Raw genomic sequence first — 72,089 nt, 5'->3', positions numbered from 1 at the left:
ACTCTGCTTTATTTCTCTTCCTGACACACTTCTTTTGTCTTGTCCCAGATGTCCTCTGTTACCCAAAGAATTCTTGAAACAGGTGCAGCAGTGCCTGGAAATGCCAGCAAAAAATCAAGGAAGTTTATCTATTGGGAAGGAAAGGACTTTGACATCTTTTTTATCTCATAGCCAGGAACCATAACATTTATAACACATTTCTTTAAAAAGACCTCCTTTTTTCAGGTACACAGTTCAGAGCATTTTTATTTGTTGGACATTTCAGTCTGGTTCAAAGGACCAGCACTGCCATAGAATGCTTTTTAATTGTTTTTTTAGGAACAGTTTCAGCAAAGATAAAAGACAAGGTAAACGGTCATAATGAACTCTGCATCCTCTTTGGGTGATCTACTGTCAGGGCAAATACAAATAAAGGGAACTCTCTTCTGACTTTGCCATTCATAATGAGTGGCATCATTGTACATAGATCCATGTATATTCACAGAGTTGTTCGCTGCACTCAAATGAATTAGGTACTGGATAGGAGTTCCATTCATGCTGCAGAAGCTAATTGCAGAAGCTAACATATGTTATACTTCTACACCAATATGGTGAAAGTAATAAAAACATTCAAATGTTTTCAATGCTCCAGTTTGTAGTTCAAAAGATACTGAATCCATCTACCTCTAGACAGAAAAATATACAGGTATATATTAAAATAAATGCCCCATTTCCTTTAAAGTCCCTCCTCCAATCAAGAAATATGCTTCAGACTCGCATTCAGTACAGCAGCCATGAAGGCCTTGGAAAAGATATTCAAATGCCATGATATGTCTATACCTACAAAGATCAGAATATTGCAAGCAATGGTACTCCCTGTGACACTCTATGGAAGTGAAAGTTGGACTTTGAAGAAGCAGGATAGGAAGAGTATTGACACTTTTGAACTTTGGTGTTGAAGAAGACTCTTGAGAATACCATGGAGAGCCAAGAAAACAGACCAATGGATCATCGAACAAATCAACTCAGAGTTCTCACTGGAGGCACAAATGACCAGGCTCAAATCCTAATTATCCTAATTCAGACATATTATGCAAATATCTAGCTCTCTGGAAAAAGGTTCTAATGCTAGGAAAGATGGAAAGAAAGAGAAAAAGAGGATGACCAGCAGCAAGATGGTTGGACTCAGTTACAGTAGCAACAAGTGCACCATTGGAAGGTTAGGGATAGATCATCATGGAGAAAAATCTATCAATGTGGTCTGTAGGAGTCGAAAACAACTTGATGGCACATAATCAAAAATCCTCCTTCAAAACTTTTCCTTTTCCTCAGCATTTTCTGTGATTACAATATGGAAGAAATCTGATCATGTAAAGGAAAACCCTAGGGATACAATCTTATGAATCTTTCCTTGGTAACAAATCTTACTCAACACAGAGGTACTTATTTGTAAGTAAACTAGTATGAGAGTATGTTCTCTAATGCAACTTATTATTTTACTCTATGGGCCATGGGGTTATTTCCCCTCATGGCCATGTTTACTTTTTAAAGAATGTGTTGAAACTTATATCCTATTTGTGAACATGCTGGAATTACTGAGACAGTCTTTTGGAGAAGAAACCCATTTATCCCAGCATTATTTACACAGCAAGTAATTAACTTGCCAATATGGATCTGTATATCATATTTTGCACAGTCAGCCAAGAAATTGCTCAGAAGTTGACTGTGTGCCAAGCCTATTGGTGCTTTCATACACATACTCACAGACAGGCAACAGCAATGAAACCTAAAACCAAGCAGCTTAGCTTATTTCAGATTAAGGAATGGGAAAAAAACTAGCAAGGAGGGGAAAAGATTGTATCCTTGACTATTGTATGTAAGCTTTTGTATGTAGACTATTGTAAGATGCTCACACTTACAAGAGAATCTTATAATGGTTCATGGTATGATTTTTTAACTGGCAGTCTTTTTTAACTGAATCCAAATTGACTCAAATGCAAAGTGGCAAGCATTGTTTTCTTCAAGAAAATCTCAAAAGGTTTTTCATGTTCTGTGTTTACCTCTTTTGAGCTAAATGTCTTCTCACTATAGTGTTGATGTTAGGTTGGTTTTTCAGCAAAGACATGTAATGCTACTTAGTGATCTATAGCCTGACCAGCCAGTCCTAAATTCCACAGGCCTAAATTCCACACATCTAGTGACTCCATGGTCTCCATTCCTTTGGTGCAGGTTAGTTCTGGGCCTGCAAAACAATCAGTATTGGACACAGATAAATTAAGGGGCTTACTGTGGAGTAGCTGGCATGCTAAGGAAACCAATGTGGCAACTGCCCATCCAGCATGAGACAAAGAGAAGAGCCACGACGCACCATGAAGCAGATGTAACTTCTCTATATGTCTTCAGATTTTCATACCCAAATGAGGAAACTCAGAAATTCAAGAACGTCACTTATTAAAGATCTCAATCACTATATCAGGCACTTCAAGGCAGTTCACAACAAACCGTAAAATAACTTTCAAAGTCATTAAGCTGCACATAGTGCCAGCTTCAGCAAGGCAGATACAGCAAGTACTCTCTTCTTAAGCTGATCAGGTGGGCACATCATGTAGAGAAGTTTCAATGAAACAAAAGTCTATGAGTGACTTTGAAGACCAGCAAGGCTTCAAAGCCAGCTGCTGCACAAAATATAGTTGAGAAAAGGCACTTTCTCAATACCTCCTGCAAAGATTATCTGTCCTAAAAGCAAGCTGGAGACAGGAGAGCAAGGAGACCAGGATCATTGAAAAGCACTCAGGCAGGTACTGTTAGTGAACAGCAAGGAATTGGAATTTTCATGTTCATGATTAGCCCAAAATATGGCTTCAGGCAGATCAACAAATAGCAACCCCATCCTGCCTGTCTATGTACCCAAAGATGTTAAGTTATTCTAACTTCTGAGACAGAAAATTTGATATGCAATTCTGTCCCTTTATAGCAGCAACAATAGTAGTGTAATAATAGTGGGGAGGAGGAGGAGGAGGAGGAGGAGGATCAATAATTTCTGGCATTCCATGACACCTGAAGTCTGCTGCCTGTGGCATCATTTCACTCTGCTTTTCTGGAATGACCTATCCCTGTCTGTTCCCTTACCATCACTCCATCCTCAACTAGAGGTGATGTTGCATTTCTTTCTTGGCATTGAATATAGCATTAGTTTAGAACAGTGTTTTTTTCAAACTTGGCCACTTTAAGACGTGTGGACTTCAACTCTCAGAATTCCCCAGCTAGCATGCTGGGGAATTCTAAGAGTTGAAGTCCACACGTCTTAAAGTGGCCAAATTTGAAAAAAAACACTGGTTTGGAATAAGAAATATCCCAACCACTTTTCTCCATTTTTTTATATTGTATATAAGATCTTTTCAAAGCAGCCCACATGTTTTTAATCTTTCTGCAATGTTTGTCTTGTCTTCTCACTAAGAAATAGATTATATCCCTAGCTCTGATTGGGCTGCTAAAAACAAGTTGCTCATTTGCCAGCTAAAAGCTAAATGCAAGTTCATAATATTGATTTCAGAAGGGGGAAACATAGAAAAGATAGTGGGACAATTTTTCATTTCGGCATGAAGTATGACTTTAAAGTCTCCAGATTTGCAATGATCTTTCTAGATCATGCATTACCGATGATCAAAATGGGTTACTGTGCTTCAGTACAAGCCTGCACTGAACTCTGCAGAACTCTTTCAACCTTTAGTCTCTAAACGACTAAACAATAAATTGTGTTGACAATTACTCCCACAGCTATTGGCAGTAACCGAGCAGCAGTGTGAAAAATACTCCACATAATATGTGTGGTATAGCCAATACCCATTAGCTATCTACTGAGTTTTTCCACTGGCTCATACAACAGGTTATTTCCCCCAGAGAACATTTCTTCCCCATACTGAATTAAAAATATTAGTGCAAACACTACTCATTTGTTGTCCCTTTTTTGCAGATGCTCGCCAGGAATTATTATCTCCATTCTTTACTAAACATCCTGGTGATTCTGATTTGTTTTATCTCAAGTTGTTACTATCAGATCAACCTGATTTTATTCTGTTGACTACAGCAATGTACTGCTCTGTATTATGTGCAGTACGCCATAGTATCTCTTCTAAATTTTCTTAGATATTTCAAAATTTTATGCGTTTCTATTATTTTAATTAATAATTTTATTCTAATTAATTGTTATTTTCTTGTTCTGTTTGCTGGTCTATGACCAAATAAAATAAATAAATACTCATTTGTCAGCAAATTCATTTTTTTCCTATAAAAGACATACTAGCAGATGATAGTTTCCTGGACAATTGACTGAAGATAGAAATTAGAGTGGACTTCCATTTTATCATTTCATTTAGTCCAATTTATAAGCTATCTCAGTTGCAATTGCAAGACAACTTACAAAATATAAAATATACAGAATATGCATTTAGATCATTTTGAGGAAGATTTCATTTATTAAAATTTTATAGCACAAAAAGAAATTATATATGCATTGCCTGAGCTTGGGAATTGGTTGTAATAATCATAGATATTTCTATTTAAGCAAAGCCTAGAATACATATAGGATTACAGCTGTAGCCACAGAGAGTCACTGAAGCAGCATACAAGTTTAATTTATATTATTATTATTATTATTTCTAAAATTCTTTAAATATGTTTGTTTTCAGTATTTATACTGTAACACCCCCAGGAATGCCAGAGGACTTTGAGTGGTATACAATATCAAGTAAAGAGAAAAAAAGTATTATTTCTTTATTTAGAAAATTTATATGGTAGCCCATCATACATAGGAATTCTGGACAACTAACAATAACAAACTAAAATAATAATAAAGCTTCAATAATCAAATAAAAACCACAGAATTAAGATAGTCATAGTACAATAACCCAGGCAGTGTAAAATTCAATTGCACATACCACACCTATGTTGGGCTCATCCAGCTTCTGGCCCTGTACTTGGGGGAAAAGTCAGATCTTCACAGCTGTTGAGAAAGCCAAGAGGGGCAGGGCCCTCTGTATCTCAGGGGAGGAAGGCTGTTCCATAGAGCAGGTACCATGACAGAAAAAGCACAAATCTTGGTCCTACAAGATGGCATTGCTTGATAGAGGCATCCGGACATACACTCACCCTGTCAGGTCTGGTGGGATGGGCAGGAGCCCTTGCATATAGGTGGTCCCACAAGTAACCTGGCCCTGTGCCATGCAAGGTTTTAAAGGTGATGACCAGCACTTTGAATGGCACCTAGAAACATACTGGGAAACAGTACAGCTCACCCAATAGTGGTATAACCCAAGAAAAACCTAGGACACCCAGAACTGCATGCATCATTGCATTCTGAACCAGTTGGTACTTCTGAATGCTTTTCAAGGACAGCCCCATATAGAATGTACTGCTGTAATCCTACTGGGAGGTGACTAGGGCATGAGTGGCTATGAGCAAGACCTTCTAGTCCAGGAATGGGTGCAAGTGGTGCTCAAAACAAATTTGTACAAAAGCCCCCTTTGCAACAGCTGCCTCCTCCTCTTCAAGCAAATGCTGTGAGTCCTGAGGGAGTCCAAGATAGTTCACCATCTGGGGGGAGTGCTATTGGGGATGAAATATCCCAGATTCAAAAGGCCCCAAAACTCAAAGTCACTCCATCTTCCTAGGGTTGAGTCACAATCTGTTCTTCCCTGCCAGACCCTTACAGCCTTCAGGCACTGCTAAGGCCCTCAATGGAATCATTTGCCTGGCCTGGGATAGAGATATACAACTGAGTATCATCAGCCTACTGAAAATTTCTCATGCTGTGTAAACAGATAACATTACCAGATAACGTGGTTTCATGTAGATGTTAAATAGGAGTGGATAGAGAGTTGAGTTCTGAGGCACCCCATACAGGAAGGGACCAGGGTTGGTTCCAATATTCTGGAACTGGCCATGGATAAAGGAGGAGAACTACTGCAAAACAGTACCCCTAAATCCTAACCCCCTAACCCAGTCCAGAAGGATACCATGATAAATGGTACTGAAAACCATTGAAAGATCCAGTAAGGCAAGGATGGAAACACACACCCTGAGTCCTTCAAAGGTCATCCATAAGTATAACCAATGTCATCTTGGTACCATAACCTGGCCTGAACCACAGCTGAAGAGGGTCCAGTTAATCATGGACATAACACATAATCCATACCTAGATCACAGTCAATATCAATCAATCAATAACCACATAACAAACTAAGATAGAATCAATACACCCATAATCAGTCAGCTGTGACTGAAGTCACATTGAGAATAAAATCATATTAGGCATGACTAAATTTCAACCTTCACTTTGGTATATTATAATTTCTAAAAGAGCTACTTTAAGTATAATCAAGTGCTTGGCAAGTTATGTTTTTGAAGCTTTTTCTTTAGTTTTTCTCTAAAGAACAGGCCCGTCTATAATAAAGCAATATTAAAAAATAAAAATAAAAAAGAATTAGATTAGTGTATACTTGATGATGCAAAATGAACAGTCTTTTTTAGATCCCGACCATAATCCTTTGTTTCCTTCATTTTGTATATTACACTTTTTAGAACTACATTTAGCAAAGAGTAAGCTTTTAACCGATTTAGATTGAAATCCACGATCTCAAGGCATTTAGAGAGAAATTCACACAATTTTCAGCCCTTGCTGAAATGCTCACTGATGCTAACTCAGTCAGCATTTTCCTGACTATCTGACCGTCTACCCAAGTCCTTAGTTTCCAATTTCAAAAGTTATTGTTTTTGTTGAGCCAATTTACTTGGGGAAAATGTAGGCTACAGATGCAGGACAAAATAATGCTGCAAACTCCTTGCCTATGTATTGCATAAGCTCTGATGGCTCTTTCCCTAGAGTTGTATCATTTCCTTTCATTCCCCACTCCCCCAGAAGTGTTGTTTACTCAGTGTAGCAGTTCCAGAGAGTGGTTGGATGCAAGTGAAGTATTCTAGCTAGAAGAAAAGATTAAAGTACTTTTCTCTTTATATCTGAAAACTCCAGGCAGGAGGGATGTTCTATTATAGGTACAGAGTAATCATGAGCACTAAACTTACTCATACATAGTCACTCAACTAATATTTATGCATATAATGAATTCATAGCCTCTGGGATCTTCCATCAACATGGGTGAAAGGGAAAGAAGTGTAGAATATGAAATAAAATGTTCCCTGGTTGAGGGAGAAAAACATTATTCATAGAGTAAATTCAGATTTAATATACAGTTAATGAAGGCAAACATAAATGGTACGAGCTTGAGTAATCTACCACTGCTTATTCAAAGTTCCTGAAGAAAACCTTTGCAATTTTTACAAGCTCTTGTGAAGTGTGCCAAAGCTTTCTCTAAATTCCAAAATGTTCCATTCCCCACTCCAACTTTCTGATCTATTCAGGGAAAATAGTAGGAGTTAAGAATGCCTTCCGATTTGCCTGAATAACAAACACCACATTTGTGAGAGCTGCAATGGTTTCCAGTGGGCTTCTGGATGCAATTAAATATGTGATTGTCACCTTACAGCCCTACATAGCTTAGGACCCAGATATCTCTGGTGTCATCTTCTTCCAGTCTATCCCAAAAGAACTAGTGGGGAGCCTAGCTGTTCTGCAAGGTCTTTAGATAATTACCTGCTGTAAGTAATTGTTACTGCTAACTCTTTGGCATACCAATGGTTAGGAAGTGGACTGTTATTGGGTTTGGTTATTTTTATTCTTTCCATTCCTTCTGTGTCATTTATAAGCCTCTCAGAGCCTTGCTGGAGTCAAGTGAGGTATAAATGGCAACCAAAAATACACAAAATAATTAAAGAAAAATACATTAAAGAAAAGGAGCTTCCTCTTCCATAGCCTGAGTTAGGGAATCTGCCTTTAATCTGAAACCAAGCATTGCAAGCTAGTCTTACTTTGGGCTCTACAGGAATTAATAAATTGCTCAGCAATGAAGATCCATAACAATTCCTCCAATGCAAAATGCATGAGGGGTTAGATGCAATGGCCCATGCTACTACAATTGAAAATTAGAAGGGAAGATTATAACATTATGTATAGTTAATCAAGAGGTTTAATCCACAGCTGCAAGTTATTATTTTTAGCCTGGGGGTTTTATCTACCCTAAGACTAAAATGTCTTTCCTTAAGACTGCGAATGGAGGTCTTAAGCCGTCTACCATAAGTAGGTCTCATGGGACATTCTCAAGTGCTTTATTGAAATATGTGGCAGTCATGATGGAAGAAGTCAGGGGCCTCCACACTGCAGAAAGCAAAGAACAAGAGGATTAATGCTGCCTTGGGTGCTTCCTGGTAGAAATGTGGTCATGAATTAGCCTTAACTTTTGATGCTGCAGTGTTAGGAAGTAAGCAAGAGCTATGCATGATTAAAACAGCTGTTGTTTCTTTTTTCTTTTCCTAGTGCTCAACAAAGAACTGCCAATTCACTTGCCATTTTAAAAATCCCTTAAAATTTCCCAACAAATCTAAGTAGGCTTTTAAACACTTTAATGAAAAAGGTATTTTTAAAAAGGAAACATGGTCATAAATAATCTAGTATCAGTTAACCTGAAGAACTGGACAATCAAGAAGCAGGAGCAGGAGAAGGAAGGACAAACAGTGTTGATATTTTGATGCTGATATTTTTCAAATACCAGCTATTACAATCACAATTCTTCCTATCTTTTTTATTTCCCAAGTGCCCAAGAAGGTATTCTTATAAGAATTGGGTAGGCACCATAAGGAAGAAAACAATATTTTATGTAGAAGAACACAATCGAATTGTTGTAGTAGTTAATTAAATCATAAGATTTTCTTTCTACATATATTTGCAAGTTTGTGGGGATGGGATGATAACACAAAAATGTATATGCATTTTGAGGTACATTTCTCCTAAAATGAAAATTCTCACAAACTGTTTTACCTAGTATACATTTCTCAATGTATACATTTTGTGTCTACTTTTTACTACAAATCACTGCAAAATTCTGAAAGGTGTAGATTTTAGTGTGCAAGTGTCTTCTGTGTCATTATTGATATTCATCAATAGTTCTTTATCAAACTGGACAGAAGAATCAAGTGGGTGTCCTGGACTCTATACTCTTCAACTTTTTTATTACTAACTTGGATAAAGAACTGGAAGGAGTGTTTATCTAATTTGCAGATGACACAAAATTGAGTAGAGTAGCTAATATCCTAGAAGACAGAAACAAAATGTAATATAGTCTTCATAGGTCAGATAAGTGGACAGAAAATAACAGAATATTTTACAGGAAGAAATGGAAAATTGTTGACCTAGGAAACAGAAATCAGATGCACAGGTATAGAATGGGGGATATCTAGCTTGGTAATAATATTTGTGAAAAAGATGTTGGAATTGCTTGTGAACTGAATATGAGTCTGTCCTGCAATGCGGCTTCAGAAAGGCAAATGCAATCTTATGCTATATCAACAGACGTTTAATTCCCAAATCACAGGAAGTAACTTTCAAATCTATCCAGATGCCACCCTTTGGAAAGAATTTGGACAAATTGGAACAGCTTCACAGAAGGTAACAAGGTTCATCGGGATACTAGAAACAGGAGTTATGAAGAATGATTGAAGGAACTAAGGAAGTTTAGCATGAGAAAAAAAAAAGACTACAGGGAGATATGATAGCATTCTTCACATTCCTGAAGGGGTTATCACAGCAGAGGACAAGCTTTATTCTCCATTGTTTCAGAGTGCAGGATATGTATGGAATAAAATCACAAGAAGACAGATTCCAGCTGAATATTAGGAAACAGCAGTTTGATACTGGAACCAACTAACCCGTAGAGTAGTAGGTTCCCTTTCATTGGATGTGCTCAAGTGGAGGTTAGACAGTCACCTGACTGGGATTCTTTAATCTGAATTACTGCAGCAAGCAGGGGGTTTGGACTCAATGGGTTAAACTCTGTGAATTTCTGTGATAAAGGAGTGAGTTCATATAAAAATGCCTCTGCCATTCCTACTGAAAGCTGAACATAGTGCGATACTGAAGATTCATGTGCCTGTTTCACTGAAGGGTTTGCCACCATTGCTACATACTATATGGAAGGCTTTTAAAACATTTAAACACTTTGCATATTTCACAAACCAAGGCTATTTGTAAGCAGTAAAAAACAGTAGTTAAAATCATATGTGTAGCTTGCTGATGATTTCTACCTTTGCACTCAGGTTTAACTAAGCATTCCTACCATTTCTGATATATATGTGTGTGTGTGTGTATGTGCACGTGTGTGTGTGTGTGTACACACCATACAGAGAGACACAATTAGAAAGCCAGCCATCGTATTCCTTTCCTGGATACAATTTTCCCCTAGAAATGGAAAATACCCAAAAAGTTGCTTCATTCTAAATGTTTCAACAAACCAAGTTTATTGAAATACTAAATTACATGCACTCAAGTTGACAAGATGACTGCTTTCCTGCATTTACAATGCAAACGAATTGATGAATTGAAATGGCAACCCAGCAAATATTTTGACTCTTATTTATGAGATAGAGTAGCCTGCTAGGGAAGAAGCAATTGGTGGTGGAGAGGAGGGGAGTAAGTAAGCTGGGAAGCGGTACCCCAGAGGGAAGATCATGCTGAATCTTACAAAAAAAAAAAAAAAAATTAAATGCCTCTGTCAGCCTAAAAAAAGAGAAACAGACTTGCTTATTATTTTGTGTTTATTCCATTTTGGGAGCTTTATCTCAAACTATAACTTACAAGAGCAATTAGAAACAAATGGTGCCCAGCATGAATACTTCTCTGGTGGATTCCCAGGGCTGATTGTCTTCATTTCGGCTCTTACATCAGCAGCATGATGCATTGCCCATTGGAAACCAGCACGACGGGTTGAGGAAAAAATGCAAGCCGTGCAGTGATTTAAGCCTGCGCCTGGCTTTGTACACTCCATATGGGACCTGCAGCATGGACCACAGTGTCAGTTTGTCCAAATAAATGGTTTTCTCCAACAAAGCCCAAGCTGTATTAGTTAGATTATCCTGTCATTTGAGCAAAAGAAGGAGACACAAATAATTTCCCAGAATAATCCAGAGAATTACCATATGCCTCCGATATTGATCGCCTGGGAAATAATTTAAAAAGCGTTTTAGAATATCTTCCATTTTCTAATATGAGCCTTTGGATTTCAACAGTTTGAAAAGAGGAGAGTGATTGTGGCTTTAGAAAACTAATTAGAAAAACTAAAAAAAATGAACTCTAATGGAATAAATCAGGCAGAGCAAAAAAGTGTGTGTGTCGTGCGCATCCATATAGAACAATCAATTTTGGAATGGAAGACACAGACTCTTACCTAAGCATCTTCCTTTCCTCATCTTTGTTTTCTGTTCTCTTTGTTCCTGTTCACTCACTAATTAGCTGAATGTTGTTGTTTTTTTCTTTCTGGTTTTGGTTTTTTAATGTCCCATATATTGGGTTAATTCTGTCTAACTCAACAGCAGGGGTTCTGTAATAATAATTCACATAGGGGTGTCAATGATTGCAATCCTTTCATTACCATAGTACCTAAAAGAAAAAAATAAATATGAAGTTTACACACAGTCTCTGGACATTAAAAGGCTTTTGAAAAACCTCTGACAAACAACTCCTTATAAATAAATAAATAAAAAGGTTAGTTGTTGCTAGCAAAACACATGAAATCTTCATCTGAGGTACATTACAAAGACAAAGCTGTTTTAATCAAGCCTATTTATTATCACTAAAATGATGTTGTCTCCCATTTTGGGCAAAAGCATCCTAGTAAGCTGCTTGAAAAATGCAAAATAGGCATTTTGAAAAGCTAGTTCACTGATGTTTGTTGGTTTGTTTGTGGTCAAGTGACAGATAATCAGCTGCTCAGAGGGGGGAAAGGAATTTGCCATGAGCTTCCTTAAGAATTTTAATCAGCTCTAGTATGTAAATATTCAAGCAGCAATTTGGAACCCAAACTCAAAAGTCTGAAACCCACTAAAGTTTGTAAACTGCCCAGAGTCACTTCCATAGTAAGATGGGCTCTACACATTTGATATAGATGGATGGATGGATAGGTGATAGATAGATAAAGTTAATAGCACTTGTTCCCAGCCAACTGGGCACAAGATTGCAGGCATATCAGTGGAATCTTCTTCTGACCTACTCAATCTCACTGTTTTCATGGATGCTTACGCTCAGGTTGCTATGTTTAGAACTGTTACCTATATGTTACAATCCTGTGTTCCAAGTGTGTGTAAACTTTCTCAGGCTAAGATCCACTTGGTCTTAGGCATGTCAGAGGTTACTCTCAAAATGTCGATAGGGACAAAAGAAATGTGATGTAATGTAAACTTGACAAAATTTCAATTTAAAGTATACAGATAGAGCTCCCAGGTCTACTGCAAATAGCAACACCTAACTGATCTCAAAAAGCCACAGCTGGTTAGTATTTGGATGGAAGACTACTGGGAAATTTGAAGGCTGAGGACAACAAAAAAGGCAAGGCAAATCACTTCTGCTGATGCAGAGAAAGCAACATGTGTAGTAGGAGACCAGCTTAAGTAGGGAGAGTTTTTACCTTTTCAGTATGGTAATTTTCCTTTCAGTCATATTTTAAAAAATACACTTTGGCAACAATTTTTCAAGGACTTCTGCAGGCTGCAAACAAAGCTTGTGCCTTCCTGCCATGCTACCAGCTGAAAGTCGCAGTGAATTTAGGAGCGTTTACATTTGAACAGACATGTTAACAGCTCGGTTAATGAAATGTTGTTTCACTAAAATATAGTTTAGAAACAACATTTAAAGAAAGACATTTCTATTAATATGGACTTTATTTTGTTAGTGCCAAAGATGTTTGCCTTGTATATTGATTAAAAAAAATACCTCTCTAAGAGAAAGAAATGCTTGGCAACAGGATTTAGATAACTCTACTGACTGGACTGTGTTTGCCACTGGTTAAGTAGTCTCCTCTGAGTTTTTAAATAAAAGGGGACAAAAGTGTGAACCGTTGTTTTTACCAAGTTCCTATGAATCAGGTTTAATAACTTTTGAAAGGTAGAACATAGTTTCCACAGTGCTGGGATCATATACCATCCTTTCAAGAGGAGGGAAAAACTGTTGCTGTTTTTATTATTTTCAAAAATGTGTTCAGAAAAATTTATTGAAATGGAATGCCTTGACATACAATGCTTGCCTGGGAAAATGTGGAACAATTGGGAAAATATCGTAAAATATCCTCTTGCCTTGAAATACTGTGACAAAAAACTTTTAGAGATTTGACTCAACTCCAGCAGTTCTATGATACAGAATGGTATTTTCCTATTCATAAATGGGCAAAATAAAACAGAATGCAGATGATATTATTATCAGAAGGCTGACTGCCAATTTGTCATTATATTAAACTAGACAAGGGATGGCATTCGATTTCATATTAGATGCTGGAATGAATTTTCTCTTTCAGTGATCAGACTTGCACAAATTTTACACTGCTGTAGCTTCATTTGTAGCCAATAAAACATTTAAGGGGAAAAATATAATTTTACACAAGTAGCAAATGTATCTTGATTGTTTAAGACTGACTTATTTCAACTAACTGGCTATATAACAGTTAACCAGCTGTGTGAAAATAATGGAATCTGCTTCCCAAATATGAGGGTAGCAGGGGATTGTAAGGGAATATATGAATTTTTGTGGAATGGTGCATCTTATTAGCTTGTCAGCAAGGCTCATCTGCTCATGAAATGGAGTAAATCCTTAGCCTTGGCTAGAGAATATGGAAGGCAATAGATCAAAGCCAGCCATTTTCCTCCAATCTACCCCTTAACAAACACACAACTATCATTCCAATCATGGTACTACCAAGCTATTCTTAGTGCATGTAAGAGGCTCAGAATTCTAACAAAGTTTAGGCCTGATCAGGTTTATTAAAAACACCCTGTTAGTTAAACACATTCAGATTTTTTTTAAAAATGCAGATATATACTTTAATCTTTATTGTTATTACGCTCAAGCATCTTTATTAAAACTGTTCCTATGTAATCTAATCCTTTACAGGATCAGGATGTTGAGCTGTAACTATGATACTACACCTTCTAGAGAGCCCTTCTCCCTCCAAGCTTTCAGAATAGACTCTCTGAAAATATTCTGCCCAAGGTAAGTGATTCATTCAAATAAATCACATGGTGAGTTTTAAAAAGGAGGTCAGCAGCAGGGTAGTTAGAGCAAGTATTCATTGGGGTTGTGTCTGTTCTCTAATTTGCCTGTGGATAATTTGATTTTTGTTTGTTTGTTTGCATTATTTTTTGTTTTAGCATGCTGCATTTCCCACTGCTCTTATAAGTGCAAATAATTGCTCTCATTTTTTAAAAGGAACGAAAGCAGGAGATAACCCCCTAGAAAGCTGAGCCACTGTGCAAGCTACAAAAATTAATATTGAATACTCCTAAGTAAAAGTTGCTACTGATAAAGACACTAATATGAAAGCTGTAAATAATGGGCCTATTTACACGGGCCCTGGGCAAACTTTGTGAGTTGTTTTCTTGTCTAGTAAACTTTCAAGGTTGGAATTCTATCATACAGAGATAATATATTCACAATACGGAGAAGGCAGCCAAAGATAACCTCTGAATGACTTCAGCTCAACTGTACAACAAAGTCCATGCAATTGCTGAGAATTGGACACGATTGAACGGACAGCATCATCATCACCATCAAACAACAAAGGTAGCAAGAATGGTGCAGCTAGATAATTTGCATATATTTATTCAATTTGTATAGCTGCCCATCTCACCTAAGTGAATCTGGGCAACTCACAACAATTAAAACCACATCCAAAACGACAAGCAAATCAATAAAAGCAAACATACAAACCACCAGTAAAACAGCCACGTTAAAACCACCAAAAATATTTATTTATATTGTATTTAATATTTGTAACGTGTTTTTATTTTTATGGGATTTTAACACTTATTGTTATAGCGTTAATTGTATTGTAAGCCGCCCAGAGTCCCTCTCTGGGGGGAGATGGGCGGTACCAAAATTCGAATAATAAATAAATAAATAAAATAACATAATTAGCAGCAGAATCCAATCAATACATCATGTTGAATACAGCCATTAAAGAAGCTCTCCACAACCATCAGATGGCAAAGCCATATCTTCAGGGCCTTCCTGAAAGCCAGCAGTGTCAGGACTAATCTAAGTTCAGGGGGGATGATATTCCAAACGCCAGACACCACAGCAGAAAATGGTTCCATCAGATGACATTCCTTTGTAGATGGGACCTGTAACATGCCTCTCCTGCTAGCCCTGATAGAACAGATAGAGGTGACTGGGGAGAGGAGATCCCTCAGATACCCAGTCCCATGCCATGTAGGGGTTTATAGGCTGGTACCAGCACCTTGAATTGAACCCGGAAGCATACTGGTAACAAATGAAGCTTGCAGAGCAGAGGTGTAACATGCACAGATCAAGGAGCACACATAACTACCTGCATGGTCCCATTTTGCACCAGCTGCAGCACACAACACAAAGTCACACAGAGACCCTCCTGGCCATGGCTGCCACCTGCTCTTTGAGCAGGAGTTGTGAATCCAGGACAACCCCCAGATTGTGCACCAGGTCAGTTTGGGGCAGTGCCACCTCACCCAGAACCAAAGATGTCAAATCCCTGGAATGAAGGAGTTAAAACCCAAAGCCTCTCAGTCTTGCTGGGGTTAAGCTGAAACCTATTGTTTCCCATCCAAATTCCTACAGCTTCCATACACTGGAAGTGGACATCAAGAGCATCGCTTAGTTTCCTGGGGCATAGATGTAAATCAGGGTATCATCAGCATAATAAGATACCTCATCCCATGGTGATGGATAATCTCACCCAGTGGCTTCATGTAGATGTTAAACAGGAGTGGAGAAAGTACCCCACGAAGCAGGCCCCAAGGTAGGACCTCTTGCTCCTGATCAACACTGACTGGAACCTACCATGGAGGAAGGAAGAGAACCAGCACAATACAGTGCTGCCCACTCCCAACTTCCAGAGCCAATCGAGATGGATATCATGATTGATGGTATCAAAGGCCACTGAGAGGTCAAGTAGAGCAAGGATGGATGCACTACCTCTATCGTACTCACACCAGAGGTTGCCCAAAAGTATGATCAATGCTGTTTCAGTCCCATACCCAAGCAGGAAACCAGACTGAAAGGGATCCAGATGATCCATTTCATCCAGGATCATCTGAAGCTGTTGCACAACTACCTTCTCAACAACCTTCCCTAAAAAGGGAAGAATTGGATAAAAAGGATAAAAATTGACCAGTATGGTTGGCCTAGCAATGGTTTCTTGAGAAAGGGATGAACTAACACCTCCTTTTGGATTCTAAATGTAAGGCCACATGTAAGTAAACATACATCTTACTTTAGTTGTAAAACCCACAGTTTGGGAGTAAAACCTATTTTGTAAAAGGAAAAAGATAATAACTTTCTTAAATAAATACAATGAGCAGTTGTAGTCATGTATATGTCACTCCCTAGCCCACCAATTCCTGATCCTAAAATACTTTAAAATAAAAAAAAAAGATGCTGCTGTGATTAACATGTACCTTGGTATTCCTCTCTACAATCCAGGTGTTGTTCCTCCCCACATTACTTCTCTCTTCCTGATCACTGGGGGGTGGGTGGCAGGCTAGGTTGTAGGGACCAAGGCTTTGAAGTAATCTCGGACTGAACTAAGCCCCCAAATCAGCTTAGCAGAGCTGGACAAAATTTCCTGCATTTTTTATTTAGCAATTCTGCACAGTAGTTGTGAGTACAGAAATGTTTCTCATAGATAGAACTATAGCAAAACTCATTTTTTTCCAGATTGTTTGTCAGAAACTAACTTTTACTAGTAGGTTCCAGATGATATTGGATTTTCAAAAACGGGGAAAAAAAGAGTATTGATGCTTTTGAACTTTGTTGTTGAAGACTCCTGAAACGCCATGGATAGCCAAGAAAACAAACAAATGGATCATGGAACAAATCAACCCAGAGTTTTCAGTTGAGGCATAAATGACCAGATTCAAATTATCATATTTTGAAAACATTATGCAAAGACCTAGTTCTCTTAAGAAGTCTATAATGCTTAGAAAGGTGGAAGGAAAGAGAAGAAGAGGATGACCAACAGCAAGGTGAATGGACCCAATTTCGGGGGTGATATATGCGTTGTTGGAAGACATGAAGTACCAGGTTTGGAACAAATCCTCCTGGAGAAAATCTATCTATGTGGTCACTAAGAGTTGACACCAACTTGATGACACATTATCATTATCATCATCCAACTGACATACATATTTAAACCAGTGAATCAATTGAACACGGCTGACCTTAAATGCTCCAAAAATATGAAGGTATGGAATAAAAGCATCACTGAAATTTAATGTACTCAAGTGTCCTTCAGACTGAGCTGAACTCAAGGTGGCTTTGTAGGGACACATCCATGCAATTCCCTTGACACTTGACAGAAGTGGTTTTCTTCTATCCTCTTCACGGATTGTTTTTTTTTTTACTTGCTAATTTAGCCTACAATCCTAGGATTTATAATGATTCCTATTCAGTTATTAACCAAATTTGTGCTCTGTTTCCAAGTGCAGACATGGCTGTCCAGGTGCTGCCCCCAGCTGAAAGCACATCTCTTATGACATATGTATATGTAAGCTACAATTAAAAACTCAACAAGGTCTGTCTGATTATAGGTAAGGGTGAAATTATATTTAAAGGCAGAGTTTTTCAGGGCAATGCTCACTGTTGCATAACACAGAACAGCCAATAAAAGAAAACTGAAAACTAAGCCATATGGCCAGGGACCACTGGGCCATGTGATCTGGCAAACATGTTTGAAATTGAGTTGGAAAGAAAACAAGATTGCAAAAAAGGAGAGAGAGAGAGAGAGAGAAGAGACAGCACATACAGGGGTTTATTTTGTATCTGCTTCATAAAATACCCTTATCAATTACTGAAGAAACTGGGGTCTTATGTTATAGCTAAGATGTGCCTCTGCATTTGTCATGGATTGTTATGATAGGACTAGTCATGGGTAGGATTACTAGATATCTCAAAAGGCAAAGGAAGACATGGACAATTGGAAAGGAGGACAAATGGGAAAGAAGGAAGCATTAACTATTTAATATTTGTATCTACCTTAATTGGAGAGGACAGGATTACAAGTGACTAAACTGGCAGACAATGGGGAATGTGCTAGCGCCAGCTGTTTGCCTCAGTTGCTGGGGGCTGCCAGTAGCAAGCAGGTTAGGAGGCACAGTCCTTCTGCATGTCACTGTAAGGCCTTGTCAATTTCAGGCAGAGTTTAACTAGTGGTTAGCACTTATTAGGGAAGGGCTACACCACAGAGAAAAGCTACTCAGGAAAAGGTCCTCAATGAGCCAGAGATATTTGATTTTAAGGCTATGCCTGCTGGACAGAGGACATGAGGGCTAAAAGGAGAATGTATCCTCCTTTGGCCAGATATCTGGTAACCCTAGTCATGGGGCCCTCACAGAGGACCTAAGGGAGTTATCCTACTTAGAACTTGCATAAACCTCCCAAAGGAGCTTGGCCTAATTATTTAGGAGCCAATGCTTTATTTCAGGTTTTCTAGAAGAAAAGAAGGAAAAAAGTTTTCTTTTTCCTTCAGAAATCAACAACCAGAGGGTCAGGAAACTATCCCATTTTCAACAGCCCAGGAGAAATATGACTTCCCAAAACCTTGTGGATGAAAAGTGCAGATGCATCAAAATAGGAAATCTAAACCATTTCTAGTTCTCAGGCCAAAAGTACTTAATTCTTGTCAGTCACAAGCCACATTTTGGTGTAGTTCAGCTGTTACAAGCAAATGTGACTGTTGAAAATGAAGAACAAGTGAATAAATAAAGGAACCATTTTCTGCTCCCTCTAGTGTAATATGTAAAAGGCTCTGATGCATTCATTCTTAATACAGGATAGTCCTAAATTAACACAACTAAGTTAGCAAGCCCACTTCCTGGCATCATTTCCCTTTTTTCAAAGTATTTCTCATCAGGAGCTTTGTAAGAAGGACATCTAAGAAACAGCAAATTCTGTCATTGCCCTCATTGTCTGGTCTAGGATTAAGTTTCAATACATCACAAGCCATGAAGACAACCCTGGCATTGCAATTTGTCACACTTTTTTATGTGCCATATCTCACTGTAGTGCATTCTCCCCAGTTACTGCCAGAGGCTACACATCTAGAACAAAACTCACATAGTAAGAGAGGTAAAAATCATAGCAAGTAAAATTAATAGCCATTATTTTACCTTTCTTATTTCTAGAGACTGTGATTCATCAACCCAGCTCGGGAAGGGGTCTCTTTCTCTTGCCTGAACTTATAGAAAGTTTTCTGATCCAAGAAGAAGTAGCATAAAGCTGATCCAGGGAGAAGTAGAAAATGTTTTCTTGAATGAAATGATTTAGATCAGCCTTTCTCAACTTTTTCACCCTGGAGGAACCCTTGAAATATTTTTCAGGCCTCAGGGAACCCCTGCACATTCAGGCTCAAATAGAGGCCAGAAGTTACAGAACTATTATATTTGTTTCATGGGTAGGCCTGTATGTATGCATTAACAGTGTTCTTAAACTGAAAATAAAGAATGAAGTGTACCTCTTTAATGTGAAGTTGCCCAAACTTGAAATATTTTTAAAATAAATGCTGATGTCCCAGGGAACCCCTAGTCACCTCCTGTGGAACCCTAGGGTTCCATGGAATCCTGGTTGAGAAACTCTGATTTAGATGATTCCCAAGAGCACAAGATACACTTTTCAGGAAAAAAATAATAATTCTAGCCTTTACGATATTAGATAAAAATACAACACTTGGGATTCAAAACTAAAAGTGCTTCAGAGCACACAAGGGCATACATGTAACGCCCATCAACAAAGCATATCTATTCTACAGTGCAGCTGGGGAACATAGCCACATGATCCTGGGTAAAGCTGTGGCTGGTTTAAAGAACTGAATAAGGTACTACACATATGCCCCCATTTACTCCAAAACACCTTTTCTCTTCACCTTTGAAAGGTGAAGCCCTATTAGACAAATATTTTAAAATGAGATGTATTCTCCCTGAAGACCAGACTAGATCATACACAGTATACCCACCAACATTAGAGAATCAGAAATAGGGACATAGTTGTTTCAGTGCCACAAGCATGCTCCTAATTTTAATCAGTGTCAGATGGCACCAAGCAGAAACAAAAGATGGTTTTGAAACGAGAAACAAGATCCACTTTTTTCTCTCAAGCATTGGAGAAACAGTCTATGCCTCCTCTATTTAAGCATCCAGTCATAAAATCACCTAGTTCCATGGGATTCACTTCCAAGTAAACATGCATTAAAGAAACTCTCAGACATGGCCTATTAGATTTCTCTGCATGCAAAGCTCCACAGCATCCTCATGGCTACTAAACAGTCCATTGGTGCTGTATTGGATTGGATTGATTTTCCTTTCCCCTGGTCCAACCTGCCTTTCTCCCACAGCATTGCAGGGCACTGGAGCAGCATCACTAATCTCTCCCTCTTGAACATTCCTAACTTCTTTGTGATGAGATGCAGGACTACTGTACTGCCTAACAGTAAGCAGCTACTTAACATATCCAAGAGAAGAACTAACAGAATTCATTCTTTTCTCTCTAACTGATTCTGCTGTAGAAATGGGTGCTGAAATGCAGGGAAGGACCTGCAATTTACAAGAATGCATTTCTTTTTTCAGGACAAGCTTTTAATACAACTGTCAAAATTAGGACAATTGGCAAGAACTGTTGGCTCAAGAAAGTGGCTCTGAAGAATATGAATAATGAGTTGGATTAAGATTACTGAAGTATAAAAAATATTATTTGGTTTAAGAATATGAATAATCTTTGTGTTTTTTCCCCTTGTGCTTTTTTTTTTTTTTGGTGAGTAATTGTTAAACCGAAATCATTCCAGAAACTGTATTTTTCCCTGAAAGGGAAAACATTCATGTCTTTGAATGTATCTCCTTAAGGTGGAAGAACATTTGGGGAAGGAAGGGATAATCCTGTCCAAATGCTATTTTCTGGATCTAGGTCTCAGAAGCCAGAGCTTAAGCTTTTCCCACTTCAGAATAATACTCAAAGTTTGTAGCTTTTCTCCAAGTGCCACATTTCACCTTGAACCCCCATGCCCATTTTGGTGGTTTCAAAATAACACCTTGCTACAGCCATAATTTCCTCTTTCAAAGATTTAGCTTTCAACCAATGTTTTCCCAACCCCTTGTCTGCTTTGTATGGAAAGTAAAACAGTTTTGCTATCTATTCAGCCTTTTGAAATAAAATTATACATTGCTGTGTCAGGCTGAATCTCTGAGTATGTTAAATCTTACTTCTCCATATGATTGATTTGTTTTAGACTCTTTGTAGTCATGCATTCAAATCCACATTTGATCCATAATTACCAATATCAACAGAGGAAAGGAAAACCATCTCCAATTATTTACTGCTGGCTGCATTGTTGGAAAAAAGCATGAGGCTAGGCAGTCTTCTAAGTGGCATTGTGTACATATTATTTGCACCTCCCTACCATTGGGTGGAAGGGTTTTGCAATGATGGACAGCAATGAAAAGATAGGAAATGACACACAAGCTGTCCTCCTGTGTAATATATGCAGAAGAGCTTTACAATAACAATTTGAGAGTCAACAGGGAAGCTTGGCACAATGAAGTGCTATGAATCAGGATGATCAAATGATTTTATTAGTTTACTTTAATTAGTCAGATCTATTACCATTTTTAATATGACCAGGGAAACAAAAGAAAAAGAGAGAGAGAGATAAAAAAACAAAGTAATTGTAAGTAGTTTATCAAATCAGGGCCTGGCAGGGACCACACCATTGATAACTTGCTTTCATTCAAACTGAGTATGCAGCTTTTTGACTGTTTTCTTGGCACTCCTTCCCCTTTCTCACCCTGAAAAGAGGATATAAAATTACTGATGTGGGTGCAGAATTTGGGGAGAATAAATTCCCCAAGGATAATGCATCCCTTTTAAAATCCTACAGGACAGCTCGGCTGCTCTAAACACAAAGGCAGGATTCAAAGCAAATCATTAATTTATGTTCATCCTGCTGGCTATAGATTCACCACCGTCTGAACTCTGCCAACCTTTCTGTCTTCTCTGCCAGTCATGTGACCTTCACCCAGCATAATCACATGCTCAGTGAAAAGGAAAGGATTCAGTCACCATGATTGTTAATTCCAGAATTTCCCCTAAGCAAAGACAAACAGTTATTGTAAACTGTGGCAAATTATCGATGCTTGTCTTGGCAACTGAGACTACTGTAGACCAGGCTGGGACAATTATCGAATGAAAGAAAATACTATTATTTTAGGAAATGGTAACATTTTAATACAATGAGAAAAATGATGAGGGAATAATAAATGGAAGGCATAAAAGGAACTAATAATAAAAAAGAGCTTGGTGAGGAATCCCGCTGTCATATTTGCATTTACCCTGAAACTAATGCTGTGCACATTTTGGAATGCAAATAATTCACAAGAGGAAGCAAAATGAGGATGTTATTAATATTTTTTTTTCCTTAATGAGGAATTGTACTTTGATTGAAGGAAACTTTAAGGTAGCCTGCACTAGGCTTAACAAGAGAGGCTGGTCTTTCTTTTAAATTATTGAAATGAATATGTGAGAATACTTATTCCATCACTTAAATCCCTAGCATTAATATCAGCCCAGAATCCCAGGTTTCAAAGATGTGTTAGAAATAGGAGGGATTTCAATATGCAGCAGGATCTTTTGAGAAGGCCTGCAAGACTTAAGTATTTCCTGCTGAATCAGATCCAAAGACCACCAAATAAGGCTGAAGTTACCTGTTCCTTTATAACGAAATTCACATGCCATAAAATAATGTTGTTTTTAGATACCTGATTAAATAAAGTTGAAGTATTCTGGCAACAGAGCATTGCAACCAACTGTTCGGTAGGGCAGAAATGAAAACTAAAAAACATTTGCACCTCTTTGTCTGGTTTCCTGAACTGTTCCCTTAAAAAAATAATATAATCTCCCCTCCCATTGCTTGCAAATGGAAAGGAGTGCAGTATTTAGTATGGCAGGGCAACACATTGGAGTCCATATCCCAGAGGTGCTTTAGAACATGCAGGAACATCTCTAGTGCCTGTCTGCAACAGGTTAAAATGGCCATTCCCTTTCTCATGACTGCGAGCAAAATCCAGGAAAAGATGCAGGTGCTTTAAGGTATTACAGACAGTTGATAGGTTAGTGCCTTCATCTCTATTTGGGGATCAAATCTGCACAGCTCTAATATTTTTACCAGACCTCAGGCTGTGGTGGTGGTGGTATTATTTCGAGGCCACCTGACTCCTCAACAACTCTGGGTGGCTTACAAATAACAGAAAAGAAAACATAGAAATATGTTTCTGACCAGAATCCAGACAGCTGACCAGAAGAACAACTAAGTTAAACTAAAAGGGGCTCCACAATCACTGTATGCCAAGACTTGGAACAACAACCAGGTTTTTGGTAATTTCTGAAATATCATAAGGGTGGGAGCTGCATTAATCCAGAACGAGGCATTGCTACTCCTGGGTCCTGTAAGATGATGCTGTTTGATGAATGGGACCCAGAAAGCACCCTCTGTACTTGATCACACTGAACAGGCAGAAACAATTGGAGATGTGGTCCTTCAGATAGCCAGGATCTATGTCACACAGGGCTTTAAAGGTGAACACCAGCACCTTATATTGCACCCAGAAGCCTACCGATAAAATATTTTCCAAAGTTAGGTATGATGGAGTGCAGAAGGCCATAAGATCTATTCTACTTACCCTAGTCTCTGCTTAATATTCCTCCCTGTCAGCCCAACAAGGTGGACCAGACTAAGAAACCAATATGTAGACCACCATGTATTTGTCTGAAATATTTTCTCAAGTTATTAGCCCAGGCTTAAGGCCCTCTTACCTGGCATTGCCTTGGTAGTGTCATGAGTAAGGATGGCGAGCAGGGGGCTCCCATCCAGACTGTTAAGCGCATGCGTAGCACTGAGGAATTGGTCAGCCATTCAAAGAGACACAGATCGGGACCGCCTTAACCTTTGGGGTTTATATGTCTGGGTTTTTCCCACGCTTCTTCAGTTTGTTAGGATTCCTGTTATGTCCTAGCAATAAACATTAGAGACCAGTTCCTTGTCTCAGCGTGTTTCCTGGCTGTTAGGACAGGTAGCAGCTCTTCCTCCTGTCCTTCAAGGCCGTTCCCTATGCCCTCTACACCCCCTCCCACACATACACTCCTTTTGGGTCACTCCAATACCTAGATGCCCAGCAGAGTCTGGCAGGAAGTGAGATTAGATATTGGATTTCTATCTCTGAGGTCAGAGAAGGTGATTCAGCCAGTCCTATACACCAGTGATGCTGTTTTAGCTGCCAAAGATTTGCAGTCTTGATACTGTTTAATTTTCCATGATGGTAATGTTGTCTAAAATAAAACTTGTTGAGATTCAAACCATCTTGTTTGAGGTTTGTTCAGTTATTCATCTCTGTAAAGCAAAAGATTTTGTGCATACCCATGATTCCTCATTGGACATGCTGAGTTTGACCCTCCTTTGTATTTGTACTTTCCCTGAATTTAATGATACAAATATCTAATTCAAACAATGTGCATTAAATGTGTATGTTCAGGAAATAATGTACACAAAAATGTGTGACCTGACAAATAATGTACAAGGCACCTTTTATTAGGGAGAGTTGGTTGTAAACATGTAAAAATGTGCATATTGTGATTTTGTTTTTAAATCTGCAAACTAATACAGAAATACTATAAAATGAAATTAATGAAGGAAAAAAGAGAAAATGATTGAAACCAAATTAACAGATTTGTCTTTCCTAGTCTTGAGCATATTTTGGTGCTACTTATAACAATGCCTGGCAGTACAGAGCAAATAACCTATTTTCTATATGCCGAAGTGACAGAACGTTCATCTGAACAATTTCAATAAATTCTTGATACACTTTGATAGAACTGCCTCCAAATGGGTATCTTGTATTGATCAATATAATTAAGTTGTGATAAGGATGCCATGCTATACAGCTCTACATTCCATGAAGACCACCAAGTAAATATGGAATACAGTTGTAGTTTTTCCAAAAATCTTCATTTGCCTGAGTGTGTGTACGTGTGTGTGTGTGTGTGTATCATTCTGAAATAGCAGTGCTGAATTAGGGTGGTGCAACTCCTAAATGCCTATCTGGTATGAAATTTGGCTAAGGAAGTATGCCTGTTATTTTGGATACCTTTGTCCAAATCCCCAAAGAAAGTTTTCAAACTGTTGTGTACCAAATGCAGCTATTTGTTTAACTGGGCTAACTAAGGATAGAGATTGAGTCCTGACCAAGAATTCTTAGCAATTCAGTTGACTTTTCTTCCACAAGTCAGCGAGCCTGATGAAGTCCAGGGTCCTCTAATTATGACAGACTACTGTCACTCTACTTGGATTTAGGGAGCAGTGACAAAAATACTCCGATATGGGTTTTCACCACTGATGGTGTCAACAATGAGATACAATCAAACTTTGGTTGCACTGAGTAGAGAAGTGTGTGACCAAGGTTGATAACCTAGTTTACGCCTTGTCTAACTTATTAAAGTTATGAGAAAGCCTCAATTAACCACAGCCATGATAGACAATGGGGTCAATATCTATGGTCCCATCTGGTGATGACCATAGCGTATAAAAGATTGTAACTTGGAATGTAAGAGGATTCAATGGTAAAGAGCATGATTTATTGAAGGAAATGAAAGGAAAATTATATGTTGTATAACTGTGAATAAGAAAAAGGGGGAAAATGTATTAGATCTGAATAAAGGTGGCTTAATCTTGAGGAATAGGGCTGATGACATGCAAGGAAATTGGACTACTATAACACATTCTACATGGGGCTGCCCTTGAAGAGTATTTGGAAACTTCACCTGGCACAAAATACAGCAGCTTGGGCAGTTGCAGGTGCCTGTTGTTCAGCACAAAGCAAGCTGCATTGGCTGACAGTCTACTTCTGGGTTTAATTCAAGGCGCTGGTAGTTTCCTTCATGGCTTGGGGCTGGGTTACTTATGGGACTGTCTCTACCAAGTTGTATCTACCCATCTGTTAGATCTGGCAGGAGAGATATACTCCTGGTCTTATCCATCAGGGAGTGTCATGTGGTGGGACCCTTTCAGCCCATTACAGACTCAGGAAGAGAGCCTTTTCTGTCATGGTGTCTGCTCCTGGAGATCAGATTCATCCCAACCCTGCTGGCCTTTTGCATGGCCTTGAAGACCTGGTTTTGTCATCAAGCCTGGAGGTGTGGGAGAACCTGTTGTATGGTTAAATTAATTGTGATAGGTTGATTCTTTCCAAGCTGCTTGTTTTGTTATTTAAAAAATTGTTTTTATTGTGTTTTTAAGTATTGTTAGCTGCCCAGAGTCATGCATTTTGAGATGGGTGGTCATATACAGTAAATTAAAGTTTTAAAAATGAAAGGAATGAAGACAGAGGCTTAATTATAAATCAAAGAACTAAAATGTATGTCAGTAAGTATGAACTAGTATCATCTAAGTTGTTATAGGTGCATATGAAAGTAGGTATCCATAGTTCGGTGATAGCTGTAAGTTATATTCTAATGAATGATGATAATAGAAGACCCAAGCTTGAATTTTGGAAAAAGTTTATGCCATATTCCAAATGAATGTGACCCATAGGGGGAAAAATAGTGTTAGGTGACATAAATAGATGAGGGTGAGACAAGAGGAGAGGATCTGAAAAGTGATTTGGTTATTTGAAGACTTGAGAATGACTGAGAAAGGTGTTGCTTAGAAAGTGGTTTCTTTGTTTCAAATACTACTTTAAACATAAGTCTATTCTTGAGTACACATGAAAAAAGAATGAATCAATAAGCATGACTGCTTTATTTGCTTATGATGGAAGATTGAGAGAATTAGTGCAGTGTGAAAGAGTGGTGAGAAGGGCAAACTATTATTTGTTAGTGTCATGAGTGAAACTTACCAAAAACTGGATAGGGAAGAAAAGGAAACATGTGAAAGAATTTAGGGAAAAAATTAGAATGCATAATACAACAAGGAGCAGGGATCTAAAAATTAATGCATCCAAGACCAAGGTAGCTTGTGTTTGATAGGAAAAATGCAGTGAACAACTGCTAGTTATATGTTTTGTGAAAAGCTAGACCAAGTAGAATGAATTTGTGTAACTTGATAGCAGGTTAACTGAGGGTAGAAAAATGCAAAATCTGCTAGAAAGGTACAGGAATGAGGTACTTGAAGCCATTAGTGGACAGCTAGGACCACTGAAGGGAGCAGAGCTTAATACAGTGAAAAGACTCACACAGAAAAGAATATTATCTAAAATATCATTAATGAGCATGTTAGAGAAATATAGGTTATTGATCTTACATGCTTAGCCCACCCAAGCATAAAGAATTACACACTTAGACAAAGTAGGTTCAAAAGTAAGCAAAAAGAAAGGTCTTACTCATTTATTTGGTCCAGTTACAACCATTCAGAAAAATGATTCTTGTTTTTCTTTCTTTCCCTAAACTGAATTAACCCTTAGCCCTTACTGCTGCTAAAGGCTGCATGCAGAAAGCGGGAGCCTTCTGACTCTAGGCCCATGCATGGCCTGCAGATGGAAGGAGCAGCAGCAGCATGCTTCCTTCTCAGATGGAAGAAGAAGGTAGGTCTAAGGAATAAGGGAGGGACAACAAACAGCTTCCTCCAGAAGCACATAGAGAATTGCATCCTAGAATGAACTCATCCACATGCTAATGAGGCATGCTGATTTTCTGGGACCTCCAACAGTACTGAGATACCAATAAACATGTATGGTAAAGCAAGAACCAATAGAATCAAGAATTATTGGGTGCAGACGGAATGTGGATTGAATACAAAATGAGTGACCAATAGAAAAGACGTGGACTCTGGTGGTTTGGTCACAAAAAGAAGAATGATGTTCAAACTGAAAAGTAAATTATGAAGATCCAGAGTCGTTCCAGAAGACAGGACAAGAAACAATGGGTTTAAATAAGAAGAAAGTAGATTGTGGTTAGTCATTGGAAAAAAAAAATTCTAATGGAAGAACAGAGGAGACTTCCTTGGGTGGTGGTGTACTGGATATTCCCCAAATTCTCTTCTAACCCCTTCAATCTCAGATTATTTGATAAGGAAAAATGATTGGGACAAGATGAAGGGGAAGAAAGGTGTGGTTGAATGGAATTGATAAGATCCTCAAAAAGAGAGTGGAAGGAAATTTGAAGAACAAAAGGCAATGTATGAAATGGTGCATGAATATGGTGGAAAGAAGGGTGCTTTGCAAGAATGGAAGGTGTAGAGAAGGGTCATGAATAGTATGGGTGTAAACTAGGTTTATCTATACTGTACTTGCTTTCCTTTTCTTTTTTTACCCCATGACTTTAATTTCTTATTTTTACTATTTCTTCCTTCTTTTCTGCACTTTGCATAATGTGGTTTACCTCAGTAGGAAATAATGTGATGGATACATTTGTGTATAATTTAGTAGTTTTATTCCTGTTATATGCTATATCACTCCATCTCAGTTTTTCTGTAAATTGTTGACTAATTTTGTTTTTATTATTTCCATGTGTAAGTTTTGTTACCCAATGATACAACATTCTGGTAATTCATTGTATGAAAATGGTAAACCTAACATTAAAAAAAAAAGAAAAGAAAAAGAATCCCGCCCACCTACTCCAAGTTCCCAGAAAAACACAGAAAACTGGTTCTGCCATATGTTTAACATGGTGCTGCCCGCTTTGTAGCATTGCTTCATTCACTCCAACCCTTCCCTCCCCTGTGTTTGTGGGCCTTCCCTTCCCAGCCTCCACAAGGCTGCCCTCTCCTGTTTTAGAAGTCTGCCAAAAACGAATCAGCCTGGAGAATAGTATGAGCAAACACATTTTAGGGATTTGTTTGAAATGTGTGAACAGTGCTGTACTTTCTTATGTACGGTGTTTGATTCTGATCAAACAATATCTGCATTTTATTTATGTTAAGTGATCATCTGCCTTGAGCAATACACAATCCAATTATGTCCTAAGGCTGTTCTCAGAAGCCACATTTGCCTTATGGCCAAGCAGCATATTGGTTTAGTGAGTCTCTCATTTCATGAGATCTTTCTGGAAAAAAACATGCCTGACTTGCCGCGGAGAATGTTTTCTTTATGGAATTAGGTATTAGAAAGGTAGTAGAAGAACAAAGGGATTTTACTGAAGACATGAAAAGTCTGCCAGACCAAAATAACAAATACAGCCAACTTTACATGTCAAACTGCACCAAGCAAAGGCCATTCAGTTTATGAAGTCACAAGCAAATGCTGTGATGACCTACATTGGCTATGATCTCTGCAGTTTGGCCATCTTAACTTGATTAGTTGCCATTTTAAAAATCCCTTATATAGTGAAGTGAGCCAGCAGCACTAGTGCTATAGATATATGAACGGCAAGGGGAGAGGGGGGGTTTCCCTATAAAATTACTCCTTTCTGTTGCTTTCTTTCCACTGCTCACTAACCCCTCTTGATCACTCTGATTTATTCTTGATAATTTCTGAAATGTGCCAAAGAAAGAATAGAACCTTGATAGATAGTCTAGCTTTTCCTAGATTCTCCAATTCAAATGTTAAATAAATGAATTCATTAATAATAAGTTAGGTATAAATCTATAATTTCTGTGTCTTGCCAGTGTGAAGAATAGAAGCCTCACTGTATTTGTGTAGCATTAGCCCATGTCATCAGAAGAATGGATTTGGTGCTGCTGACAACTGTTCATTATGCTTGATAATTTATATGATTTTTCTTCTGAATCAGATTATCTGTGCTCAGCCCTGGTTTAGTCTCCATTTCCTTCCTTTCTTTTCATCTCTTCCATTTTAATGTTGAATATACCCTAGTCCAGTTCTGTTCAATCACCAGCCTCAATCCTTCCAGAAGATAGTTGGAAGACACGAGTTGCAGCAGTGCATAACCACTGCCAGGGGTGCATATAGCCAAAATGCTCGGATTTTGTGTTAGAGCAAATTTTGAACGACACATGGATTATGGGTTATTTTTAGGAAATATTTTTTAAGGAGAAGGAGAAGAAATAAATGCTACAGAGATAGTATAGGAGGCATGATTTATATCAAACAGCACCTTACTTAAGTCAATTTTCCTGTCTGAAGGAAGAGGGAAATAAGAGTCACGTGAGCCCTGGGCTTCCTAGACCTCCTATCTGATCACTTTGAAAAGCAAACAGGGATGAATTTGCATGGACATGAGATATATTTACCCATTTGTCAGCTGTTTGGGACCAAGAGTTGCACAGGTGGGAGAAGCCAATTACAGGAAGCAAGAATTAGGAGAGAAAAAGGCTGGGCTCACAAATCACAGTCAACTACGATGTGACGTATTTACTTTCGGCTTAGCAGGTTGATGCCAGGCACTGTGGCTTATTAAACAAGTTACAGTTCCATAAATCACGTCTTAACATCATGTTTGAATCCGGTGACTGTGAAAGAGAAAGCAGTTATGCCATAGTATGATTTTCTTGGTTGGAATTAGCTCTTAGGAGGGGAAGCAAGTTGCGGCTTTGGAAGGCTGTTTTAACAAATCTTCATCAAGTGAAATATCCTTTTAAAGCTTGGTACAACCCTTGAGAATCTTCATCTTATCATTGTGTTCACCCATTTATGTCTCCCAGAGTAAGAATAAATTTGTGGGACCACATTTCTTCCATATTCCTCTGCTCAAATCACCAGATCCAGTTCCAAATCCCTTCTATCAAACAATGTCAGCTTCTTGGACCCTGGGGTCATGCATTCCCTATGGAACAGCATCCCCCCAGAGATTTAAATGGTCCCAACCCTGTTATACTTTTGCAAGGTGCTGAAGACCTGGCTTTTTCCTCAGGCATTTGGGTCAGGAGGTAAGGTGAGCTCTGCTGCTGTTGATGTGCTTCTCCATGGAGTGGGGTTGTTGTTGTATCATTAGACACTGGGGTTTTATGCTGTGGTTTTGCATTTTAATCCTAGTACACTGTCCAGAGTTACCATTGCAAGATGGGTGGCCATCTTAATAATATTAATCAATCATTCTCAGTAATTGTGCATGGCACTGTATCCAAATAATAATAATAATAATATAATTTATTAAACTTGTATGCCTCTCTTCTCTCAATGACTCTTGGCAGCTCACAACAATCAAACAATTAAATTACAATCAAATCAATAAACCATGAAAGATAAAATATATAAAGAAGAATGTAAAGGAAGAAGGGAGTTAATGAAGTCAACATTTAGCATCTGAAAGGAAATTGTATAAGGCAACAGAACCTCTCCAGCTGGTATTTCACAAGCATTTTAACAACTATGTTCCACATATATTTTCTCTAAAAGATATATGAAAAGATAGTCCATTAAATGGATTAATAACTTTAAAAGATAGCTTGAAACATAGCTCTTATAGTAGATTGTAAAAGTCCTGATGGAAGGGGTTTTATTATTTTATTAAAATAGCTCCCTGGTTTTATGCCGATCAAGTCCCACTGAGTTCAATAGAAATAATTAAGTGTTCATTGGAGACTAAATATCTATCTAGAGACAGATAGATGTAACCTTTATCCAGCAACAGCAAATTTACATTTCATGTTGCATATTTTAACACCTATCAATAGTGTTTACTTTTTGTCACTTTAATTGTAATTGAGATGAGTTAAAAACTATGTGAAGAGCAGAAGGTGAGATATAAATTCAGGATATTTAATTGTTTAATTTATATAATCATTGTTAGAAAATGTACTGCTTCGGGACTGTATAGGACTAATTGTCCCTAAAACATAAAGTTGCAAAAGATGCTGAAAAATCTTAATTTAATTAGCTTAATTAAATTCATTAAAGCTTCTAAAAGAGATTTAACACTAATTTGAACCTCTAAAATTGAGAATTTAAATTGTTAATCAGTCAAGTGAGGTAGTAGGTTATTCTGTTCATTATGGATATAGAAAGAAGGGCTGATCAGCAAAGAGGTTTGTTTGTGCGAGTCCTATTCTCAATGGTGTGTATTTTCCAGAAAATCAAAAGGAAGGCTAAGACATGTTTGATGATGATGATATTGGTGGTGATGATGATGATGATGACGATGATGCCAGCACTAAATTTAATATTTGGGGATAAAACAGAATTGAACTCTGGTGCTTCCAAGATGTGTTGGAAATGATGTTGTGATTTCCCTTCTTTTAAAAATTACTGCCTTTTCTCTGAATCTTGTCATTACCCCATATCTTTCTTTCTCTCTCTCTGTTTCACACACAGGGACATATACATATCCACACCCAATATCTATTAGCCAGCAATGGCAGAGTGTCAGCATACTGCTTGCATTTTCATAGTGGTGACATGTAACATATAAAAACAGGGTAATTATTTTATGTTTCTATATAGTAAAATGAGTATCTTGCTGTTGCATGAATTTGTTACCAATTATCACCAGCAATTATCTATGATTGTTGTTATGCTTAAGTGGTACCAAAAAATGTTTTCATATAACAGAACCATCAGAAGATGCATTTTAATCCATAGCAGTATGTTATTATTAACACATGTGTTTTATTGCTAAAAAGATTTACCACATTGGCAAGGGATTTGTCCAAATCTAATGAGTATAAATAGTTGTGAATATCTGGGATAATCAGAAGTGTTCTGTTTAGTTCACGTGAGGGAATCAAACCATGCTTTCATTTATTTGAATGTATACATTAATTTCAAGATCAATCAGGTCAAAACTGCACAAGGCTCCAGATATATCTGGAAGATATGGTTTGTCTAGACCTATTTTAGCCTTGCTTCAGGCCCAGGTTAAGACATAGAAACCTTGATTGATGACCTTCATAGGAAAAGGGACAGGATGTGCTACCCCATTGATTTTTCCAGCTTTCTCAGTGATGTATGGCAACACCAATCACAAAATCTTGTTGGATCAACTTGATGGGTTTATATTGGTAATTTTCTCACACTAATTCTGTTGTTACTCGCAAGGCCTCTATGGTGAATAGCACTAAAGTTGCTCAGGATGCTAACAAAGGAGGGATGGAATAAAATTGGAACAATAGAAGAGAATATGTGTATAGTAGCTTAGGGTTGAACTGTAGAGTTTTTGGTGCTCTCTGAGCTTGGTTATTTGCTTGCGGACCTTTCATTACCCAACTAGGTAACATCATCATTCAAAAGAGACAATAACAAGCCTAGGAAGGAAGCAAAAAGACCAGAACACATCCCCTCCAGCAACCAACCCTCTGATAAGCAAGGAACAACACCAGACAAACAATCAGGCAGAAAACAATATTCTAATCAGGGAACCAAGGAGGAAACCAGACTCCCACCAAAACTGGCAGAGCAAGCTAGTATATATAAAGAGGAAGCAAATCCTACACTCACTCGTACTGATGATATGCTTGGTTGTCTACAAGCAAACAACCAAGCTTAGAGAATACCAAGAAATCCACAGAATCGGAACAATATTTTGGTTCATGATTTTCATGTTTTTCCTTCAGGGATAAAGATTTCTATTGTGTTGAATCTGTTATGAAGAGTGGGGGGATGCTTCTGCTGAAAGAAAAGCAAATAGCATAGAATAAGATACCAAGTGGTTTCTCCTGGCATGCAGTTCCTAAAAATATTGAAAATTGTTTTTGACCTCTGTCATATCATTAGTCACTGCAGGAAAAAAAGTTTAATGAGACCAACACAGATAAAGAAAAGGAGTTATCAAAAGGCAAGAAACATTAAATGTTTCAGTGGATCAAAAAGCAATTGTGCCCTAATATAGGGAGTCAAATATCACTTTTCCTTTTCCTCTTTTAATTTCTCTTTTGCTTAATTTTTAGATTATCTGTTGACCTTACTGCTCTGTCAAACAAGTTCCATTTGCATTTTTTGCATGGATATTTAGCCCCTGAACAGCATGGACTGAAATTAATTTTTTCAGTTCCCTGAACTTTATAAAATCTTAGTTGTGTTTTATTTATCTTTTAGCATTTTCCTCATAGGTCTTTCATGGTTTGAGGGTCTTGTTGAAGTGTTTTGGATCAATTCTTTCCAAGGTTCATTCACCTACCTGCCTGTCAAATTTATAATGCTTAATTTCTTTCCTCTGTTTATTATGTCACCCTGCAAAATAGTTGGACATATATAAGGAATTGGAATTAATTAGTCTGACCGATGGAAGGTTATATGGAGCTTACAACAGATATTTCAATAATATTGGTACTAACTTTTTTATTATAAATTTTTGGATGCGATAACTATTTAATTGGTAACTTGTTTTTCTATTAGTTAAGTTGGAATTAACTCTGTACCTAATAGAATTTTCATGTTAACAGCTGACCTTGGTTTGTGCATATAACTTTCTTTTCATTTCCCTTCTCATTCCTCAAAAATAAATTGTGGTAATTTATTTTCATTCACTGTGTACTGTTTAATGTAACTGGTCACATTTAAAAAGTTGGTTATAGGTTACATTCCTGCTTTGAGCTATTAAGTGCAATTTTTAAAGATGACACCCTTCTGGATAGCCTAAGATTTTCAGTAACTGGTTTTCAGTGAGCTTTTATGCCACCCAAGAAACAGTGACATAGTCTGCCTACATTCCTCAGTTCAAAGCGACTAATGGCATAGATGGCTGCTGTGGGGATTAGTGGTTTCACCCAGCTTTCTGTTTGGCTTCCCTCCCCCAATAACTTCACAGCTGGTTCTCTGCATTGCCTTTGAAGGCAATCTGGGATCTGGTGCAACTAACCTGTCATTTAATGACAGCCAGGAAATTTTTGGTTCTGATCCCACCAGCGGTAATTTATTTTATTATTTGGACTCTAGATGTTTTACAGTAAATAAATAAATAATATAACTTATCAGTGTAATAGAGCTGATTCCTGCATTGATGGTTCTGGAATCAAGTCCAAAAGGCTCTCCAGAAAATTCAGGACTTTATAATTTTCTGGAAAGCCATAAACAGAGGGACCATCCTTGCCTCAGAGGAGAACTAGAGTGTGATGATCCTGGGTAAGGTCTTCTCATTCAAAGTATCAAGCCTGCAGATCCCTATCCTTCAGAAAGTATTGGTGGCTGCCACACTCTTGGGTTTTAACAAGGTATAAAAATATTATTGGTTTCTTACATTTCTATAAACAAATTTTAAGTGTTTTGCTTATATTGTGTTATCATCCTGGACTCCTTTCAGAAGAACAGCAGCATATAAATAAAATTAATAATATTCTCAGTGAGATTACTTGAAAGCAGCTAATAATGCTTTCCTCCATTAATACTTTATATCTTTCATCATAGCTGGAGAAAAATAATCAAGACTGCATTCTCTAACCTATCAAGTTAGTTCTGAATTTTATTTCTGTCTTTTAGGGTATTAGCTATCCTACCCAATTATAGCAGTTTTGACAGGCAATCCTTGGAGCAATCATCTTAAAATTGATTATGTATAAGACACTGATTGCTAGGTTATAGAGCAGGGCTACAGAAATGTAGGTCTTGTGCATGTTTTGTGCATTGATGTTTATAGACATCTATCAGTACCAACATTTTTACCTGCCATAAATGTTATATTCACCAATTACAACTGTTGAAGATTTTTTAGCATCAATTAGCTGAACCTAGCAGTTTGAAAACATGCAAATGTGAGTAGATTAATAGGTACCGCTTCGGCGGGCAGGTAATGGCGTTCCGTTTAGTCATGCCGGCCACATGACCACAGAAGTGTCTACGGACAAACGCCGGCTCTTTGGCTTTGAAACGGAGATGAGCACCGCCCCCTAGAGTCGGACACGACTGGACTTAATGTCAAGGGAAACCTTTACCTTTACTATGGAATCCTATAATTTGGAACCAAAAAGCAAGTTCATACAACAGACACATGTGCCAATGGAATTGCCATTCAAATACATTTCTGATCACCTCTGCTTCAGTGTTGAAAGCAAATAAAAACCCACTAATGGCATATGTTCTTAAAAAATCAATAATATTTGTTTGTGGATTCGAAATGCTAATTTTTATTTTTGGAAATTATAGCATAGAATCAGCAGCAAAAACAAAAGCTGGTGAAGAAATTGATGAATGAGTCTTCCATTCTGTTAAATTCCTATAAATGCTAGATTTTATATATGTATTGTTTATATTATAAGGAGGTGTAATAAAACTTAGGTAGCCATCAGACATGTGAATCAATGCCCAGAACTCTCAGAAATGGTCGTGCTGGTTGGGAAATGTCCCAAAGATGTGTAAGGGAAGGCCTCTAAATCCTATGGTTGCCTGCATATGGGGAGAGTATTCTGATAGAATCAAATATTCCTGAGAGTGATTCCAGAAAATGATTGAATGTACCTTAAGATATATGTACTATACAGAGCACCATGTGGATTTTCTCATTTATATGAAGATTTGCCAGATGGTGCTTTATAACCATGGAACCCATGCTTGTTTGTGCCTACTAACCTTTCAGAATTTCTGCTTCATTTTTAGAGATTTTTAAAAAAAATTTAAAATGGAATGCTGCAGAGCACGGTACCATAGCTTCATATATAATCTGTATTTTCCTAAATGATCTGGGCTACACATAGACCCTAGATTGATTCTTTAAAAAAATGCATTGGTGAATGGTTTCAGTCCCAGTGCTCTGTTTGGAAGTCTGCCAATCTGACTATAAAATAAGAGTCTACTACAGGTAGTCCTCACTTAACAGCCATTTGTTTAGTGACTGTTTGGACTTACAACAGTGCTGAAAAAAATGACTTATGACCGGTTCTCACACTTAAGACCGTGGCAGCATCCCTGCAGTCATGAGATCGTGATTTGGGTGCTTGGCAACCAGTTCACATTTATGACCTTCATGTGGTCACATGATCACCATTTTCGACCTTCCCAGACAGTTTCTGGCAAGCAAAATCAATTGGGAACTGCATGATTCACTTAATGACCATGTGGTTTGCTTAACAGCCACAGCGATTTGCTTAAAGGCCACCAGAAAAAAGGTGGTAAAATTGGGTTGGATTTGCTTAGTGACCACTGTGCTTAACAACCGAAATTCTGGGTCCAATTGTCATTGTTAAGCAAGGACTCCCTGTAAACAGAGAGTATAGACAGCCTCTGGGGAGTGAAGGATGGACAGCTTTTGGGTAATGTGTTTTTTGATGGTCACAACTACCCACCATTTGGGCATGCTATCCACACCATGATCTCAAAATTTCCAATATTCTCACTGGCTAAAAGATGGGGAAATCCTGATCTACGCTGTACAAACATATTGAGAATAATCCACCAAACAATATTTCAGCTGGTTTCTAAAAAGAACTGCTAAGTAGCGGGGCATTGTTCCAATGACTGTATACATTAGAAGAGGGTGTATCTTTACCATACTTTTGTTAAACATCTCTTATGCTTCTGCCAACTTTCTTTAACAATCCCTATTTTCATCAAGATAATTACACAATGATAGTATGTTCTATATTTTCAAATGAAAACATATGGCTATGCCAAAAGAAAAAGGATACAAACAGGCTATGGATTACTAATTACACATTTTCTATTTCTATGATTTCTTGGTATTGATTTACTCTGTACAATTCCCTTATAAATGTAGTTGCACTGCTGGTGACATAGAAAGGACGGCCATGTATAAGATTTGGCAAATCCTAAATTTAGGAATAAAATGAGCTAATTTAGAAAGAATTGGGAGATGTCCCATTTGAAGCATGCTTTGCACAAAGTGGAAAGAGAGAGGCACAGATAACAGTAGATAAGATACAAGAAGTTGTACATACATTTCTCCATAAGCTACTGTATAACGTAAACTTCACAGTGGGAAAGAAGAAGGGAAGGAAATATAGTCTTTGATTGGCAGTTATCTTCTATTCTCAATGAATGAATTAACCAGGGATCTCTAATAACTAAGATTTGGGAGACTCTCCAAATCTCACAGGTATTAGGCATGGAGAAGTCATTAATTCCCAAAAAGTGGCCAGAAAAGGCTAACAATCATTTTTGGAGAACAAAACTCACCGCCTTTCCCAAATGGGATCTGCAGACATATGTTGCTGCTGTGGTTTTAAAGTACTTTTTCCATAATGTAGCCTCATGCACTCCTGTCCAATCTGGTTAGTGCACTTGACTTCATTACAGGCTAACTCCAGCACATTGTTGGCTATTTTGCAGAGGAAGCAATGCCCTCTCAACTGAGTCGGTGGTTATTCTGATCTTCTAGAGCTACTGTTATCAGGAACATTATACTGTAATGGGACAGTAGTAATAGCACTTGCCTTGGGAACAGAATGCTGTTTTCAAAACACATTAGAATGAATGAATGAATGAATGAATGAATGAATGAATGAATGAATGAATGATCTTTCATATTCTAGATAATTTTCCCTGGGCTTTCATTCAGTTTTTATACACTTGTTTGCTTCCTTGTTTAATAAGTTCATCACTGCACGGTTTCATCATTTTTCCAGTAGCAAGTACCAGGCACGTCAAAGACACAAATCTCTGATACCAGCATTAAAGAATTACAGACACTGTATGTGGGAGATGGCAATCCTTATGGAAGATTCTGCACTGAGGGGGAGATATGGCATAGTTTGTCACTTTCCATCAGAACTGATCACACCTTGTATATGTCTCCCTCCAACATGCACATATCAAAGAAGATACTTAATGGAAAGAAGAGATCAGTTTTATCTTCTCCATGTCTTATTCCCAGTAAGATTTACATTCCCTCCACTAATTCCTTTAATGAATGGAGAAACAGTTTTATTTTATGCATCACACACGTAAAGTGCAGCTTCCTTTTCCCTCCCATGATACTTTAAGTAATATGCTACTACTGGATCAGAGATGGTGGGATCTCTCCAGTTTTTGATTCCTTGAGTAAGGGGGGACAGAAATGCAATAAAACCCTGAGATAACAAATGCATGAAAACTACTCTGTAATCTGCTTGTAGCTCTTTGACAATCCTACAATGAGTACTTTGCACTGAATCCAGAGAGAAGGGGCGGGAAATCAGACCTGGGATGCTGTTCATCACTGCAAGGTAATGATTGAAGAAAGCCACTAACAATCTTTTAGAGGATTTTAATAGTTTCTCTCATTATTTTCTTCACAGCAGGCTTGAGGGCAAACATTTAGCAGGAAAAATACTGAGGGTTAAATAGAAATAAAAAGTTATATTTTAAAATATACTTTTCTCCTGAGCTTTAGTCCAACCATTGATCTGCATACTTTTATGAAAACTTAAATGATGGGGTTTTTTTTCCAGTTTGGGAAAAGATTTCTGTATCCCTTATTTCATCTTTAACTCCTGAACCTACCATTATTAATAACTCACATATTTGTCTTTCAAATGTTAAATGATTGGAAGATGAAATGTGACTTGGCAATATTGTTCCCTTTATTATTAGAATTATGTTTCGGTTTCAAAGTAAGACCTTAACATTTCAGAGTTACAGTGTCACTGGAGGAGACCAGAAATGATCATTTTGTCTGATTACAATGAAGGTACTATATAGATATTTGTCTAGTGACGATAGAGGACACACATTAATTTTATTTATTTATTTATTATTCAAATTTAATTACCGTCCATCTCCCTCAAAAGAGGGGAGTGCACAATGTTGATTAATTAGCTCCACAACAGGGTCTTAGCCTAGGTGCAGATAGCTTTCTCAGGATAAGGGTTGTATCATAAATCATATATGAACTGTGACATCCTTCTAACCAAGTACCTAAGAAGTGATGAGGATTTATCTGTTAAACACTGGTTTAATACTATCCAAAAAGAAAAGAAAAAGAAAAAAGGAAAAGTTTCATTTAATGCAATAAGTGAAATTCGGTCTTACCAGTTCCCTAGAGTTTCCAGGTCATTATGTTGTAGTGACAATTAATGGTCCAACAGGCAACATTTCTTTGACAAACTATTAAACATGTACTTGAAATTATTCTGTCCCCTTAGCTTACTCTCTGATCTTCCCACTTTCTTCCTGCAAAAACCTCAACGCTTCCTCCCTCCTTGCTTTAAATGTTCTAAGTTTAGTTCTTCCCCAGAGCTATCCATAGTTCTCCATGTGACAATCACCTAGTTTCTCCTGAGGATGCTACTTTTTAACTGACTACAGCCTACCTGCCTTGGATATCCTGCATGCCATATGAACAGGCTCTCACTACTGTATCTCAAGTGCGGTGAATTTTCTTCAAAATCTCGTCTTGCTTGGTGACTCCTTTGTCCTATTCCAGCTGCTTTGTGGAATCTTATTTTTCCTCACTGGGGGTAATATCATCTTTGGAAGAGGCTACTATTTATTGCAAAAGTAGTATGGAGTTGCTTCATCCTCGTGGCCTCTGGGCTGCAGTCTCAGACTGGATCAAGAGCTTCCATGGCTGATGTTTGAGAGAAAAAGTGAAGAACTAGATATGAATTTCCATATCTGTTTTAATTTGACTCCTACCTTTCTTTTCTTCTGGGATCTTCTCTGGATCCTCTCCTTAAGATTTTAATCCCAGCCAAACTGACCCTTTTTCTTCACTGATGTTGCAAACTGAGCCACCGAATTGTCGGAGCTGCAGCACCAGTTTACTAATTAATGAGACAGGCTTCCATGCTATAGACATTGTAGAGTAGAGCTAGAATAATATTTGCTTCTTATGGCTTTACAGTGTTATGACAAGGAGATTGAAGTGTAGAAAAACTCTTTCTTCTCAACTTGATGCATTTCTTATGACAACTGAAGCCAAACCAGTTACTGTCCTTGGTTTCAGTCTTCCAGAACTGACATCCCCCATTAAGTCTCATCCAGAGAACAGCATTGCAGAAAAAATAAATAAACAAGCATGAACGCCAACAGTTTTGCCTTGGATTGATTGTTATTCAGTAAACAATCCTCTGGCATTTCATGCCCTTTGTATTGTACATTCTTAAACTGAGAAAACCTGAAAGATCCTATATCTGTTCTGGGTTTTGGAATTCTGTCCCAAAACATGGCACATCTTTTGAAACCTGATTTTAAATAGATATCCTCTTGAGAAGGACTTCTGTTTTGTAACTAAACATTGTGTGTATACTTTGCTTTTCCCACCTGAAAATGTCACAGGTAAGAATTTCCTCGAGATGTCAAAGTCATTACCAAAATAAACAGGAAATACTACTTTCCTAAAATTTTATTCTGTCAACATCATGTGCAATGATGGAGACATGTTCAGTTCCTCACTTCAAAATCCAAAGGTTCCTCATGAAGCTTTGGACTGAGGGCTCTTTACATCTTCCTATTTTCCTGTCTGATTGCTAAACCTTTTTATATTAACAGATGGCATTTTGAAGTCTGTGAAAATAAGTTCTTCATGGTACAACTCCTTTTCTTCTCCAGTGACTGAAGCAGCTTAAGAAAAAGCTGGAATCACAAACAAACAAACAATTTTCTTCAGCCAATATAGTTAATTAATCTAGCAATTACTAATAATTGCTGGAGTGAGTCATGTTTGTTGTCTTTTAAAGTATGTTTCTCTACCATCTGAGAAGTTATCCTGATGTGAAATTTTGGCTCTTCAATTTGCCGTTTTTTAACAGACCTCTTGGGTAAGGGCACACATATTTTAATTACTCTATATATAAGATAAGCACTATATTTTTTGCTAGATTATTGGCAGTGCCCTTTACTTTCCATTATAGTGCTTTTGTGCAAATTTATGATTAAAGGAAACAAAACGTCTTGCATTTGAGGAGGGAATAACATTCTCATGGTTTAGAATATTTCAGTAATTTTCTGTACTAACAGATCTCATAACTAGGAGGGGGGGATGAGAATTTGCCCCTTTAGAGACAAGTTGCCATTTCAGATAATTAAAAGAAATGAAGCACCAGTCCCTGTTATTTCCATATAAATATGGTCATTAAGAATTCATTTGCCAATTTCATTTCAAAGAGATTCATAACAGTAGGGTGGAATGGTTAAATGGTCATTTAAAATATTAATTTCTTTTTATTCTTGTAGAAATAATAATCATTAATGGATGTCTGCTATTCAGAGAGAAGGTTTATGACCTGAATGCAAGTAAATTGTATCCTACCAATATGTTTTCTTTAGAAAGTATCAGTCAGATATATTGTCTGTGTATGTGGAAAAGAGTCAAAAGGAGAGCCAGTTCCTTCTCTGAATGGAGAGGTACAGTGCAAAGGGCTTAGCCTGACAAGAAATGTGCTAGGAATTGTGCTGCAGAACAACCTAATTCAGTGCAGTTGATATGATGATTCCCCATGCATTTAATATTTTCCTCCTTTCAATAAAAGTAAGATTTATTCTTTGCAAGAAAAATAATTTGGCGGTAAAAACATTTGGGTGGGTTTTTGAGGACAATATCCAGGAGTGATAGCACTAGAACATCCAGCTGAGGATATCTCTGGAAGATCACCATTCTCTAACAGCATCAGTTTCAACTCATCCTTTGCCAGTTGCTAGATTCTTCCAGGAGCAAATTACTTAATATATAAAATGTGTATTGTAACATCTCTCCTTCCAGTTATTACATCTTTAAGATTAAGTGTATGTGATCCAGTAAAGATTAGGATCACAAACATACAGTGGGGATGCCTAATCCTTTCTTCCAAGCCCTTTTTTCACACATGTACAAATCTAAAACAGCATTCAGACATAAATTTAAACTGAGATCTAACGCAAGCCTTCCTGAAAACAAAGTCCATCACATGGTAAGATGCAGACATGATATCTAATATTTGACAAATCTAAAGACAGGTAATTTGGCATTGTTGCATCTACCCAGAATATGCAATGGATCACTTCTGACTGGCAAACTTTAGGTGATGGATAACTTATTTGTTGCTGGTGGCTGGCACTATATACTGTGATCAGTGGTGATCACTGGTGAACCATTTACCATGTCTACCATTTTTATGGTGCATATCAAAAAGTAACACTATGACACATGCATTTTAGTTAATGAAAATGGTGGGCCATTGTAATGGTATATGGGAATGACCTCAGGAGATGGGGGGAAGAGATGCTGCCTAGGGAACAATCAAATAAGAGAGGGCACAGCCTGCAGCTGCATAATGGACAGAGAAAGGAACTCAGAAAGGAACCTCCCTAACTTATCAGGCTGTAAAAGAGATTTCAGGAGATCTGTACTTTCAGACTTGCGAGATTCTGTTAATGTAGCCTTACAATAAAGTAGAATTGGCCCATCTGATCGTGTTTCCTGTCTGGTCTACCTAGGAAGGCTGACAGCCATTGCCAGACACATATCAGTTAGAGGGCCCACACTCTGCAAGAGTGGTAGTTACTTACTTCTGGCAGCAACCTCTAGCAAACATGTTGTACACTAATGAAAACATTGGCTGCTTGGACTGGTTCAGTAGAAATACCACAGTGTGACTTATTGAGGGTGAAATCAATAAATAAAAATGCAATCGTGGTCTCCCCCACTGAGCAAAAATGTGATCATTCATTCCATCTGCCCATTTCTTCGTAAGCAGAATGGCTGCAGCTGGGTTGCTGTCCCAGATCTTTTCCATTAGAGGTTTATTTAGATCAAAGCAACTCTTTATGCCAGAGTCTTCCTATTAGAAGTCTCCAAAAGGACAACTTCTCTAGAGTAAATGTTTGAAGGAGAGCAACCAGACATTGTCATTCAGTCTTGGTTGGATGGCTGAGTATAAACTGAGAACAGACCCCTGAGTGGGCCTAAATTTTTAATTCCAAAAGAAAGCCAAGTATTCAATGTGGCATCACATTGGGCTTGGATCTACAACTCCGTTATCATTTGCATGCTTCTGTGCTCTTAATTCTAATGACCTTTTGTTTTATTAAAAAGGTTTCTTTAGCTAGAGGGGATGCCTTAGTGATCAAAGTGTATCGTTGGAAACATATTAACTCCCTGTGTTCAGAGCTAAGTTCCCAGTTTGTCACCCTGAAACAATGAGCATTATGAATCTGTCTTATATATTTACCAGCCTTTTTCCTTTTTGCCAGCTGCTTCCATATGTGAGAGATGAGTGTATTTTGAGCCTAGTGCACTGTTCCCATATAACTTTCTCTAACTCGGTATTTTGAACTTCAGTTCCCATAATGCTCAGCCAAACTGGAGCTGCATGATTGGAGAACACTGGAGACACTGGAATGCCAGTACATGGTAACCTATGCTGCTCAGTAATGTCAACCTTCCTTTTGCCATTCAACAGAAATACATGGCAGGCCAACTGTCAAGGCAAGAAAGAGGGTGACAGCATACAAGCATTTGGCTGGTTATACCAACTGCTGCGCTAAGTTTTTATTTTGCATTTTTCCAATCAAGCAAAAGAATTTGTGTTTGGTTTTTCTTTCCAAAGACAGAGAAAAAAATAGTGGCATCCTTGTGCATGGGACAAGGTTCTTGTGTGAGTGTCCAGGTTTCACTGAACAACCATCTCTCAACAGTCTCCTTGGCTTCCCACGACCCACTTAAACCTCAAGGGAAGAGAGCAAGAAAGAAAAATCATGTCATGGTTGTGGTTGTGGTGGTTGTTTTCATTTGCATCCAGCAGCCTGGGTATCCAAAGAAGCTGAAGAGCAATTGATTGATATTTAACTCAAGGGGGAAAGCCAACTGTCCATTTGCTACTTTGCAACAGGAAAATCTGCTCAAAACTTGCAAAGGAAAAAATGACTGAAGCACCCTGAGAACTAGGCAGAGAAATCACTCCAGAAGAAAACTTTCAGGAAGCTAAAAGGTTTTGGCATAATCATACTTGCAGCTGAAAAGAATGCACAATAATAGCAAGGAAGGTGGGCTGTCAGGATCATTCAAAAAACATATAACACAACCAACCACAGGGCTTATTCTTTGTGCTACCCAGGCTAATCCTTTTCCCTGTTGCCTGTGTCAGAAATAAATAATTCTTTGTGCAAAGAGTTCCCAAAGAAAGAAAGTTATGAGCTATTGTCCCCCTCTAAATAGACTTGGAAAATATTTTAATGTTTATACGAATGAGCTGATTCAAGTAAGTCATCACAGTTTGAATTCCAATATTATGAGAACAAAACTGACATGACTTGTGTGGCAGTTTCACATGCTAGAGAAATGTATTGTTGTTCTAGAGTTAGAATAATGTGAGGGAATAATCAGAAAATTGATCCCTTATGTTCCGAGCAATTCTGCAGCCTTCACCAAGCCTAGATCTTAGTTATAAAGAAATGAATGATTATTTATTCAGCTAATAGAAAGATAAATTGGATTTCAATTTATAAAAGAGAAAAATTAGCTTTTTGCTAGGATTAAATAGAAACAGCCTTGGCTAAAGTGCCTTTCCAAATGCTCTGAGTGTTGTTCACTTATTGAATGCAATCCACATTTCTTCTCAAACAAGTGCTTCTGTTTGCATTTCTAGCAAGCAAGTATTGTTGCTGCTGGGAAAATATAGTTCTTTCCTGAACAAACCAGTAAAATTCTTCCCTGATGTAGTTAAACTCTGTTCTTGAATGTGCTTGTAGAAAAACATGACACTTATTGGATAATGCATATTGGGAAGAGTCCTGGACTGGGGCAAGATGTCTCCAGTTTTTTGTTTTTGTTTTGTTTTTGTTTTGTTTTTGTTTTGTTTTGATCTACCATGCTACTGGCAGCAGTTTTTCAGAATTCGGCATTGTGGGATATATGTCCATTAAGATTAATTGAGCCAGGCAGTGATACTATTGGGCTTGAAGAGACCTGAGGAAGATACACATACACACATTTATTTTTCATCTCTCCCTTCCTCTTCTTTCTTTCTCTCCATTTTGTCCTCTCTGCTAAAATTGCAGATACGCTGGCAATTTCACTCTTGCCTTCAACATGTAAAAGAGTTACGGTACGCTGCACAGTAAAGCTGCCATTTCACTTTGCATTGTTGATTTTACAAAGGACTGCTTGGGAGTAGTAGGGCCCTCTCCTGTATTTCCTTTTAAAATGCCTGCAGCAGAATTAGGATGCTGTTCACAATGTGAAACATGTGCGCAGTCATAGATGCACAGATAACTTAAGACCAGGAGCAATTAACCAGCATGATTTCATTCTTCTAGGAAAACCTTCCGAACCTAGGAGTTGGGGTTTTCTTGATCCCCTGACGAGCTCTCCTGGCTTTTTGGCACTTTGACTGCTTCCCAAGTTGGAGCTTATATTGAGTCTTCAACTCTGATAGACCTAGATAGGCCTGTTCTTCATGAATTTATTAAGATCCCATTTAAAGCCATCTAAGTTAGCAGCTGAGAGCCACTTTGATGTAGTGGTCAAGGCACCAGGCTAGAAACCAGGAAACCATGAGTTCTAGTCCCACCTTCAGAACAAAGCCAGCTGGGTGACCTTGGGTCAGTCACTTACTCTCAGCCCTAGGAAGGAGGTAATACAAACCACTCCTGAGAAACCTTGCCAAGAAAACTGCAGGGACTTGTCCAGGCAGTCTCCAAGAATCAGACACAACAGATTAAAAAAAAAAAAAAGTGGCAATCACAACTTCTTGTGGTAATGAATTTGAAGAAGTGCTTTCTTTGGTCTGTTTTAAATCTCTTTAAATCAGCTTCATTGGATGACCCCTGGTCCAAGTATTTTGAGAGGAGGAGAAAAACCTTTCTAATTTCTCCATGGCATGTGCCATTTTATTCACCTCATATCACCACTCAGTCACCTTTCTCCAAGCCTCTTGGATTTAGATTCCAAATCCTTCTCATCTTTCCTTGAAAGGAATGTGTTTCGGCCCCCTGATCATTTTGGTTGCTCTCTTCTTTACCTTTTCCAGCTCTATTGTATATGTCTTTTTTCCCCCCATATGTGTTGACAAGAATTGTACACAGTATTCCAAAAGGGTATCAAGCTCTCCATGGTGGCTGGCTTGGAGTTAAAAGGAGATATTACTCTTAAGTTAAATTATATTAGAAGATGAGAAGACAGCGAACTATGAGAAACAGCTGCAGGCAGAAGGAAAAAAGGCAGCTGGGAGGCTTGCTTGCTGCAATCTTGTCAAGCCATGCTATGTATGGAAATAGAAAAGGAGCCATTTTATACAGGAAAGCACCAAGGAAAATGGGGCACAGTCTCTAAACCTGCTCACCATTACAATAATATTCTACACAGTGGTGATGGGAGAGTGCCCTGCACTTTGCTCAAGACTGCAGACAGGTTCACAGGGGTCAAGAGAGGTTGGTTATCCTACATAGATCTGTTCTATGACAGAAGAACTAATGGTAATGGAGAAACAGCCAGAAAGTAGGAGTGCCTGTGGAATGGGGTCAAAAATGTCCAAATGGCAGCATGCAATTACAGCCATCTTTGTGACTTTTTGATTACACACACAGACTCCCCAGCCAGGGAGAGAAAAAAAAAAGCTTTTTCTATTCTCACTTAACTTGATTGTACAGCTGGCCCTGGAAGACAGGACTGAGTTCAGTAACCCCCTCAGGAGGGCAGGTGTGGGACATATTTATAGTCTGCTTGTTTATAGCAACCATCAAAGTAACTATGACTCCCCAGATAATTTTGTGGAGGGTGAGACAAACTCTTAAAGTTAGCCTCCATCCTGTGTTCCTCTACTACTACATCTATTTCCTAAGCAGAAAGCACCACCATAGTCATCTTCAAGAATACTATCCTGTACTCCTCAACAGATTTCTGAAAGAACTGCTCTGATCCAAGAACATTCAAAATTTCTGCTATCAGTTGTTCTTGCATTTAATTGCACCACCAAGTCATAGTGTGTTTCAATAGTCTTAGAGACTTTGACTGACAGGACTCCAATTGTGCATTGCTAGGACACTCCTGGCTTCATGGCAGAATACAAGAGCAGTAAGGATTGCCTCAAACTTATCTACAGGTCATGTGGACTCAGTTCCGAAGAAACTCATTATGTCTGAATATGGGTTCTGCAGTTCCAAAACTCTTCCCAGGTATGAAATCCTGTTTACTGGTTATCCAAAATTCACTTACATGCATCTATATAGCTCTCTATACAAAGAGCTATATAGTTTAATAATGTAGAACTATAGCAATATACTATAGCAGTATAATAATATACTCTGTTATTAGAATATAAGAATATCCTTGCTGGATCATCTTAAGGCTACTTGTAGTCCAACATATTGTATCCAACAGTGACAAAATTAATTTTTCTGGGAAACCCACAGGCAGGACACACACATACACACATAGACATTTAAATAAATAAATATGGCATTCTTTCACACATAGGCTTTTCATTTCACAGTGCTCTGATTTTACACATACTTGGCATAACCTCACACTGCCAGAATGTTTTGACAAAGCAATGATGGATGATTAAAAACAGGCTGATTCTCATTTTATAGAGAAACTGTTTAACAATGGAATGCTGTGCACCTTTAAAGCTTCTATGGAAAGCATATTTAGGGAAAAGGAATGTTAGCACATGAACTGTAAATAGCACACTAGATGCCTTTTCCTGAAACAAATGTATAGCTTTGTTGTCATATCATGAACTGTAAAAAGCAAATGAATGAAGTTCATCAGCCATGTTGAATGGAATGTCCGTGGTAATACATGATTCTGCTATGGACAAAGATGTGAACTTCACTGGGTTGTTATTGTGGAAAAAAAAGAAGGAGAGATCATTAAGAGCTATTCCTCACAACTTGCTAATCATGAATCAGCAACTATATGGAGAGGGCATGGAAGGATGACATAATCATATTGATTTGCTATCCCATCTTTATTTTGTACAACTCAAGGTGGTATACACAGTATAATGCTCCCTCATCCCATTTCCCCCACAATTGAAGAGTATAGATCGATTGACCTGAGACAAAGGAAGTGACCCAAAGTCACCCAGCCATCTTGGTCTCCCAATTGTGACTCACAAAAGAGGCAACCTGTAGACCTATTTACCTGTTTAACTTCTAAAGCAGTATCTCCAACTTGTTCCAGCACAAGCTGTGTCACATGATCTATCTGCCACAGTTCATGTGAAGGTTAGGTTGGGGTGGGGGATGTCCTGCTCCTACTGGCCACCTGAGGCTGCTGAGGACACACACCCCTTGTACTGACAGAGAAATGGGAGTGGTCTTATAGAATCCAAATTAGTTTCTTATGGTCTTTCAGATGAGTACCTCCTTACTTTGGATTACTATAAGGCTAGACATGTACTGCTCCAGAGGATGAAGGATACTGAGTATCAGTTCAATGTCAGTAGGAATCCATACATCAGAAGAACCTGGATCCCAAGGGGACCCAGTGTGCCAGCCAAATATCTGACATCTCTCATTTTTCCTAGGTTGAGGAAGGAGGTTATGCCAGACATGGCATAACATTTCAGACATTCACTTTCTTGCTGGGTAGATACTCAAAAATTCCCTCACTTGAACAGATTTGCCCACATGGTTCAGGAGAAATCGAAACCAGCTCTCATGTACTGTTGTACTGTAATTTTTGTAGAGATCTAAGAAACCCATTCATTTCACTTATCTTGCAACAACATCTCAGAGACAAAGTTTTTATTTTCTTAGGCCAAATATTGTGGTCAAATTTTCCATGGCAGCTGTTAAGACATGTCATCTAATATGGGATCCCTGATTACCATATATTTATTTGTTTGTACATGCTCTTATATCTTATTGTGTATGGCTCCCTGATTGCAATAAGGATAGGATGTATGATACTCTAATTGAAGGGCATGTTAAGGAGATTAACTGCTGGCTAAGCAACCCAGAGTTTTTATTTAAAGAAAATTGACAATAGATTTTTCAATGGGGAAGAGCAGAGCTGCGTTCTCATTGCTTCCTACAGCTGGAACCCTTGAAGCATTTCAAGCTGCGTTTTGTTGGGTTTTAATGATTAAATGGTTTGATCTGATAGAAGTAATGTTATTAAGGTTTAAATAATTGTAAGAGATTATATTTGTAAATGTATCCATATCTATACTGGAGAAAGTTGGAAGTCACTTTCTGTTTCTACTTTCTGCTTCACACTTTTATAGTTTTGTTTTGTTTTGTTTTGCTTTAGCTCTGTACTCTAGCTTTTCTATACTCTATTTTGTATTTTACCTATACTTTGAAAAAATAATAAAGTACTTTGAAAAAAAGTTGTGTTTTGATGGAAGATAGAACACCCAAGTTATATCAGCTTTTGTTTTGTTAGAACGTAGCCAACTTGAACTACAGAATGGTTTGAGTGCATTGAGTACATTGAGAATTAAACTTAATTCTAAGTTTAAAAAAGAAAACACATTTTCTTATTTTATTCCCAGCCTTATTACCTATTTATTTATTTATTTGATTTATATAGCTGCCCATCTCACATAGCAACTCTGGGTGGCTTACAATGGGTGAAAAAACAACACAAAACATAGTATTAACACAATAGCATTATACTAATAGGGTTACTATTGTTGTCAGTTGTTTTCATAGCATTTGAGATTTATGGCTCAGTGTTGTCCCTAAGTGGCTACATTCTTTGGCACTGAATACAGTCAAAGCAAACTGACAAATACTACTGCAAGTTGGAAGAAATATGGAGCCTTTGAATGTAAGGGCATTATTCATAAGGAAAGACAGATCAAGACACTTAAAAAAAAAATACCCCAGAACCTTATGGACAACAAATAAAAGACATCTTCCTAACCCCATTTTTAGTGAATATACACCACTCTTGAAATATTATTTCAATTTGGCTATTGTTCTTCTTATCTGTCATAAACGTAATAGAAAAAGGCAGAAACATTTTTTTTCTTTCACTGAGAAAATATCACAACACAGTGTCTAAGACCATAGTCATGTGTTTTCATAAAAAAGAAAATAAAAATAAAAAATAAAAGTTATCTAAGCAGAATTAATTTCTCCTATGCTCTTAACTTGATGCATACTTTTTTTCCCCCCCACAGGAAAAAGAAAATTGAATCCCACATAGAATGTAAGCATATGCTTCAAATTGTGCATAATTTTGGTGGGACGAAAGTCTTAAGCAGGAATGTATGAATCAGTGTAAATTATCTCACTTTTAATATCCACTTCCATCAAGACAGTATTCAGATCCATTTAAAAAAAAATCTTTTAAAATTGTAAACAAATCAACATCTTTTCTTGTTTTCACTTCTATAAAGTAGGGAGCTTTTTCATGTAACATCTAATTTACTTAATTTTTGATATAAATTCCCAAAGAAACCAGATTTTATGTGAATTCCTTTCATATAGGACCTGGTAACTTGGTGGACCACCTATCACTGATAGCTTCTGCCCCTCCAGTAAGATTGGGCAGGATGGGTGCACTCCAGGTCCCTTCGATTAAGCAATGCTATCCTTGGTCCTAGGAGCCAGGCCTTCTGTTTCTGTGCCTGCCCTTTGGAAGAGCATCACTCCCGAGATCCATATGGCTCCCTCACTGATGATGTTCTGGAAAACCTGGACTAGATGGAGCCTTGGATTTAGGTTTTTGTTCAGGCCCTGTTGCTTTTTCTTTTATGTATTACGTATGTTTTTTATTTTTGTTGTTTCTGGACCTTTGTAATCTTTATCTCTATTTTATTGTTATTTACTTTTTAATGTGTCAGCTACCCAGGGTTGTTTGGAGCCAGGCAGCCACTAAATTTAATAAGGCCTTTGCACAACGCCATGTGATGTGTCCGTTGCGCCCTTTCCTAGATCAGGAGGCCCTTCAGTCAGTCACTCATGCCTTATCACCTCATGATTCAACTATTGCAACATGCTCTACATGCAGCTGCCCTTGAAGACCCCTTGGAAGCCTCAACTGGTCCAGAGTGTAGCAACATGATGCGCATGCCTCAGTATGCCCATGTGACACCCCTGCTCTGCTAGCTGCACTGGTTACCAGTATGCTTCTAGGTGTAGTTAAGGAGTATTAATAATGTAATGCAAATGATGTCTATGAGGCAAACAATGTCATTTGCATGGCTGCAATGGTACCATCAGTTCAGCAGATTTTGGGGGATAACTGACAGTCTGTTAAAATGAAGTTTCACTGCAAAGCAGATAAAAGACATTCGCAATATGAACTTGAAGTTCAAAATGCCACTTTGCCTGTCTGTCCTGATGAAAGCAGCATATCTAATTTATATTTGCTAAATTTACATTCAAATCAAAACCTGCACTTTTCCAAATTTTGCAAGGCCCTTCATGAAATAGGTACAAAAATGTGTAAAGAGCAAGGGTGGTGAAAGTATGTATCTATTAGGAGAAACATATATGACAATTCGTATGGATTTTTTTCAATGCAAAAATAGGTGGACCTGGGAACAAACAAATGTAACTTTAGAAAACTCAGTGACTGAACAAAATAAAAACTTCGTACCCATCATTATTCTCTATTACCATAAGCTGTTTGCTTGCTTGGTTCTGACCAAAGAGTTTATTCAAAAACTGATCTCTGAAGAAACTCAGACACTTGAACAGCAAAATGTCCTTTGCTAGCTCATCACTCCTTATGATTTTATGTGCCAGTTGCAAACCATGAAAGATACTTATCTCTACCTTTCTCTGTCTACATTTTGAAAGTACCATCAAAGGAGCCTTTGAAATTCTCCAGAAAGGTGCAGCAAGCCAGGGTTCAGCAGACCTCTTCTGCAAAGAGGACCTTTTCATTTGCAGTGCCTTGACTTTGAAATGATCTCCCTCAAAGGGCATTCATTCTGATGCCATTCTGTTGGCTAGCAATGTTATTTTTTTAAGCTTGTTAGCTTGTTTGCTCTTGTTGATCTTCTTTTTATAGATCTCTTTGTTTTTTAGCATAGTCATAGTGTTTTCACACTTTGGTTATGTATTTAAAGAGGAGAATACAAATATAACTAAATAAATTAATCCACCACAAAAGCAGTAGAAAATGAGGTACTAGTTTCAACAGGCAAATAGAGGCATATCAATACCCCCCTTGAGACATTATACAAAAAGGCAGAGCAGAGCTTCAGAAATAATTTTGAAAAGGTGCTTCAAAGCAAGTGGGAACAAGAACGTGGCACCTGTCTGCCACCCTTTCAAGCTACCCCATCTTTTCCTGAGATTGTAAGGCTGCCCTTCACGGTTTCCTTGCAATTCTGGGAGAAGACATGTTGTTTATTCGTTTAGTCGCTTCCGACTCTTCGTGACTTCATGGACCAGCCCACGCCAGAGCTTCCTGTTGGTCATCAACACCCCCAGCTCCCCCAGGGACGAGTCCATCACCTCTAGAATATCATCCATCCATCTTGCCCTTGGTCGGCCCCTCTTCCTTTTGCCTTCCACTCTCCCTAGCATCAGCATCTTCTCCAGGGTGTCCTGTCTTCTCATTATGTGGCCAAAGTATTTCAGTTTGGCCTTTAATATCATTCCCTCCAGTGAGCAGTCTGGCTTTATTTCCTGGAGGATGGACTGGTTTGATCTTCTTGCAGTCCAAGGCACTCTCAGAATTTTCCTCCAACACCACAGTTCAAAAGCATTGATCTTCCTTCGCTCAGCCTTCCTTATGGTCCAGCTCTCGTAGCCATATGTTACTACGGGGAACACCATTGCTTTAACTATGCGGACCTTTGTTGTCAGTGTGATGTCTCTGCTCTTAACTATTTTATCGAGATTTGTCATTGCTCTTCTCCCAAGGATTAAGCGTCTTCTGATTTCCTGACTGCAGTCAGCATCTGCAGTAATCTTTGCACCTAGGAATACAAAGACTTTCACTGCTTCTACATTTTCTCCCTCTATTTGCCAGTTATCAATCAAGGGAGAAGACATAGTTGCTTTAAAAAGAATGATGGACAGCTGCTACATTTGCTCTCCCTCATGTTCCAAAGCAGCTTTTTCAAATCAGATCAAATCTGTATTTTGGTCATAGACCAGCAAACATCTTTTTGGCATTAAAACTGAATCGTTTCACATCATAACATATAAAACCCTCCTCCCTCCAGTGTCATTCAAAGATATCAGTTTGTGCACATGTCCGTGCATTAACTTGTAATAACTACAGGAAAAATAGCCTTTGCAAGTGCTATTGTGCAAACATTGACTTCCACAGGAGCTGGGACCCCACAATAGGTAAAGGTAAAGGTTTCCCTTGACGTAAAGTCCAGTCGTGTCTGACTCTAGGGGGCGGTGCTCATCTCCGTTTCAAAGCCTTGGAGCCGGCGTTGTCCATAGGACACTTCCGGGTCATGTGGCCAGCATGACTCACGGAACGCCGTTACCTTCCCGCCGAAGCGGTACCAATTAATCTACTCACATTTGCATGTTTTCGAACTGCTTGGTGTGCAGGAGCTGGGACGAGCAACGGGAGCTCACCCCGCCCCGCGGTTTCGAACCGCCGACCTTCCGATCGACAGCTCAGCGGTTTAACCCGCAGCGCCACCGCGTCCCTGGGACCCCACAATATCAGAATGCAAACTCAAGTGGAAGCCAAGGACCACTTGGCTACACTGTACGTTTTGTTTTGTTTTTTTGCCTGAAAATGTTATCTGAGCAACGTTGGTAGAGATGAAGATTAAGTAGAGCTTTCTGGTTTGTAAAACAGCAGAATATAGCTAATGTTTCAGGTATGATGTCTTTTTCATTCTATATGCTGGACTTTACTAATGACTGTCAACAATAGCAGAAAAGCTTTAGCATTCATTTTAAACTGTAGATCAAAAGAAGCAGAAATATTATTCTCACCAAATTAGCAACATTTAGAAATGCAGCATACAACATTCTTCACCATCTTGCAACACTTGAGTTGGCTTAGACACACCACTGAACTATATTCTAAAGAGAAAAATAGTAACTTCTTTCTGAGGGGAAGGGAAAACTGGGGGATGGATTTCTACAGAGTATTAATATTCTGTATTTTTGGTCTTTCTGAGACATAAAACAGAACTCCCATTGAACTTTCTTGACATTTGGTAGTTCCATCAACGTACTCACAGATATCAGTTCCTAACCATGATGATGCCAAAACAATGAAACGTGCATTGCATTGTTGCAATGTAAGTTCCACCTTTTTGTACTTGCTTCCTGACCTCCCAGGCAAGTACATAAAGGGCAGAGCTAGCATTATGATGTTGCAACACACATTTTGTCACATATCTTCCCTTACCCCTCTCATGTATACTGTATATATGTGATCTGCATTTTCCAATAAAAGGGAAGTAGACAGAAAATAATCTTGGCTAATCTTGAAAAAGCTAAGCAGGCTCAGGTCTGATTATGACCAGATAGGAGATCACAAGGAAATATAAAGCTACAGACTAGAATAGTAAGGTTTTTCTAAAAAAAATCACAGCAGGTGACAATGGCAAAGCTCTTCAGTACTGTTGCCAAGAAAAGTACAGGGATATGTCCAATAGTCACCAGGATTTGAGCTCAACTCAAGGAAGTCTTTAATTTTTACCTGGGAGGGAACAGCCTTCCAAAGGACATCATAGGGATTTTGCAGGAGGAATTGTTTGTTGTTAGCAATCCATAAGGAAGAGTACATTGGACCTGATCTCTGGTTCTCTGATTTTATTTTATTTTAATATAATAAAATTTAAAAAAAATTACATCTCGGTCCCTTTCTGCATAGTGATCTGCAGTGGGGAGGGTGCATAGCAGCCCTGTGAGTCTGTAAAAAGTGACACTAGGCAAGAAACAGATGGCATCATTAAAAAAAAAACACTAAATGATCTATTTTAATGAAGTAAATTGATATAAATACAAGATATAATTTGTCTATGCAGTATAAGTGGTAAAAATGTCACAATCAGCCAAGTCTTTTAAAAGCCCTTATAGCATTCACTGGGACACACTGGTTGGTTTCACAGGACATGGATAACCAGGTCAGTTCAACAAGTCAAGGATGTTGAGTAAACTCTATATGCAAAGATGATAGATAGATAGATATAGATATAGATATAGACAGAAGACATAGATTCTAGACATTAGTGACTTGTTTTCATATAATCTCTCTCTGTTTCTGAAGTCATGAACACTTAGAATTGAAAGTAGCTGCCAGTAGTGTTCTCAAACCAAAAAAATAATAATAATAAATCCTTGTTTATTGGCAGGACATTTTTTTTCCCAGCTTGGTTGTTAGACTTCTATCTTATTTTTCCTCCATAAGGCGACATATCTGGGGATCTGCTTTCATTTTATCTTCTTCAAAACTGTGAGAGGTAGATTGGGCTGAGAGTGAGTGATGGTCCAAAGTCCCCCAGTGAGCTTCCATGGCTGAGGGTAGATCCTAGTCTAACACCATCTCCACTACTGTGCCTGACCTTACCTGTAATCAGTTTTCTAACAGATAGGAAACAGCATGTGAGGTTAGGCAAAACTATATCCAGTATTCAGTCAATTAGCACAGGTGCCCCTCAGGGATGTGTGCTCTCCCCGTTGCTTTTCTCCCTCTATACCAATGACTGTATTTCAAAACATTCTTCTGTTAAAGTTCTGAAATTTGCAGGTGATACAACTGTTATTGGTCTCTTTCGGAATGGTGATGAGTCAGCATATAGATGGGCGGTACAACAACTGGCCCTGTGGTGTAGTTATAACAACTTGAAATTAAATACGCTTAAAACTGTAGAGATGGTTGTGGATTTTAGAAAGAATCCTTCTAACTCCCGTCTTCCTACCATATTCGATAGCCCAGTATTAGTAGCAGAGTCCTTTAAGTTTTTGGGCTCCATAATTTCTCAAGACCTGAAATGGATGCTTAACATCAGAACTATCATCAAAAAGGTGCAACAAAGGATGTTCTTCCCGCATCAACTCAGGAAGTTTAATCTATCTCAGGAGCTTTTGATACAGGTTTACAGAGGATTTATTGAATCTGTTATCTGTTCTTCTATAACTATCTGGTTTGGTTCCACAACCAAGCGGGACAAATATAGACTTCAATGAATAGTTAAGTCTGCAGAAAGAATTATTGCAATCCGCCTGCCTTCTATAGAAGACCTGTACATTGCAAGGGTCAAAAGGAGGGCGGAGAAGATACCTGCAGATCCTTCACACCCTGGACATAAACTGTTTCAACTTCTACCATCAGGACGGCGCTACAGAGTTCCATATGTCAAAACATACAGACATTGAAACAGTTTTTTCCCTCATGCCATTGCTCTGTTGAACTCCTAATTAATGTAGCATGATATAATGATTGACAATGTATGGTAAGACATGACTGCTAAGATGTGACTGGTAATGCTCTGTTAAAGGTGAACATATGTTAGACCACAGATGCAGTATATTGTCCCTTAATTCTCCTTTTAAATATGAGTGTGTGTCAGTTTATAGCTGTCGTATTATTTCCTTCATTTTTTTCTTTCTTGATTGTATAGTTTTAGTAAATAACATTATTACTTTACTATTGTTTATTTTGATGTTATGTAAATATATTGAGAGCTCTTCCACTGAAGTCAAATTCCTTGTATGTCCAATCATACTTGGCCAACAAACTATTCTATTCTATTCTATTCTATTCTATTCTATTCTATTCTATTCTATTCTATTCTATTCTATTCTATTCTATTCTATTCTATTCTATTCATCCTGCCTTTCCTTGTCTAGCAAGAGTGGGCAACCTACAACCTGCATTCATCCCAGCCCAATTTTGCAGACCTTGGCACCTCTCTAAGATCTGGATAACAAAACTTGGCAGCAAACCAGTATAATCTGACAACATAACTTTCTGGCACTTTTTTTTAAAGAAACAGCATGCAAAATAGGTGTGTGATACCTCCAAGTGGCATAATGTGTTTGTTTTTAAAGTAAGCCTCAAAAAGATAGGAAGAAAGAAGTTTCACTCAGTGAGAACACTGCTTGTACAGCCACACTTAGTAGCCCTTTGAGGCAGATTTTATTTTTTTAAAGATACACAGCCTTCATTTAGAAAATAGTTGTCTGCCTCCTGTATACAGCTGGGGGAGCATCTCCCTGTCTAACATCATGAAAACATACAGTTGGAGGAGTATTGTAGACCATCTAATCACTGCTCAGTGAATAAAATCTAAAGCTCAAGCACTCACAAATAAGGATTGTCCATCTTTTGGTTGAAGTCCTTCAGAAGGGAAGAGCCCATTCATTTCCTCCAGTTCTTTTGTTCCACTGCCACCCGTTATTCTGATTATGAAGTTTCACTTGATTTTGCAATAAAGTCTTCTTTGAAAGCCCTTCCAATATTTGAAATATGCAATCATGTTCTACTTCATTTTTCTTCTTCTTTGATCTGCTCAGCTTCCAATACGAACATTCTTGACCTAATTGAGAAACACCTGAGAGAAAATAAATACTGTAGAATATGAAATGGATCTGATGTCAGAGACATTTTACTCTCTGCTATTTTGACAAGCGAGAATATGTTCTTCATTGCTGCTCCCTGTCTTCCCCAAAGACTCTTCAGTGCCTATGGATGAGCTAGCCACAAATCTTTCAGCTGGCAAGGCATCAAACAATACTCCAAAGCTGTACATTTTTCTCAGACATGAGTTTCCCAAAACTACTGTCCCTGCTTCTTTCCCAGTATATTTATTTTGGAAGAAATCCAGGGGGCAAAACCTAATATATTATCCAGACTGCAGTTGAAGATCAAAGATGTTCTAGTTGCTGCTTTCTGAGATCCTCCCTTAGGACTAAGTTGTTGAAATATTAAACACTGAGTTATATGGGGAATAGCTTGGTAATGAAGGAATTTATAAAAGCTAGAAGTAAAAAAAAAAAGCTCTACCAATATATATAGTTTATTTTCAATACCATAACCAATATTACAGATATGTTGTATGTGTGAAAATCTGCAATAAGATGGAGCACCTTGTGATATACAGTTGTCAATGCACTATTTTATCTTAAGCACAAAGAATCTTGTAGTATCTTAAAAATAGAAAATGTTTTACAGAATAAGATGCCATGGAATAAAGTCCATTTTATGATACACATGAAGTATAATCCTGAGTTACTGGTACATGTATACCTGGACTATACATCATGTTTCTGATACAGCATGGTCTATAAAATTATGTCATAGCATATTGGTTAATATTTAAGGTGCTCCAAGACTTGGTATTTTTCTATAACTGATTAACACAGCTATCCACCTAGAAGTGTACTTTGATGGATGATCTATCAGTGGCTCTGTAGACCCACAAGTGCTAAATGGAGGAGGAGGAGGAGGAGGAGGAGGAGGAGGAGGAGGAGGAGGAGGAGGAGGAAGAAGAAGAAGAAGAAGAAGAAGAAGAAGAAGAAGAAGAAGAAGAAGAAGAAGAAGAAGAAGAAGAAGAAGAAGAAGGACTTCATAGCTAATGAAGAGAATGCAAAGAAATCATAAATAATTAACATATAGTAGAGGGAGTTGCAATCTGTCAAACCCCAGGGTACACCCGCTTCTCCAAAACCAATGGCTGAAAATGCATGAGGTCATCAAATCCCAAAGGATTTTGGTGACTTCACTGATTTCTCACAAAATTTCCATATTTTTCAAGAATTTGTGATCAGGTGAGTTTTTAGCCATCTGTTTTTTTTTAAGAAAATTTTAATTTTAATTTGGAATGGCATATGTTGTTTAGGGATGCAATATATCCCTTGGTGCTGCAATATTTTTAAACCCTGTTATACTGGCAAAGAAATGGGGGAGGGATATGTTTCTTTTGTTCTTATTTTTTCTCTAATATTCTGTTTTAAAGTATTATTATGATTTAAATGGACTTGGAAGTTGGAACCAACTTATGCTGACCATGATGAATCTAGCTGGCAAAATTATTGCTTACATTTCAACATTATGTCATCAACTTGTTTACTCTTAGGTCTATACCATCTTTCTATCAAGGACCAGGGTAATATCCGAGTCCTACAACATGAGTGTGGACTAAGTTAGGATTTGCCCCTGGTCACCAAAACACTCAAAACTTATCAGGTTAACCTTAAATGTATTAGAAATTACTGACTGTTTGAATGTTCAGACAATAGGCTTACCAGGTGGGCTGGAAAAATAAATGACATCAAAGAAATAGAGAATATTCTCACTCTCTGCTTCTATAAAATGGCAGTCCATATTTCTGAAGCCCAGATGTAGGGTAGGGCATGGTAAAAAAAAATATGCAAGCAACCAGCACATCTAACATCTCATGGGAAAATCCAACTAGAACAAGGTATTTTCTTGCAGGCTGTCATTGGATACACAACACCAGATAGACTGAAATATTTTGTTGTTCAGATCCTACTGAAAAACTAAGAACTGAATATGGATTTTTACTACATCACTACCATTTTTTTCTTCCTAGCCTTTCCACTTGAGGGGAAGGTCAACAATTAATACACAGCTTCAGATTCATCTGGTTATGAACATTCTTTTTGCTTTGTTGGTTTTGCTTTGTTTCTTTAGACTTTTTCTAATTAATGTAGACCTCATATAGTACTTCTGGCATGGTCAACAATCTCTGCCTAGAGATCAATACAACTAATTGTACCTAATTGATTATGTAATTGCATTAACAGTTTTCCATTAATTCTCACTGTGTGAACTTTGAGGTGCTAATTATTGTGTGGCATTGGTATTGTGATGCAACAAAAAGACTTTGGGCCATTCATAAGACTAGTCTTGAGTAATACTGCATGCTATTTTGTCAGGATATATTAGAAAGTGGTATCCTTCCTATGGGATCTTGCAGTATTCATCTTAATTAAATGTAATCTCTTTGATTTTGGCTTGGTATGTTGTATAAACTCAGTCACTGTGATTTGCAAAGTGTTATTATTGGTTTAGCATGTTGGATTAATCCAATGCTGGTTTATTCAATAAACTTGGTTAAAATCATGGCTTAGGGCAATATTTGAACCCAGCCATAGCATCTGATATCATTCAAATATTCATAATATTTATCTTCATATCACACTTTTATCCAGCCTGGAAATTGCAGTTTCTTACTCACAGTGAATGCAGTCATATTAAATACTGGATATCAAATATGAAGAAACTGAATCCAGATATGATTAAAACATTGGTTATTTGTCAGTCCTATTGGTTGGGACAGGATTGTTGTGTGGATCTAGCCTAGTCTTGGACTATACCTGAAACCATTATTATATCACATTTAAATATATAAACTGATTGAATAAAATACAACTTTTAGATGTTGGCTGTACCAGCACCCTTTTCAACAGTCCCTTTCCACAGAGATTCAAAGCAAAACATTTTACTCCCTGGTTTTGGGGGACTAATGTTAGGAATTAATATATAGCTGGATTTTTTTAATCACTTGCATATTATAGGTGTCTTTTCTGGTCAATACCCATCCAGTCCATTTAAATATATCTATTTAACTTTTGACACTTGAAACAGTTAACTGTCACAACACAGTTATAAATATGTGAAGTGATTAATGCTTGAAAAGTCACTGCCATGTTGCAACATGCAAAAAGCAGTAACAACAGAAGAATTATTCCAAATACTTCTAAAGCTGTTTCACAGCAGACATAAGGAGGACAACATTGCCCTGGAAAGAAACTCTGATCCTTTATAATTTAAAGCATTTTCCTGATATTAATTGACACACCAAAGGCCAGCAGAATCCATGTTACACAAACTTTTTGAATTTTCAAAATGTTAAGAGGTAAATGGCCTTGGCTTTTTCTTCCTACAGTTTTGCTCCCAGGCTTCTCGGTACCCACCAACACAATCTGCTGATTATTGTTACACATTTAATTGCTGGAACTTTACAGTAAAGCAAGACATTAACTCTGTGTGTGCATAGCTGTGACAGTACAGAAGGAATCCAAATAATGTAGAAAGCCAGATTCATCTTGAATGGATCAGGGACTAGGCAACCTGATGCCTTCCAGGTGCTTTGGGCTTCTACTCAGAGCATCCCCAGTGATATTATGCCAAAAGAGGGTTTCAGCTGAAATATCCCATTGCATCTTTATTGTAAGTACAGTCAGTAAAGTTCTAATATTACATGTGAAAATTGCGGTTACGCCCTACAGTATACACAGCTCCCTAATCAAGGTTTCATATTTCCCATTCCACTAGGCCCAGCATTCTGTGCTCCTACCCCTAGAATGTGGTCAATATTTCATGGTCATGAAGTAAGCAAAGTCCTCAAGGAATGGCTTTGTCTCCCTACCCTTTTAAATCCTTTTTTCCCCCTCAAAGATATTTCTGTAAAACTTCAGGGTTCCCTCAGGCCTTTTGTTGCCTTGGTTATTGCTACATAATCAATGACACTCACAGCCTGAATGTTTGAAATAGAGAGAATGATAATAGGCAAAGGGTTTTTTTGTTGTTTGTTTCAAATTAAATGAGGAACACCAAGCCAGTAATTTAGCAAGATGTCTGCATCACACACTGAAACGAGTTTCAAATTTGTGTAACTGTTAATGAGAAAACTAGAGTTCTGTGACTGATTTCACAAAGGATTATTAGGACCCTCATAAAACTACAGTTGCCAGAATTGTTTAAAGGAAGCAATGATTTCAGTCTAGTTTTCCTACCAGTTAAGAGAGTCACTGTTGAATGTGTCTTAGATCCAGAGGGAAAAAAGACCTAATTACACATTCTGAGGCAAATTGCAGGAGACAACAATTCAAAAATTAAATTCTGGGAAAAATAGCTGGGATAGGATAAGTAATTCCTAAAGTAATACCTAAGTCCTCTAGTTGTTGCTGAACCCAGCAACTTTAGTTAACAACAATGGATGCTAGAAGTTGAAATCCTTCAGATATTGTAGGACACCCTGGAGAAGATGCTGATGCTAGGGAGAATGGAGGGCAAAAGGAAGAGGGGCCGACCAAGGGCAAGGTGGATGGATGATATTCTAGAGGTGACGGACTCATCCCTGGGGGAGCTGGGGGTGTTGATGACTGACAGGAAGCTCTGGCGTGGGCTGGTCCATGAAGTCACGAAGAATCAGAAGCAACTGAACAAATAAACAACAATTGTAGGACTACAATTTCATGTATCCCCAAATTCGTTATCTGAGGTTATAATAAATGGTTGTTCAACATCATGGTTCTTCAAACATGTATTTTATTTATTATTTATTATTACTTATTAATCAAATTTATCACCGCCCATCTCCCAAAAGGGACTCTGGGTGGTTTACAATAAAATATAAATAAGAAAAATATAAAACTGTAAAATACTATAATACATAATAAAATAAATGTGATAAAAATCCCGATGGCTAGAAGTTCTCTGTGATTTGCAAGCAGAGCAGGGTCCTTCTAAGAAACTAACCATCCCCAGGAATGACTACGCTCTCTCCCACCCCAGGCATGATAACAGAACCAGGTCTTTAGTTGTTTCCTAAAGTCCGTGAGGGAGGGAGCCAATCTCACTTCCGGGGAAAGGATATTCCAAAGGGCAGGGGCTGTTGCAGAGAAGGCCTGCCTCCTGGACCCTGTCAGATAGAATTCTCTTATAGATGGGGTCCATAGCATGCCCTTTCTGCATGACCGGGATGGAGGGGTTGATATGATGTGGGGGAGACGGTCCCTTAGGTAACCTGGACCCTTGCCATGTAGGGCTTAAAAGGTGATAACCAACACCTTGAATTGGACCCAGAAGCATACTGGCAACCAATGCAGCTCCCGGAGCAAAGGGGTGACATGTGCTGATCTTGGGAAACCCAAGATTGCCCACGCAGCTGCATTTTGCACCAGCTATAGCTTCCGGATACTCTTCAAAGGTAGCCCCATGTAGAGTGCATTGCAGTAGTTTATATGGGAGATAACTAGGGCATGAGTGACCATTCGAAGGGCCTCTTGCTCCAGGAAGGGGTGTAACTGGTGTACAACATGAAGTTGCACAAAGGCATGGTTGCCACCTGCTCTTCGAGCAGGAGCCATGAGTCCAGGAGGACCCCCAAGTTATGCACTGGGTCTGTCTGGGACAGTGCAACTCCATCCAGAACTAAAGATGACAATTTCCCAGAAATCAAAGAGCCATTAATCCACAGCCACTCTGTCTTCCCTGGGTTCAGCCACAACCTGTGTCCCCCATCCAGGCCCCCACAGCCCCCAGGCACTCGGAAAGGGTGGTCACTTAATTCACCCAGGATGGAGATGTATAATTGGGTATCATCTGCATATTGATGATACCTTACCCCATAGTGATGGATGATCTCACCCAGTGGTTTCATGTAGATGTTAAAAAGGAGTGAAGAGAGTATCGAACCCTGTGGCAGCCCACAAAGTAGGGGCCGTGGGCTGGATCTCTTGCTCCCTATCAACACCGACTGGGACTGACCCTGGAGGAAGGAGGTGAACCATCACAGAACCACGCTGCCCACCCCCAACTCTCTAAGTCAGTCTAGAAGGATACCATGGTCGATGGTATCGAAAGCCACTGAGAGGTCAAGAAGAGCAAGGATGGGTGCACTGCCTCCATCCCGCTCCTGCCAGAGGTCATCCATAAGTGCGATCAATGCCGTTTCCATCCCATAACCAGGCCTGAAACCTGACTGGAAGGGGTCTAGATAATCCAGAATCCTCTGAAGCTACAAAGCCACCACTTTCTCAACCATCTCCCCCAAAAAGGGGAGGTGGAAGACTGGGCGAAAATTGTCCAGTATAGTAGGGTCCAGCGATGGTTGCTTGAGGAGAGGGCGCACCAGTGCTTCCTTAAAGGCTGCTGGGAACACCCCCTCTCTCAAGGATGTCTTTACCATCACCTGGACTCAGCCATATGTCACCTCCTGAGCTGCTTTCACCAGCCAGGAGGCACATGGGTCTAATTGGCAAGTGGTAGCATTTACAGTCCAGAGGATCCTGTCCACTTCCTCAGGTTCAACAGGATCAAACTGGTCCCAGATAACCTGGTAAGTACGTTCCCTGGGTATCTCCTCCAACTCTGTCTCATGCTCGGAGTCCAACTCAGTCTGGATCCGAGCAATTTTATCATGCAGGTGCCACGAAAATTCCTCCGCACGGCCCTGTAGATGGATTTCTGACTCCCCTCTCCCAAAAAGGGATTGGGTAATCTTAAACAGGGCTGCCAGGTGGCATTCTGCGGATGCAATAAGAGTGGAGGAGTACTGGCGCTTCACCGCTCTAATCGCCACAAAGTAGGCCTTAATCGCGGCTCTAGCTTGTGTTCAGTCGGGTTCGGTTTTTGTCTTCCTCCAGCAGCACTCTAGGCGTCTCTTAACCCTCTTTGAAACACTCAGGTCCTCCGTAAACCACAGGGAGTGCCGGGTTTGGGTGGGCAAGAAAGGCCGCACAGGCACGATCCTGTCCAAGGCTCCGGCCGCCTCCCTATTCCAGGTAGCAGCCAGGGCCTCCACTGGACCATGCAGGAGAGACTCAGGTATAACCCCCAGCTCCCCCTGAAACCCAGTTGGGTCCATCAGTTGCCGGGGGTGGACCAATCAAATGGGTCCTGCCTCCCTGCGAAGGGGGGTGGCCTGAGAGAATCTCAAGGCCACCAGGGCATGATTTGACCATGACAAAGGGGAAAGATGTAATTCTCCCCTCAGGTCAACTTGCCACTGCTCTGACAAGAACACTAGGTCCAGGGTGAGGCCACTGTCTTGAGCAGGGTTCTGAATAATCTGGGACAGGCCCATGGCTGCCATGGTAGCCATGAACTCCCAGGCTGCTTCCAAGGCCTGCCCCAGGGATGGCAGATTGAAGTCCCCCAGAACCATAAGCCTGGGGAACTCCACTGCCAAACCTGAGACGGCCTCCAGCAGCTCAGGCAGGGAGGTTGCTACACAGCAGGGAGGCTGGTACAGCAGCAGCACTCCCAACTGTTCTCAGGAACCCAGCTTGAAGAACAGGGTCTCACACCCGGCCACTTGTGGAGCAGGACCCCTGACGGCCACTAGGGATTCTCAGATGACAACAGCCACCCCTCCTCCCCTGCCCTGAGGTCATGGCTGATGCCAGACTCAAAACCCAGCCAGGCATGTCTCCGAAAGAGCAACACCTCCTTCCAAATCCAGCCAGGTTTCAATAATACATGCCAGGTCTGCCACCTCTTCTGTGATCAAGTCACATATGAGGGGGGCCTTGTTGTTTATTGACCTGGCATTACAAAGCAGCAGCCAAAAGTCAGGACAACCATGAGTCTGCTGTCTGGGACCCAGACAGAGGGCCAGAACCCGCCACAGGTAACAAACACCGGGGGCGTCTTCCTCTATTATGACCCACCCTCTGGCTCCCATCATATTGTCCCCTACCATCACCACCTCAATCACCTGCCCTGCCCTACAACCCCCAGAATCTCGAAATCCATTAGTCCCCACTCCTGGACTCCTGAGATCACTGGTTAAGAATAGGGACCCCTCCATTCGTTCACATAACCACACTTCAACTCAATCACAGGGCGATGGAGGGCCCCCCAGTGCACCAGCACGCTCTCAGCACTAGTGGAGCCCAACCAATGCCCACACTCACACACTCACACACTGTGCCCCCCCTCAGCTTCTCTCACTAGTCAGCAGGGGGGCAACCCAACCACTACTCCTCACCTCCTGCCTCTCACTCAGGAGGTGAGTGTTCTCATGCTACCCATCCAAATCTGGGCACCCTCTCACATCACTCACACCTGAGGGGGCCCACCATTCACCATTTAGGGATCCCTAATAGCCTAATTATGTCTTGGGATGGTTAGGAAGGGATGGTCAGTTAATTTGCTATAGTCTCTATCCCGATGTTCTCAAATCCAGTTGTTCTAAAATCCAGTTGTTCTAAAATCAGCCAAAACAATATTAGAAGACTTAGGCTGTGCCCACATCTGAGTGCCCTAACAGAAACCCAGAGTCCACTGTGCCACTCAGACCACCACTCCCCTAAAATCCCGTCTTTAAGTCTCTACCAAATCCACCTTCCCAGTCCTTGTGGCGCTATACCAGTCCTCCTGCTCAGAGACTGCCTGGCTTGCTTTGTTGTGCCGCAGTTCATTAGTGCCTCAAACCCCCAGTCTGCCGTGTTCTCACTTTCCAGTCTCTTGTCCATCATCTTGCACCCCAAGTCACATTGCCAAGGCTGGCCCAACACCCCCAGCCAGCTGAGACGCTGAGGTCGGTCCACCGCTGCCAGATTCTTCCAGCCTCCAAGGTCACTGCACCACCCGGTTCTGCCGCCCCACCAAGGCTGGACTCGCATCCTGGGTTTGCTTCTTTGCCAGCCACCAGGCTGCCTGCTGCTTTGCCCGCCACCAGGCACCCCAGAGCTTCAAAACCACAAAGCCTTTCCATGGAGACGCTACCACCCCTGCTTCAACTGGAGTCTCCGGTGCAGGCAAGGACAGGAGGGGAGGGAGGAACAGCTCCTGCTCTGGCTCTGGTAAGAGGCTGCTGCAACAGGGCCCACCGCTTCCTACCACTCTGTCTGGGGGGTGGGGGTGGATTTCGCCACCTCCCAAATTGGGCTCAAATTGTTATCTTCAGCCCCCATAAAAACCTCAACCAACAAACGGAGGCTGGGGCTGAGGTTCAGGCAATCTCAAACTCACCCCCCCTAGAGAGGCAAATGGCATCTGCTTGCGGTCGCCATCTTGGTTTTTAGTTTCCTTAGAACACTTGGAGAGTGAGTATTTTAGTAAGAGGGAACGTGTATAGTCATTATACTGATAATAAGAGTCAGTGTGGTATGGTGGTTAAAGTGTTGGACCAAGAACAGGGCAATAGTCTACTCTCAGCCACTGAAGTCCACTGGATGACTTGGGGATGGTAATTCTTTCTTATCCTGACCTACCTCAAAGTGTTATTGTTGTGAGGGAAAAAATAGGAAGACAGAGGGTTATGCATGCTAACTCAAGTTCTTGAATGAAAGGCAGGGTATAAATAAATAATAAATAAATAAATAAAATTATTGTTAAGTTTGAAAAGGTAATGTAGGAATAAATATTCTTCCTTAAAACCTTTTCTCTTTGTTATACCATACATTTTTAAACAGTTTAAATTATTTGATTTTCAGTAAAAGATCTGTTGAATTTATTCGGTTCGCGCTTAATTCTCACCTCTAGTATTTCAAAAGAAAATAGGTGCTGAACTTCACTCAACATTTCTTTAAACATGCTGTCACATTCATGCCCATGGCACACCTTTAGTCAGTGTGGAGTAGTGGCAAAATGGAGGTAGGCAGTGTGATGCCTTTGGAAATCAGTTTGCTAGACAAGACTTTTCAACTCTTCACACTTCTTGCCCCCCCCCCATTTTAAGTGTTTTCATTTCTTTATCAAATGTTTGGGCCACCCAACTCCCCAACAACTCTGGGTGACCTAAACGTTTGATAAAGCAAGATGAAAAATCAAGAAAACAAAATAAAAGAACATAGGCACCCCATGAAAAAGGTGAAAGGTCCCTTATGGAAGCACCGAGTCATGTCTGACCCTTTAGGGGAACGCCGCTTTCACAACTTTTTCTTGGCAGACTATAGAGTGGGGTAGTTTGCCATTGCCCTCCCCAGTCATCACCTTCCCTCATTTTACCAACCTCGGAAGGATGGAAGGCTGAGTCGACCTGAGCCGGCTACCCGAGAATCCAGGTTCTGCTGGGATCGAACTCGAGTTGTGGGGATAGTTTTTGGTAGGCACCCCATAGGAACAAATAGAAAACACTCTCCCACATTGCCCCAACCTGAAGGACCCACCAAACACCTTAATCCAAGGACTAGGAAAATCCAAGGTTTTAGGGCTTGCTAAAAGGTAGGCAGTATGACTCTCTGATGGTATGCTGTTCCAAAGGGCAGGTACTTCGGTAGAGAAGGCTCATTTCCTGGGTCCTTCTAAATGACATTGCTTGATCAGCAGAACCCAAAGCAAGCCAACTTTGTTTGATTGCACACAATGGGCAGATGCTACAGGAGCCACATAGTCCCTCAGACAGTTAGCCCCTATTCCAATTAATGCCCAGCACAATGTAAGGAAGCTGTGACACAGAGTGGCAAAAATTCTGTATGATCATTTATTGTTAGTTGCAGAAATGTCGTACTATTGGCCAGCTGAATGTGCTTGCCCATCTATTGTTTCCACAAGCATAGGTTTCTGTAATAACTGTGTGGGCAGTTCAAACTATTATGCTGTGGTCTCATCTATGAAACTGACTTTTACACCTTAATCTAAAAGAAAGGAGAGTTACGTTTCAAAACCTGAGGGCGTATGAAGTGTAACAGGCAGAATAACATGCATTTTCCTACTGCCATCTGCCTGAGCTCCTCTTAATTGTTTGAAGGCAGCCTATCAAAGATAAGGCTTTGGAGGGTTTCAGGTACTTGTTTGCTACATGGCCTGCAGTTCCATAGGTGTGGCACTTCACAGCCAACACAGAAGTCCGTACTTTAGTGGTGCCTGGGTGTCCTGGGGCCTACAGTAGAAACATAAACTAAGGTCTCACCTTCTCTGTTTCTCTGCTGAGGACAGAATTATTTTTATTGCTCCTATTTGCATGGATTATCCACAGCTGGCATCTGAGAAGGATACAGGAAACAGGGTGAAGGTGGGAGTTGGGGTGGGGAGTAAGGGTGTAGAGAGATCATAAAACCTCTCCATACTATTTCCCCAATGCCTCAAATCCTCCAATCACCCATCAATTACCACAGTGTTGGGACAGCTCTTCCAAATTCTGTGGAGTGCCTTTTTTCACCTCATCTTTTGGTTCCTCTGCAAGTACTTCTTGAAACTGGTGAATCAGAACAAGACCATTCCACCTCACATCTATGGCATATAATTGAAAAGTACTCACAAACACTGAGCTCACCTTGTTTCAGCTTGTGGATCTCTCAGTTTGCTGTAACTCTTCTAGTTGAATCTTCAAATGCAGCTCTAAGTCTTTACATGAAGTCATGGTAATCACCTAGCTATAGATCATTGCTCTTAATGAGGGGCACATCCTATTTGACTATCCCTTCTTCCAGCAGACTCAGAACAAAAGACTCCCTGGAGTGATCTGCAGGAAATTCTGCTGGCCAACCCACCATAAACAATTCACACTGAATCGTGAAAGTCAGAAATTGATCCTGGCCTCCTCTAAATTTGTTGGAAAAATTCCATGAGAGCAAAGAAATATTGGTTGGGCTGCAGGTTGTTGAGCCATAAGGATCTGATGCCATCTCCACAATCAAAAGCAGGGTTTGATGTTTCTCTAATTAGAAAGTAGGAAGGCTTTCAAGGTTGATGTCAGCACTTCAAGGTTAGCTCTGTATTTCTATACACTGTGGAGTGAGGTAGCACCAGCAAGCTAAAAACCAATCAAAGGATGATCTGACCATGGCAAATGATTGATGGTAATGCTTTTTATTGTTGTAGGGCAGGGTTTCTCAAAGTGTGGTCCAAGGACCCCTGGGGGTTCCCCAAGATCCTCTCAGGGCTCTGCAAAATCAAAATTATTTGCCAGCCCATGTTGAAAAATAATACAATATTAAAATTCCATCAAACAATCGTGAGAAGTGGTAGTGGCAGCAAATGTGTCAATTTTAATCTTTAATACAGTAAATATTGATAAATATAACCCATACAAACAAAAGCTTTTTTGGGGTCTTCCATAATTCTTAAAAATGGGAAGGAATCCTGAGAGAAAGAAGTGTAAGAAACACTATTGTAGGGTATAATAATGGAACCTTAAAAGACTGTCAGTTTCTTTCTGCTGCATCTTACACCAGTGTTTCTCAACCTTGGCAACTTTAAGATGTGTGTACTTCGCCTCCATGCTAGCTGGGAAATTCTTGGAGTTGAAGTCCACACATCTTAAAGTTGCCAAGGTTGAGAAACATGGTCTTATACCAAACAAATTCAAGATGGAACTATTGAGTTCCCCAAGACAGAGTAATCTTTTCTGAACCTCTTACTCCATTAATGTTTTGTCATCCCTTTCCTATTCCCAGAGACAGGTTTACATTCCATCACATTTCCAGGTCAAAAAACTTGCCTACCCTTTGAGATAGTGTTGGAAGACCCAATTTTATAGCTTTACTCCATCATGACACTGAAATCATGGTGGCCTTGGTGAAATCATCAACTCTTTCAACTTTTGAAGGGAATATTTGTAGCTGAGGGTTGAAATGTGGAGTCCTTGGTGCTCATTGCCAGGCTAGGCAACATCTTCAGTGCAAAGAGGGAGGCCTTGCTCTCAGTTTATATACTGTGGCTTGCCCTGCTTGTGTTGGTAGGGGTGTTGTTCTCTCCTCAGGAGTTCTTTGATTGGGCTGTTGTCTGCTGTTTGGTTGATTGCCTGAGTTAATAGTTCCTTGATTAGGGTGTATTGTGCTGTTTGATGGTTCATCTGGTGTTAATCCTAGTGCTGATTTTTGCATATCTGGGTGTTGATTGCTGGCAAGAGAGTGTACTGGTCTTTTGGCTTTTCTATTGTCTCTTTTGAATGGTATGTAAATGTTGTTTACCTCTATGTGTCTGTTGATGGCTGCTTTGTCTGAGTGCCAGGCTTCTAGGAATTCTCTGGCGTTTTTGGATTTGGCTTGGTTTAGGATGCTCACAGTTTCCCAGTTGAAACTATGGATGAGTCTGTCCATGTGTTGTGAGATTAAGGAGTTCTCATTGTGTCTTCTGACTGCTAGTTGGTGTTCGTGGATGCGCTCTGCTAGTCTTGAGCCTGTCTGTCCTACATAATGGCTGTTACAGTCTTTGCACTGTATGCTGTAAATAACTCCTGTTTTTTCTTCTTGGGCTATTGGGTCTTTTGGGATGCTTAATAAGTTTTGAAGAGTTTTAGTTGGTTTATGTGCTATGGTGATGCCATGTGGTTGTAACAGTCTGTTGGTGGTTTCTGAGATGTTTCTGATGTATGGCAGAGTTGTCCTTTTCATAGTTTCCATTGGTTGGGTTGTAGTGGGTTGGGTGGTGAGGCACTTTTTGATAAAGTTGAGTGGGTATCCATTTTGCTGGAAGATGCTGTACAGATGATCTTTTTCTTTTTTCTGGTGTTCTGGGTTGCTGCAGTGTGTAAGTGCTCATCTGAATAATGTTCTTACACAGCTTCTCTTGTGGGAGGTTGGATTGTTACTTTCTTTCAACTTTATTTCACTGGCAATGGTGTCCATGAGGCAGGGTCAAAATCAACAGAATGGTGTAAAAGGCAAAAGGTTTCTACAATCTGAAGAGAAACCGGAGTATAATAATACAATAAAACAATATAGAAAAAAAATCAGTA

This window comes from Candoia aspera, chromosome 3 (genome assembly GCF_035149785.1).
Source record: "Candoia aspera isolate rCanAsp1 chromosome 3, rCanAsp1.hap2, whole genome shotgun sequence".
Taxonomy (NCBI): domain Eukaryota; kingdom Metazoa; phylum Chordata; class Lepidosauria; order Squamata; family Boidae; genus Candoia; species Candoia aspera.
This window is presented reverse-complemented; position numbering follows the sequence as displayed.